We start from the raw sequence: 72089 nt of genomic DNA, 5'->3' as shown, positions 1-72089 counted from the left end.
TATAGATGTTTTTCTTGCATATTTAATTGAAAAAATATTAGAAAAAACTTTTTTCTTAAAATAATATCATAACTTCAATAATACATATTGAAGTAATTTTATTAAAGAAAACTATTTATGTATGATAAAACTTTGTCAGATTCTTAAATAAATTCATTAACCACATTTATTATTAAAATAATATTCTTTGTAGTTTGGGTGTATTTTAGGATATAAAATAACTAATGATATATGTATAATTATTTTTTAATTTATTTTTAAATTTTATGTTATATATTTAATATCTAAATACCATACTAAAAACATAAAGTGATCATTTTTAAAATATCATTATGATGGTTTTTACATTTTCACAATAAGTTAAATGAAATTTAATGATAAGATAATTAAAATTAATTTATTTATTAAAATTTTATTTTTTTTAGTCATCAAACATGTGTTTGAAATGATGATCTTCATTTAAGATGTAAAAGAAATGATGATATAGGTATATATTTCTATGTTTAAAAATGTTAACAATTTTTTATCTCTGTTTTTTTTTTTAATAAAGAAAGACTCATTGATGAAATTATTATGATATTTTTATATTTTTAATAATATATTAAACAGAATATGAAAAAAAAAAAAATTAAGTTAAAATTTAGGAGGAAGGAATAAACTATATATTAAATTGCCCAATCGGTCAAGAAGTTTGCCTTCATATGGGATGTTGGGTTGGATTCCTCAAAGGGGAAAGGAGCCATGACAACTATATTGAAACCGGTGAAAGGAAAAGCAAAAAATGGAAATTTTAATTTAAGGTTTTGATCTATCAAAGGGGAAAATAGATCAAAAAGTTAAATTAAATATGACTTTGAGAGACTTCAAACTACCAATATTTATTGGAGAGTTTTGAATTTGACAATAGTAGTGAATGAGGCATAATTACAATTCCTCTTTAATGTTATTATCCTAATGGTGGTAGAAAGACAAATATTGAGGAAAAAAACTTCTTTTTTTAATAACTATCAATTTCATTTAATATTTGTAGGTCCTAATTCATAAATTTCATTTATGGTATTTAATTTTAAATAATTCAAGAATAAAGAAGAAACTTTATAGATGGTTATGGATTCTGCATTTTTCACGTGCGTTCCCACTCGACAACATGACTCACTTTTAATTTATTTGTGAAAAAATGATTTTTTTAGAACAAGATTTGGAGTCACCACTTATTTTTATTTTATTTTTAAAGGGAAAACAAAATAAGAAAGTAAACTCTAAGTGTGACTCCTTATTTGGAAAAGACAGTCTGTGGAAAACCAAAATCTAGTCTGGGGGTTAGGTTACCTATTGGAAAGGTACGGTGGTGAGTCGTAGCATCCCTCTAAGCCCTATAATAAGTTCTCTACTAAATAAGGTGAGACAAGTGTGGCAATTGATAAGGAAATCAATGAATATCAATGAAATAATCAAATAATAAAGCAAATCATGCATAAGAATAAGCAAAGTGAGAGTAAGATCGTACCTTAGCAGCAAGTAGTAGTGCGTTATCACGGAAACAAGGTTAGCTCAAGTATAAAATTATCACATGCATATCAAATATCAGGACAAAGATCAAACAATCCTCATTAAGCATGACAATTGATAATCAAAAGAGAAAACTCATATGTAGGGCCCCCACCAAAGCCCAATTGATCTTGCATGAATTAGTCTCACAAATTCCATTATTTTGGAATTATGAAAAAAATCATTATTGCTCATTTAAAATCAAGAGAAACATAAAATTATTTGAGAATCGAAGAAAATTTGTACAAGTGCATACCAAAATGAGAATGGTAGCATTCTTATTAAAATCAGGATTTTTGGTGGCCTAAAGATCTAATAAAGGATGAAAAGTGGTAGAATTAAGAAATATCTGAAAATTGGAGTGGAATTAAAACTGTTCGAAAGGAAATTGAATTTTTAAAATTTATTCAAAAATTAAAGTCTCGAAAATTATTTGAAAATTGGAATTTTGAAAAGTTGAATTTAAGAAATTGGAGCTTTGAAAATTGGAGTTTTGAAAATTAGATTTAAGAATTGGGATTTTGGAAATTAAATTTAAGGATCGGAACTTTGGAAAATTATTTGAGAATTGGAACTATAAAAATTAAATTATGAAAATTGGAATCTTGGAAATTGTTAGAAGATGGAATTTTTAAAAATAAAATAATAATAATAATAATTATAATAATCATAATAATAATAATAATAAATGTGAAGATTGGAATTTTAGAAATTAAATTCGAAATTTGGAAATTTGGAATTTCAGAAATTTGGGATTAAATTTGGAAATTGGAATTTTGAAGAATTATTTAAAGATGGAATTTTTAAAATAAATAAATAAATAAAATAATAATAATAATAATAACGAAAATAATAATGGTTAAATAAATAAATGTGAAAATTGGAATTTTGAAAATTGGAAATTAAATTTGGAAATAGGAATTTTGAATATTTATTTAAAGATGGATTTTTTTTTTAAATAAATAAATAGAATAATAATTATAAAGAAAATAATAATGATTAAATAAATAAAGGTGAAAATTGGAATTTTGAAAAATTATTTAAAAATGAAAATTTAAAAATAAATAAATAAATAAATAGAGTAATAATAATAACAAAAATAATAATGATTAAATAGATAAATGTGAAAATTAGAATTTTAGAAATTGGGGATTAAATTTGGAAATCGGAAATTTGAAGAGTTATTTAAAGATGGAATTTTTGAAAATAAATAAATAGAATAATAATAATAACGAAAATAATAATGATTAAATAAATAAATGTTAAAATTGAAATTTTGGAAATTGGAATTTTGAAGAATTATTTAAAGATAGAATTTTAAAAATAAATAAATAAATAAATAAATAAATAAAATAATAACGAAAATAATAATGATTAAATAAATAAATGTGAAAATTGAAATTTTAGAAATTAAATTTGGAAATAGGAATTTTGAATATTTATTTAAAGATGGAATTTTTTTAAAATAAATAAATGGAATAATAATTATAACGAAAATAAATAATGATTAAATAAATAAAGGTGAAAATTGGAATTTTGAAAAACTATTTAAAGATGAAATTTTAAAAATAAATAAATAGAGTAATAATAATAACAAAAATAACAATGATTAAATAATTAAATGTGAAAATTGGAATTTTAGAAATTGGGGATTAAATTTGGAAATCGGAATTTGAAGAGTTATTTAAAGATGGAATTTTTTAAAATAAATAAATAGAATAATAATAATAACGAAAATAATAATGATTAAATAAATAAATATTAAAATTGGAAAATTGGAAATTGGAAATTAAATTTAGAAATTGAATTTTGAAGAATTATTTAAAGATGAAATTTTTTAAAAATAAATAAATACAATAACAATAATGAAAATAATAATGATTAAATAAACAAATGTGAAAATTGGAATTTTGAAATCGGAATTTTGAAGATTTATTTAAAGATGAATTTTTTTTTAAATAAATAAATAGAATAATAATTATAGCAAAAATAATAATAATTAAATAAATAAATATGAAAATTGGAATTTTAAAAAGATTAAGCTTGGATTTCAGAACACAAAGAAATAATAAAAGAAAATGAATAAATAAATGAGGTGTGACAATTGGGATTGCAGACTAAAGGTGGCCATGCAAAATGAGGCCCGGGATGCTGGGTGTAGGTAGTGGAAAGCAATGGGCTAGACACTGGTGGTGCTGAGGCCCATATAGCTGACCATCATGTCCAATGGTTGAAAATGGAGGGATGGGTTGGTGGACATGGGCCATAAGATACATGTCCTTATCCAAGGTGATGCATGAGTGATCCACTAAGTCATTCTATTGGACATGCAGCTGGCTGGTGGATACAGGTCATATCTTGCCATCTTCCAACAATTTCTTATGGGTATGGACTGTGGAACCACCATGACCGCCCATCGATTTCTGGACTGCACTATCTGGCTCTGATCTGCGTTGTTTCCAGAATGAATCCACCGACCGCCCTCTATTCTTTCGGTTCCCTGTCAGTTGCTTCGATGTTCGCCTTCTTCCGATCAGGTTCCAGTTTTGGTTCCGGTTCTCATCCAAGATCTTTGGTGGACTGGAGGAAGGTCTCGACGACCTAGCGGACGAAGCGCTTATAGTCAGTCCGGCACGAAGAGGTTGATTCCGAGTTTTTTTTTTTTTTGGGAAACTATTTTTCGAATCTATGAACTCGGTCATCTCGTCCATGTCCGCGCTTTTGAGGATCTTTAGCACTATTTTCTTGATCTGCGTTTGGTTTCTGGTTCCATTTTCTCGCAACGGAAAATTTTATTTTTTGGAAGCAAAAGAAAACAATGAAACTTTGTGTGTTTTCTGATGCCAGTCGAGGAAAGAAAAAGAGAACAGAGAACTTAATTGTCAAGTGCACTCAATAAGGTGAATCTATGAATCTATGATGTTGTTCTCCCTACAAAACTTAACACCTAAACTATTTATAAACAGAGCATCTAAAGTAACAATTCTGTCCTGATTCAGTTGCGAACATTCATTCTTTCATGTCAGAAACAAAACCCTATCTTGGTACACTAAATCAATTATCCATATTAAAGAGTAAACATATAAAAAAGAAACAAACAATACATAAATACCTCAATTGTCTATTGGTCGATGGGGAAGATAATGGGGTCGGTCCTGCCGTCCCACAGTCATCCTCCTGCAAGGATTGCTTGGTTTCAAGCACTTAATCCCATAGTTTCTTCTAAAATCCGCCAACATCCCTCCCTCCAGTTCTGGTCTTCACCACTCCAGCTCGTTCATCCTTTCTGAATCCCCTCTCCAGCTTTTTCGCCAACAACCGCCCCCTTCGTCCTTCTCTCCAACTAGTTTTCTTTTCCACCAAGCCTCCACCAGCTCTATTGTGAATGATTCAGCAAATATGTCACTGTAGACCCCCATTTGGGGCTCACTTTCATGCAGCTTGTTTTGCCAAGTGTCGCAACCCTAGGAGACCACATGGCGTCTTTTAGTTGGCTGCTATGGAATCAGATAGTGCTTTTTGAGGAGCTATCAAGGAGCGACACCTAGGAAGAATCTTCAGGAGAGGAGCACATTTCTGTTGTGGAGGAGCGTATGAGAGAGGGAGAGGATTCTAGCAAAAAGGCGTGGTGCTTTTGGCTACGGAGGGGTGGAGGAAAAAGTAAGGGACATAGATGAGGAGGTGCGTAGGGTGAGGTTTTTTTATTCGTTACTAGCAGGGTGATATTTTTTTGGAGGGGGGGATTTTCTTTCTTGAGGGAGGGGGGTCTAGACAGAGGAGAACGAGAAAGATAAAGAGAGTTGCAAGCTGTGGAAAGAAAATGGAGGTATTCTTTAAGAGAGAGAGGAGCAGACGGTGATGAAAGGAGTGTAGGTTGCTTGAGACAGAAAAGAAGTTTACAGGTTCCCGGGGTTCCAGAGAGAGTGAGAGAGGAGAAAGAGGTGTTTCTAGCTGAGCAGAGGAGGAGCTTGTGGTTTTGGTCCAAGTATGATTTCAGCACGCTTTACATTTCTCGTTTCAGACTGTTCTATCCTGTTTCTTGCTGATTTTGGGTTCATTTGGATGCTTGAATGTGGACATCAGATACTGTTTATGTTTGTGGAATCTAAGACCATTTTTATGCATTTTTTTGCCTGATTTTAGTCTGGCTCTTTTGGATCTGTCTATGAACAACTTGAGCATTCCTCTGTTTTATGAATGATTTGAATATGTACTCATCACTGAATTTGATTATAAAAAATCACACTCTTGCTTCCTTTGGATTCCACCTGCATTGGCCCATGGATGTCACTTGAAATGAGGCTCTATACGTTCATGATTTACTTGATTTTCCTTGGGTTATTTCTTCAGTCCTTGCCTTGCTTCTATCTTCTTTTGTTCATTCCCTTGTTTCTGGTAAGTCCGGGGTGTGAGGATCTCATTTGGGTTGGCCATCTTGTTTGGGGGTGATTCTGAGAAAGTTTCATGAGGGTCACTCTTCATACGGTTGAGAATTCTAGGTCTGAGTAACAACTCTTCTGGTAGTTCCACACCTGCACCGACAGTCCCAAGGACTCAGGATGGTGAAGATGTCGACAGCAACAAACTTTTCTGAATGCTAAGCAGGGTTTCTCTTCCCTCCTCTGTAAACCCGAGGATCCCTTTTTTGTTAAGCCTCTGGGAAGATGCTTAGAATATGTGTGAAAGTGACAGCTTGTTAGTCATGCCAAATAAGGTTCAGATACACCTCTTGGTCAGCCTTCTGAAGGAAAGCTTATGGAATTTAATATATCTTTAGCTCCTAAGAGGTCATCCTATACCCGTGTTAGAGGAGTTGAAACTTCCAATGCAAAAGCAGAGAATGCAACAAATAAAGCATCTCCATTGTTACCATCCGTGCATGTTCCAGGTGGTAAATGTCATTCTGATGCCGAACCAATGAATTCTGATAGAGGAAGGGTTCCCCCAATTATTCCACTTAAACTGGACAGCAATGTCTGAAAATATGCAGGATGTGATATGGGAAGGAATCTAATGATAGGGCAGCCTTCTGGTAGTGAGGTTGGTGATCGTGCAGCGTCATGTGAACCATGGGGCCCAAGTCCTTGTAAGTGGAGTTAGGAAATAGGTGCCAGCTCAGATGATAGGCCACACTTAAGGATGCGGTAAGTTGATAGCATTGAAGAAACTGTCATTGATCGTGATGGTGATGAAGTCATAGATGGTAGACAATACTCAGCTGGACCTTCAAAACGTGCTCATGACTCTGATATATTTGACACATACTGTTCACCATATAATAGAGACTCATCCGGTGTAGACCAGCGAACAAGCCTTGTGCATTCACCAACTACCAAGTTACGCCATTTTGGGACAAAAGGCCTCGGGACTTGTGATGATGATAATCTTCTATATGACTCCTATGGCAATAATTCAGTTTCTTCTATAGCTGAGCGTTCTCGTATTAGTCTCCAGAAGGCACCTTCCAGGTTTGATTGGTATGGCACCTTTAAAAATGGGCAGATTTTATTGTTGGTAAGTCTTCTGATAGTTTGCATGCACAGAATTCAATGGAATGAGTAAATGGTGCTTTTGGTACCAGTCATGTCACTAATGTCCAGCATAGTTATTCCTTCCATTTCAATGGCAAGTGATCCTCTATTTGCTCCTTTTTTTTTTGTCTCTGAATGGCATTGATCAAAGTTTGAGAGTGTTATGTTCAACTTAGAAGATGTGGGTCAGTTATTGCGATTAAACGCATTGCCAAGACAAGCTGCATATCTGATGATGTTGAGTTCTTGAGGGGACTAAAGACACTTTCCTTGGTCGATATGCATCTAGAGCGGATATTGTAAGGTTTCCAGCAGATTGGATGCTTTAAACAGTGACTGGGATTCTGTTCATGACTTTGTACCAGAACTTTATAACGGCCCAGCAGATTTTCATTTCTGAAGACACAAAACTGATGTTGTTGATGCAGATCTTGAATGCAGCAGCTATATTATTGCACTATATGGTGCTGTTGGCAGTGGCTACATGGGAAGGGGGGCGCCTCCTAAGTTCCTAATCATTGGTGATGATTGACAGCGGATTGGTAATGAGAACAAGAATAACTTGATAAACATGTCTCCCCTTCAGATTAATGCATGTTCTGCACAGGAAAGGAGCACTAGTCTGCATAGACAGTACATTTGCAACACCTCTCAACCAGAAGATCCTTTCTCTTGGGGCTGTTCTCATGCCGCATTCTGCAATAAAATATATTGTAGGACACAATGATGTAATTGCAGGTTGCATTAGTAGTTCTGAAAAGGTGATCTCAACAATTAGGAATTTGCCTCATGTTCTGGGTGGTATTCTCAACCCGAATGCCGCATATCTGATCATCCATGGCATGAAGACACTGCATCTTCATGTACAGCAACAAAATTCAACAACAATTGATTCGGCCAATATTTCAAAATGAGATTCATGTGGAAGGAAAACCCTACCTTCTTATTCAGCATGGAACACATGAGGCTGTTGCTGAACAAGCCCTTGCCTTGGTGAAGATCTCCCACCTAGTTGCGGGGAGCAAACCTGATTCTGCTGCAAAAATCAAGTTACATGTCTGCTGATGGGATATCCGTACCTATCGTTTTTTTTGAGGACCAAATGGTGTTGCGGCTAGAGTTGGCGCCCAGCACTCCCTGAGTTATATAGCCTAGTCTGACTCTTGCTCTAGGTCGAAAATACTGTCCCCATATTCACCGAAGAGGGAAAGCCAAGATTGAGAGAGAAAGAAGGAATGTGACTATCACAGTCTTCTCAAAAGAATGGGAGGCCTCGCACTCAAGGCTGCTGATATTCTGCAAAGGACATAGTCGGTGCTGAGATTATAAATCAGCATTCAATTAAACCCCCAGTACTCACTTCCGGCACTTGTCCATCCAATTCCCACGTGTCTTTCTTCATAGGTCCTGCATGGCCACCTCAAAAGCACATGCATCTCATTCCTTACTCTTCCTCATTGCCTTCAAAAACTGATTTTCAAAAATCATGTTTTCAAATAATTTTAATCCCACGACTCCTCCTTCTTTCTTAAAGCTTTAGTTCACCAAAGATCTTCATTTTCATTAAAATTTTACTGCCATTTTTTTCCCGGCAAGCAATTTTCATACCTTCCTTAAATTTTAAATGTTTTTTTTTTTTTAAATAAGCATAAATGAATTTCATAATTTCAAATAATGGAATTCATGAAATCAATTTGTGCTAAAATAAATCTAGCTTTGGTGGGGCTCGACATATGTGATTTTCTGATTCCTTGATTGGTTGATAACTATACATGATTGATTTATTCCACTCTATGACATGCATGCTATAATTTTGTGTTTGATTGCTAACATTTGTTTTCCCTTGAAGTAAACTGGTTCATCACTCAGGTACATTCTTTGCCTCTTCTGTTCATTCAGTTATTTTGTTTTGAGTTATATTCATTTGGTATCCATGCTCGATTAATCAATTGCCATGATTGCTTTATTTTATTAGTAGAGACCCGTTTTTAGGGACTTAGAGGGGTGCTACGGTCTTGACCGTACCTTCCCGATAAGTAACCTGACCCCCGAACCCAATCTGGTTTTTCGTAGAGCACCTTTTCCAAAAAAAGGAGTCACACTTAGGGTTTTCTTTCTTATTTTGTTTACCCTTTAAAAATTAAAACAAAAATAAGTGGTGACTCCAAGTCATTTTTCAAACAATAAAAATCAATTTTTCAAAATAAAAAGCGAGTTTCGCCATTGAGTGGGAACACATCAAGTGAAATGCGGGGTCCACAGTCACCCTCTTCAACCACCACCATCGCGAGATGGTGATGTCTGCTACACGTCCATGCATGGAGCTTCATGGAAGATGTCCCCCACTTCAAATGAAATGCCCTTCAACTCCTTCCGGGTGGTAAAAAATAAAAATAAAAAAGAAAAAAAACTTTGGTTTAAAAAAAAAAAAAGGTCTACAATGGTAAATATGAATAAGAGATTTTTCTTTTCATTTGTTTTATTACATATGTACTTATTTTTAGTTTAATTTATTGATAGGTAGAGATGTGGAAACAACAAGGTTGGACCATTCTCATTTTTCAGATTTATTTTTTCAACATTTTTTATGATGAGAATTGTGGAATTATTATATTTATCTTACAACCTAAGAAATTGATTAAGCTATCATCTTATTTATATTTATATTCAAAATACTTTATGATAAAATAATATTAATAATATGATCAAGAACTTGTAACACCAACAAACAAATACCATGAAAAACTTGCTTACTAAAAACCAGTACAACCTATCAAATGGTAACTCAATATAATATAACTCAAAATAAATAATAATTTTTCACCAAGTCACATAAAAAATGCACAAAGGAAAAAAGCCAAGGAATGAGCCACTTGTGTTGATTAACAAAGGAATTTTTTTTTTTTCATTTTTTTTTATGAAGTCTTGTTTTCTACCCACTAAGGATCTTGGAATTTTCCAAGATGAGAAAAATCCAACTCAATTCTCTCTCTTTTTTTTTTTCTTTTTTTTAAGTGAAGAAATGGCTCAAGCATTACCTTCAACCTTCCCTATAACAATGGTAGATTACCAATTGTTCATCATGATGGGTTCAGATGAACCCATCTACCATTGGACAGTGAAAAGGAATGAAGAGAAAAAGATGAAATTGTTGGGTATGTAAATGATAGGAAACGAAGGTGCTTTTGAATTTTTGTGGTGGATGGGTCCTTATATCTTTTAAATAAAACCACTTCTCACCCATTACTTTTTCACCATTGTGAACCAAATGCAAATGCTAGGAAATAATGGTGGTTTTGAATTTTGTGGTGGGTGGATTCTTTCTTATATTCTTTTGGAGGCCACTCAACTTCCCACTCATTTCTCTTTTACTATTGTAAATAAAATGCAAATGCTAGAAAACAAAAATGCTTTTGAATTTTGTGGTGGGTGGGTCATTCCTCATATTCTTTTGAAAGCCACACACCTCCCTTTTATTGTTGTCAATAAATGACTCTTGGTACATCTCATAAAAGGATGAATATTTAATTTTAAATAAATATTAGTTATATAAATAAATACTAAATATTGTTTTAGTTAAAAAAAATTTTTGCCGATGTACCTTGAGCCACTTCAATGACCAAACCAAACTGGTTTTGTTTCACATAAGCACCCAAAGGATCAAAGATGGATGCTCTTTAGGCATATCAAGTATTGACGGAGCAAAAGTTTATCATTTATAATTAAATAATAAAATTTTGAGAATGTACTATTTTACATTAAATTGAATAACGAATTGAATAATTATTTCTATCAATTTTGAATTTTATCTTGAAAATTAATTTATATTAAATAATTTTTAAATGAGAAATTAATTTATTCATTTTTTTATTTTTGTTCTTTTTACCAAGAAATGGTTTTAAAATTTGAATGAAACCAATATATTTTAAAATATAAAATAGACAAATTTTAATTTTAATGTTTCTCTAATAAATTAATTAAGAACTTCAAACAAAACAAACTTTTTCATTTTAAGATGTATTTAAAAAGTGATTTAATATACTGAAATAAAATAAAATCCATAACAATTTTATTTTTAAAACTTGAATAAAATAAACTTTATAATGTCTTTAATATGTTTAAAGTTCCTGAAAGATTTCTAAGTCCATACAATATAATTCAATTTTGAAAAATTTAATATGATAAGCTTTCAAATTTATGAAATTTGCATGAGATGGAAATTTCAAATTTAAATAAAATTTAATAATAAGATAATTAAAATTAATTAATTTATTAAAATTTTATTTTTTAAGTAATCAAGCATGCGTTTAAAATGATGATTTTTATTTCAATATATGTATATATTTTTATATTTAAAAATGTTAACAATTTTATATTCAAGTTTATTTATTTTTAATAAAGAAAGACTCATTGATAAGATTATTATGATATTTTCATATTTTTAATAATATATTAAATAGAATATAAAAAATAAAATAATTAAAATTAATTGAATTTAAATTAAATTTTAGGAGGGAGGAATAAACTATATATTAAATTGCCCTTGGAAGTTTTGCTTTCATATGGTCAAAGGAAAGGGCCAATGGCCATTATACCGAAAAATGAAATTTTAATTTAAGGCTTTGACGGGTTTGTGGTGGGTGGTCCTTCTTTCTATTTTTTTTAAAAGCCACCGATCACCTGCTTGCATGTATTGGGAGAATTGATGTTTACTTTTTACAATCAAACCCCCCATCCCACCCCCACCAAAAAAAAAAAAAAAACAGTTTTGCTTCATACGAGGACCCAACAATGGCTTCATATGTGGGCATATCAAGTATTAATATTTATTTTGTAATTGGTAGGCCAAAACAATTATCATGTTTTTCAAATTGCATAGCATGAATTAATATTTATTTTGCTCTTACTTTGTTTCATTTCTAAAGATGAAAAAGCACAGGATAATTATTGTCATAATATGCTCATTAAACTATGACTAACCATTGGTCAGGTTGCGCATGGAAACTAGACTAACTATTGGTTATGGAATTGGAAGGATGGTAGAGATGCGGTATTGAACCAAAATGAGAATGTCATAAAAGAGACTCTTTGTTTGGATTGTGGATTTTTATTTATATGTTTTTAAGCATGTATAATTTGAATTGTTGATTTTAATTTATATGCTTTTAGGTATGGATAATTTTATTTATTTGAAATTATTTACAAGCACTTTCAAGAACGACTTTGAAACAATGATAAATTATCCTCATTTATCTATTAAGATCATATGCATAGTGACCAAAGTAGCTTCAATTATTTAGCAAGACTAGCTTATAAACTTTTTGTTCTACAAAAGTTATGTACCATATTATTAAATTTATATATAAAAAAAATATCAGGATGATAATTTTGATGTAACATGATAACATGACTAAAATATGACATGAATATTAGCATATTGGAGTGTAGTCATTTTCATCTTATAATAATCTCAATCCATACAAACCATTTATTTAGGCATATTCATTTTCTTTAATTTTTCATAAAAAAAAAAAAAATGAGGATACCATATTTCCCTCGATTTTAATGTATATGTGTCTAAGTGCCCTCCGGCTTACTAATTCCATGTTTTCTAAAAAAGGAAAATAATAGCTATTTATATATGAAATCCAATAACTTGCATGGACCATAAATTTTATATTTTTAAAAATTACTTTCAAGATTTTTAAAATTTGAGGTAGTCAATTTTTTTTTTAATACCTAATTTTGTATAAGAATTGATTTTTTTAAATTATTATTTTTTCAAGATAAATTTATGAGAGCTCCTACATTTTATATAGGACTATAATTTTCCACACTTGCTTTTGTTTTATGATTAAATTATTCAACTTTCTATAATAATAAAAAAAAAACCAAGGGGTATTATAAACTCTAATTGGGAGAGACACTTACTTCTCTTATTAAATAAGGAAGTCGCCTTTAAAAATTTTAATACATAAATGAAAAAATAAAAACATTATAAATGTAATATTAAAAGAAAAGAAAAGAACAGAAAATGTACAAGCATTTGGTTTCTTTGTTGGAGATTTAATACGGAAATTAATACACAATAATCCAGATCATTGAATTCAATCATCATCTCTGATAATAAAATAATAAAAAAACATTAATGAACTGATAGATTACATACCGTTTGAAGAACACGCAGCCATGAGGAATTTCCCTTTAGTTTATAGATCTTAAATCCTTGATCTCTTCTTCTCCTTATCAAACCTTAATACACAGAATTGTTTTCTGTAATTGATGGAAGAGAGCACTCACTGTACATGAAGGGATTTCTGTATATATATCTTATTGATAGGAGAAGAGGGCCAAGAATACACGTTCAAAAACCGTTCTGAACGTGTTATTCGAATAACTGTTTTTTATTTCAGATAATAATAAATATAATTATTATAATTTACCCACTCCATCAAGGGTAAATATCTTTATAACAGTTTAAAGATATTGGTATCCTTTTAATTGGCTAAATACTAGGTTAGTGGGCCACCCACTTAATTTTAATGTGGAAATAACATTCTCCCACTTGGCCCACTAAACCGATTATGAAAACTATAATATATTTAGTTTATATATAAAATATATACTGGAAAATAAATTTGACACGTGATCACGATTTCAATAAACTTAGCCAATATGTCCAAAATCATATACCATAATACTGAATCAGTTTAGATCATAAATGCGAGTCATGGCGGTCACATGACCATAATGTCATGTTTCCTTCCATGCACCACACATCAATAACCCTTACTAACCCAGTCCTTAATGCCAAATAGCCCCTGTAATTTGTCTTGTCAGGACAATTCTTGTTTATCAAACAATAAAACATGCACCCATAATTGAAAACAAGAATAAACAGAAACAATTTTAATGCGCAAATTGTCAATTACATAACCACCATTCATGATCATACATATTATGGATTACTCAAAAGGCCCATCCTCATAACATGTTCCAAATATGCCTTTGGAGGTAATCCTTTAGTTAATGGATCAGCAACCATAAGTGTGGTCCTAATATTTTCAATTGACACTTGTTGTTTCTGGACTCTTTCTTTAACAACTAAATACTTTAAATCCATGTGTTTCGATCCACTAGAAAATTTGCCATTCTTAGAGAAGAAAACAGCTGCGGTGTTATCACAATATATTCTCAAAGGTTTAGCAATAGAGTCGACAACACCAAGCCCTGAGATAAAATTCCGCAACCATAAAGCATGACTTGAAGCTTCAAAACAAGCAACAAACTCGGCCTCCATCGTGGATGAAGCAGTAATTGATTGCTTTTCACTCTTCCACGAAATTGCCCCATTCGCTAGCATAAAGACAAATCCTGAAGTTGACTTTAAGCTATCGAGACAACCACCATAATCAGAATCCGAGTAACCGACAACCTCTAATTGTTCTGATCTTTTATATGTGAGCATATAATCTTTTGTCCCTTGTAAGTACCTCATCACCTTCTTTGCAGCTTTCCAGTGTTCGAATCCTGGATCACTTTGGTATCTTCCTAACATGCCTACAGCAAAGCTGATATCCGGTCTTGTACATGTTTGAGCGTACATCAAACTCCCCACAGCTGATGCATAAGGAATTTTCTTCATTTGCTCCCTTTCCATGTTATTCCTTGGGCACTGCATTTTACTTAATTTGTCACCTTTCAATATAGGTGCAATACCTGATGAACATGACTGCATATTAAATCTCTCTAAAACCCGATCAATATATCCTTTCTGAGATAAACCTAGCACTCCTCGAGATCGATCCCTAAAGATCTCAATGCCAATAACATAGTTTGCCTCACCCATATCAACCATATGAAAGTTTTTAGAGAGATATTCCTTGGTTTCACGTAATAAACCAAGATCACTGCTAGCAAGCAAAATATCATCCACATACAGTATCAGAAATATAAACTTGCTCCCACTAACTTTCAGATATATACACTGATCAACAATGTTATCTTTAAATCCGAAATATGTAATGGTATTATTGAACTTAATATACCATTGTCTGGAAGCTTGTTTAAGACCGTAAATGGATTTCTTTAATTTGCAAACTAGGTGTTCATTTCCTTTCTTTGCGAACCCTTCAGGTTGTTCCATATAGATATCTTCATCCAAATTCCCATTTAAGAATGCAGTTTTCACATCCATTTGATGTAACTCTAAATCAAAATGAGCTACAAGTGCCATGATGATTCTAAGCGAATCTTTCTTGGAAACTGGAGAGAAGGTATCTTTGTAATCGATACCTTCCTTTTAAGTGAAACCTTTGGCCACAAGTCTAGCCTTAAATCGTTCGATATTGCCTTTGGCGTCACGCTTTGTCTTAAAGACCCATTTACAGCCGACGGGTTTACAACTATTAGGCAATTCGATGAGATCCCAGACACCGTTATGGGCCATAGATTTCAACTCTTCATTCATAGCTTCCATCCATTTACTAGAATCATCACTTTCCATGGCTTGTGAAAACGAAACCGGATCCTTCCTTATCCCAATATCAAAATCAGATTCCTGTAGATACACCACATAATCATCTGTAATGGCAGGTCTCCTTTCTCTTTGAGATCTCCTCAAAGGTGCTGGTTGTGGTGGCTCTACAACATTTTCAATGGCAATATTTTCTGGTGGTAATGAACCATCTCTATTATGTTGCTCATTATCCTCAACTTGTTGAACAGGTTGAGGAACAATAATTTCTTGAGGTAAAAAAGGTGGTGGGATATCCACTCTTATCTCCTCAATATCTACTTTTCTTGGTTCATTACTCCCACTGATTTCGCCATTCTCTAAGAATCTGGCATTACCGGTTTCAACTATTCTCACACTGTGGTTAGGACAATAAAATCTGTACCCTTTCGATTTATCCGGATAGCCAATGAAATATCCAGATATCGTTCTTGAATCAAGCTTTTTCTCATGTGGGTTATAGATTCTTGCCTCCGCTGGACAACCCCATATATGTATATGTCTCAAGCTAGGTTTCCTACCAGTCCATAACTCGAAAGGAGTTTTTGGAACTGCCTTACTAGGAACTCTGTTCAAGATATACATTGCGGTTTTTAAGGCTTCACCCCACAATGAAATAGGTACAGAAGAGTAACTCATCATACTCCTAACCATTTCCATTAATGTGCGATTACGCCTTTCAGGAACACCATTTTGCTGTGGCGTACCAGGCATTGTGTACTGAGCACGAATGCCACGCTTTTCAAGGAATTTGGCAAAAGGACCAGGATTTTGTCCTGATTCATCATATTTGCCATAATATTCACCGCCTCGATCTGATCTCACAATTTTAATCTTTTTATCTAATTGTCTCTCGACCTCTGTTATGAACATCTCGAAGATGTCAATGGCCTGAGACTTTTCATGCATTAGATAAACATAACCATAACGAGATAGATCATCTATAAAGGTGATAAAATATTTCTCTCCTGTGAAACATGGAACAGAGAGTGGTCCACAAATATCTGTATGAATTATCTCAAGGAGCTCATTACTTCTTGTGGCACCTTTCTTTGTATGTTTAGTTTGCTTTCCCTTTATGCAATCCACGCATACATGAAAATCAGTGAAGTCAAGATTTTGTAAAATTCCTTCCTTCACTAATCTCTCAATTCTTTCCCTAGAGATGTGCCCTAGTCTTCTGTGCCATAAGATTGAAGAATTTTCATTAATTAAGCCACGTTTTGAACCAACATTTGAATGCAGGGTTATCAAAGCTTGTGCAAATTCATGATTCAAAGAAATTTTATATAAACCATCACATAAAATATCAGAACCAACTGTAACTGAATTTAACATCAAACTTAATTGTCCAGAACTGAATAAAACAGAATATCCAGTAGCATCTAATTTGGACAAGGAAACTAAATTCCTAGAGATAGAAGGTACATAAAAAGTGTTTAAAAGCTCCATCCGATGACCCGTCTCTAATAGTAAGCGATAGGTACCAACAGCTACCACTTCAACCTTGAGACGGTTTCCCATATAGAGGAACTTTTCACTTTCCTTTGGTTTCCTGGTTGTAAGGAATCCCTGCATTAAATTAGTCACATGAGTTGTGGCTCCAGAATCAATCCACCAAGTATTTGAAGAAACTTCAGCAAGATTGGATTCATAACATATAAAAGAAAGATTTATACCTCTCTTTTCGAACCAAGCCTTGCGCTTGATACAGTCCTTCTTCACATGCCCTTTCTTGCCACAAAAGTAGCAACTTACTGTGAATTTTCCATCATGACTCTGGCTACCTTCCCCAGGTCCGCTTTTCTTAGGTGGAAAGTTCTTTCCCTTTTTGAATTTTCCTTTCTTCTTCGTGACTCCATGAGTTACAGCAAGAGCAAGATTATGTCCTTCTTGTCTTAATCTCACTTCCTCTTGTATACATTTACTGGTGAGCTCATTCAAGTTCCACTGATCACTGTTAGTATTATAGTGGATTTTGAATGGAGCAAACTGTGATGGAAGTGAGTTAAGAACAAACTGTACCAAGAAGGACTCATCCATACCCATGCCTAGTGCCTTAAGCTTTGCAGCCTTTTCAGTCATGTTTAAAATATGTTGCTGAATACCTTTCTGACCATCATATTTCATGGTGGTCAATTCAGCCATCAATGTGCCTGCAAGGGACTTATTAGCGCGTTTGAAGCGCTCCTCAACAGATTTCAGAAATTCCGAGGCAAACTCGGTTTGAGGGAGAGAGGTCTTGATATTATTGGCAATAGTCATTCTCATAAACATCAGACTGAGTCTGTTGGATCTTGCCCAGGCTTTTGATTGTTCCACTTGCTCCGGAGTACTGTCATCTGTAGCTTCAGGAGGTTTATCCGATATTAAAGCCAGGTCAAGATCCAATACGCCCAATGAGAATTGAACCCTTTCATACCATTCAGAAAAGTTTGACCCATCAAAAACAGTCATTCCAGATGCAAGAGAGTGTAATGAAGTGGGAACTGTACAAAATAGAACAATGCTCACAATAAGGCCTCAAGTATAAAATAAATAGCAATGAACTATTGATATCATTAAAATTCTCCTTTGGGTAAATTTTAACATATCCAGTGTTCACTTGGAGGGAGCTTAAAACACTTTACTATTTTGTGTCATTTATATGTTACCTTTGGGTATCCATTTTACCTTTCTAAGCAACACAAAATAAAAACATTAATTAATAATTAGCAGAAATTGACTCTCCTTTGGGTTAGTCTCATTCTCCTAATTATAAAAAGAATTATTAAGAATTTTACAAGTCTCCCTTTATTCTTTTATGCAATTCAATAAATACAAGGCTCACTAATTCAGGTTACTTTGGCAACTATCCAAATTAGTTAACCTTACATTTATAAATTGTCTTTAGATAAAATATTCACAAGATGAAATTAATTCTTTTATTTGAGTTAAAAAACAAGGAGATAGTATCTTTAATAATTATCTAATTCAATAATCAATCATAATAAAATCAAAGAATTTTTTTTCTTTCATCAGATATAATAATAATTTCACAAGGGTTCAAATAAAATAATAAAATCAATTAAGATCTATGGATTAGTGCCCGAAATGGCACTTTCAGAGAGCCTGAAAAGGATGCCTGAAGCGCACCTAAAACGGCACTGCAAACGGCAAGAAAACAGCGCCTGCAAATAGCGCCTCTAATGGCCCCTGAGAAACAGCGCCTGCAACCAGGACCTCTAATGGCGTCTGCAACCAGCACCTCTAATGGTGCCTGAGAAACGGCGCCTGCAACCAGCAGATGGCGCCTGAAAACAGCGCCTTCAATGGCGCTGAGGCCCCTGAGAAACAGCGCCTTCAATGGCGCCTTCAATCAACAGATGGCGCCTGAAAACGGCGCCTTCAATGGTGCCGGCAATGGCGCCGAGGCGCCTGAGGAACAGCGCCTTCAATGGCGCCGAAAATGGCGCTTTTAATCAGCAGATGGCGCCTGAAAACGACGCCTTCAATGGCGCCGAGGCGCCTGAGAAACAGCGCCTTCAATGGCGCCGACAATGGCGCCTTGACTGGAGCCTGAAACCGGCAAGATGGCTCTCCTAGACTGGCGCCTGAAAACGGCGCGATGGCGCCAGCAATGGCGCCTTGACAACCGCCTGAAAGCTTGGAGAATCGGTGCCTTCTAATAACGCCGGCAATGGCGTTTGGATTGGAGCCGTTTGAAACCAGCAAGACGGCACCTTCAATGGCATCTGGACTGGCGCCCAAAAACGGCGCGATGGTGCCGGCAATGGCGCCTGAAAACGGCCACCGGACTGACGCCAAACCAGTCCGCCAAACCAGCACCCCTCACCCGCATTGATCCAGTCAGCGTTGCAAGGAAAAATCTTCCTTCTACGCGTTGAGGCTGGTCGTTTGTTTAATTAAATTTTTTTTTTTATTCCTTTTAGTGAGACGAATTAATCAAAGATAAATATCAAAATTTAATCTTTATAAAACAATGATTCTGAATATTTAAATTCAACCTTGCTCTGATACCAATTGTTGGAGATTTAATACGGAAATTAATACACAATAATCCAGATCATTGAATTCAATCATCATCTCTGATAATAAAATAATAAAAAAACATTAATGAACTGATAGATTACATACCGTTTGAAGAACACGCAGCCATGAGGAATTTCCCTTTAGTTTATAGATCTTAAATCCTTGATCTCTTCTTCTCCTTATCAAACCTTAATACACAGAATTGTTTTTTGTAATTGATGGAAGAGAGCACTCACCGTACATGAAGGGATTTCTGTATATATATCTTATTGATAGGAGAAGAGGGCCAAGAATACACGTTCAAAAACCGTTCTGAACGTGTTATTCGAATAACTGTTTTTTATTTCAGATAATAATAAATATAATTATTATAATTTACCCACTCCATCAAGGGTAAATATCTTTATAACAGTTTAAAGATATTGGTATCCTTTTAATTGGCTAAATACTAGGTTAGTGGGCCACCCACTTAATTTTAATGTGGAAATAACATTCTTAACCACCTTTACTAGCCACCTCATAGGAGTGGAAGAAATTAAAATTAAAATTAAAATTTTATTTTTTTTAAAAATGAAAAAAAAATGTTTTTATTTAATCATTAATTATGGGACTACTTTTATTTTCCGGGATGATTTTGAAGATGATAGAATGACCAACCAACTCATCATCCCATAATGTAAATTAGTTTACAACAATTAATGACATCATTTATTTTTTAATAAAAAAATAATTAGTTATCCTACGTAATTTTTTGAAGCATCTATGATTTAGCATTATGTATAATATAATATACACTTAATCTATTTGAAAATTAAAAGTTTATTATAATTTTGTATGATGTGTTGATTTTGTTTCAATCCAAACAAGAAATACTAAAATAAAAAAATAAAAAAATTACTAGCACATGAAGCTTGATTGCTCTCTTTCTCCCTTTAAGCATTATAAAACTTTGGATTCTATTATAAATAAAAATAGATTTAAAGGAAATAAATTATTTTCATACATCACTTCAAACTCATTTTATTTAATTTAATACTTTTATATAAAAATAAATCATTTAAAAATATATAAGTTTTTAATTAATTTTAATTATATTTTTTATTTTTTATAATAAAATCAAATATGAGAAAATAATTTTCTTTATTTATTACAATTCTTGAACCAAACATAGCATTAACAAATCAAATGAAAAGATTTTGAATTTTATAATTGATAATAAAAGAAGAAAAAAAACACACACTTAAATTTTATTATTTTAAGAATGAGAATCATATTAAAAATAAAGCTAAAAAAAGGTGGATTTTTTTTTCTTATAGTAATCATCAATTGAAAATTTTGTGTAAGTATACATAAATTCATTTTATGATAGAATTAAGGCATTGCAAAATCTTGACTCTAGTGCTATCATTTTTACTTAAAAAAAAAAAAAAAAAACTTCTCAATTATTTCCTTCCTACCTACCAAAATTAAAACTTCCTATTTTATTTCCATCATTTTAAAATATTTTGTAAAGTAATGCCTATTGGAGCTGAGAATTTCTTGAGCAATAGTCCTATCCTTATCCTTGCCACATAGGGCTCACTCAGTTTTACCCCGGAATCACCTCCTTCAATTATTAAGTTACCTAGGGTTTTCTAGAAAATGTAATATTTCTCATGTTACAATCCTTTTTTTTTTTTTTTGCTTTTTAGACTTGCCAGTTGTATTCATATACCTTTTAGCTACCGATAGGTGTGGAGATCATGGGGACACTTTCTAGCCACTTCAAGCAATTACTACCCCAAGCGTTAATTGCCTTCACTACTTCTTGTGGGTTGTGCTCCCACATTTTATTTCCCACTTTACTTGTTGGGTTATTTAAGTAAGTTAGGCAATTAGGCTAGATGGGCTTTTAATCGAGGCCCAAACTGGCCCAAATCAGCAGATAGTTCTTTAGGTAGGCCCGTTTATCCCCATTTACCATGGTGCCCACAATTGCCCTCAATTTTTCGTTGACCCTTAGCTGAGGTCAAACGGAAAATTCTTTTTCATTTAAGTGGGAATATATTTTCCTTGATTTTCCGGACCTTAGAATTTTTTTTGTATTGGACACTCAAACCAATGTACCTTCAAGCCGCCTTTGGGGGTTTCTTTTGCCTCCTACCGATGACACACATACCATGCCTTTTCAAATTTCAAAAGTCATGACATCCTTCCTTTTGGAGTCTCAATAGCACTATAATTACCACACCACGACATTCTTGTTTTTTACTCTTCCATTAGCATCAAGCTACCAATCTTGTGTTATCAGTGTTCAAGTGAGGAAAACCCACCTCTTTCTTCATCTTTATATACTAATTCCAGTTTTCGTTCTATTTACTCCATTTACATTCATGTTTTCTTGGATAAAGAGTTCTCTTCTTTGTTCGATTCCTCGAACTTTGCATGAAAGTGCACTCAAAAGTCCTTTTCTTGGGTTTCTTTCTCCCTTCCTTTCCCTACGTGCAACACGAACCCTTCTAGAATGTGGAAGCAATATGAAGGTTCTACGAAAAGGAAAAGACCCTAGAAGGATTCCTCATCCGACAACACAACCTGCACTTTAGTTTGTATTGTGGATGATATGATCGGCTTTTAACAAAAAAAAATGCATAATTTATATTTTTTATTATGGCAAAATTTATCATTATTTATTGAAATAATTATTATCTCTTTATTTATACTTATTCCTTATAATTTAACATTCGTTTTCAAGTAATTGAGATTTTATGTGAAATTTTGAAATATTATGATTCATCCTTATAAAAAAAATTCAATGTTATTATTCATTTTTAATGAAAAATATAATAATAAAATTTATCTAAAAAATTTATGGTTTTAGAAACTTTTTATAAAAGAAAAAGTTTTAAAAATTAATTTTTTTTTAAAAAGGATTATTGAGTTTGAAAAGTTGAAAGAATATAAAAATTGTAAAACAAAAAGAGGGATACATTTAGCAACATAGATGGTTTGTAAAGTGAAAAATAAAAACTTAAAAATAAAGAAGAGGGGTACGTTGAGTAACATAAATAAGTTTATAAAGTATCTTACCACAATTATTAAAAAATAATGTTCTATCTAGTTTGAATGTATTTTAGGGTATAAAATAACTAATGATATATGTATGATTATTTTTTAATTTACTTTTTAAATTTGATATATATAAATTTATAAATAATTAATATACAAAAAACATAAAAGATTATTTTCAATAAATCATTATTATTATGGTTTTTACATTTTCATAATATGTTAAATGAAATTTAATAATAAGATAATTAAAATTAATTAATTTATTCAAATTTTTATTATTTTTAGTAATCAAGTATGTATTTAAAATGATGATCTTTATTTAAAATAGAAAAAATAATGATATATGCATATATTTTATGTTTAAAAATGTTAACAATTTTATATCCAAGTTTATTTTTTTTAATAAAGAAAGACTCTTGTAAGATTATTATGATATTTTTATATTTTTAATAATATATTAAATAGAATGTAAAAAAATAATTAAAATTAATTGAATTTAAGTTAAAATTTAGGAGGGAGGAATAAACTATATATTAAATTGCACCGTGGCAATAGAATTGAAAGACTTTACAATCTATGGCAATTGTAATGAAAGGTTTTGACTGGTAAAAGGAAAGCGCCGATGGCCATAATACCGAAAACTGAAATTTTAATTTAAGGCTTTTACGGGTTTTGTGGTGGGTGGGCCCTTCTTAAAAGCCACCGACCTCCCCACTCGTTACTCCTTCACATTTAACTGACAAATCACCTGCTTGCATGTTTGGGAAAATCGACCTTTGCTTTTTACAATCTAACCACCCCCACCAAAAAAATAAAATAAAATAAAATAAAAAAATAGTTTGGCTTCATATGAGGACCCAAAGATGCTGTGGGCATATCAAGTATTGACTAAGCACAAGTTCTTCCTCAACTCTCTCTAAGCTTTCATCCAGAAACTGTCCAACGATGGCTTCCTCTACCCAAAAACCCTCTTCTTCTTCTACCTCAGTCCGTAAATATCAGTTCGAAGTGTTCTTGAGTTTTAGAGGTGAAGACACCCGCAACAATTTTTCGGATCATTTATTCGTAAATTTGCATGGGATGAGGATTAAGACTTTCAGAGACGATCAACTTGAAAGAGCAGAGGAGATCAAATCAGAACTTTTGAAAACTATTGAAGAATCAAGAATTTCCATAGTTATGTTCTCAAAAAACTATGCTCATTCCAAGTGGTGTTTGGATGAGTTAGAAAAGATCATGGAGTGCAGGGAAGAAATGGAACAAATAGTCTTTCCGGTGTTCTACCACGTGGATCCTTGTGATGTGCGAAAGCAAACAGGGAGCTTCGGAGAGGCATTTTCCATTCATGAAAGAAATGTAGATGCGAAAAAGGTGCAAAGGTGGAGGGATTCCTTGACTGAAGCAAGCAATCTTAGTGGTTTCCATGTGAATGATGGGTAGCTTCAACTTCCTTAATTTGTGCTTTTGATTTAATTAGTTGTAAAGATTTAGTTGTCTTAACGAGTTAATAATTTTGTATAGTAAATCTTGCTTTGTGATCTTATTAACACTTGGCTCAAAACTACTTGCCTTTTCATTATCTATAAAATGCTCAATATAGTGGGTTCTTTTAATATTTTTTACATCCTATTACTTTTATTATATTGACAAAAGCAAGTAAATGTCACTAAATTTACTTTATATTTGTTATCTTTTGCAATTCATTATAACTCATGAAGTGTTAAATTGTACTTTATAATTGGCAGGTATGAGTCAAAGCACATTAAGGAAATTGTTAACCAGATTTTTAAAAGATCAATGAATTCTAAGCTTTTGCATATTAACGATGATATAGTTGGGATGGATTTTCACCTGAAAGAACTAAAATCGTTGTTAAGTAGTGACTTGAATGACATTCGTGTGGTTGGGATCTATGGACCTAGTGGAATTGGTAAAACTACCATTGCCAAGATTGTTTATAATGAGATCCAATATCAATTCACTAGTGCAAACTTTCTTCAAGATGTTAGAGAGACATTCAACAAGGGTTGTCAACTTCAACTACAACAACAACTTCTACATGATACAATGGGGAATGATGTAGAGTTTAGCAATATCAATAAAGGAATCAATATAATAAAGGCTAGACTCAACTCAAAAAAAGTTCTTATTGTTATTGATGATGTGGATCATTTGGAGCAATTAAAGTTATTGGTTGGAAGTCCTAAATGGTTTGGTCTAGGAAGCATAATTATCATAACAACTAGAGACCAACATTTGCTGGGTGAGTATGGAGTGGATATATCATATAAGGTTGAGCAATTACATTATAAGGAAGCTATTCAACTCTTCAGTAGACAAAAAAGATTATGTAAACCTCTCAAATTGCATGGTACATTATGCTCAAGGTCTTCCTTTAGCCCTTAAAGTTCTAGGTTCTTCTCTCCATGGCATGGCAATAGATGAATGGAAAAGTGCATTGGATAAATTGAAAAAAAAATGCTAACAAGAAAATTAATGATGTGCTTAGAATAAGTTTTGATGGGCTTGATCATTTTGAAAAGGAGGTTTTCCTTGACATTGCATGTTTCTTCAAAGGGGAAGACAAAGATTATATGTTGAGAATATTAGATGGTTGCAATTTATTTGCAACATACAGCATAAGAGTTCTTTGTGATAGATGTCTAGTAACTATTTCAAAAAACATCATACAAATGCATGACTTGATACAACAAATGGGTTGGGCAATTGTTCGTGAAGAATGTCCTGGAGACCCAAGTAAATGAAGCAGATTGTGGGATGTAGATGATATTTATGATGCATTTTCTAGACAAGAGGTATGAATTAAATATATGAACTTAGTTATTTAGATATTTATAATGCATTTTTAAGGATTAATTGCCTATAAAATTTTAGTTAGGATTTTTATCTTGTGTTATTCCCTTATTCTTCATTCTTGTTTCCAGGGGATGGAAAGTATTCAAACCATATCTCTTGACTTGTCTAGATCAAAAGAAATACAGTTCACTACAAAAGTGTTTGCCAAGATGAAGAAACTTAGGTTGCTCAAAGTCCATTGCAATGATCATGATGGTTTGACGAGAGAGGAGTATAAAGTGTTTTTTCCTAAAGATTTTGAATTTCCTCATAATTTGAGATATCTTCATTGGCAAGGATGCACTTTGAGGTCTTTGCCTTCAAAATTTTATGGAGAGAACCTTATTGAAATCAACTTGAAGTCTAGCAACATAAAACAACTTTGGAAAGGGAATAAGGTATGATCATTATTTAATGTTTTTTTCTTTATGATAATTTTCAAGTTAAAAGAATTTTTGTTTTATTAAAAGAATGTCTTATGTTGCAGTGTCTTGGAAAATTAAAGGGCATTGATCTAAGTAATTCAAAACACCTAGTCAAAATGCCAAAATTCTCAAGCATGGCGAATTTGGAGAGACTGAATCTTAAAGGTTGTACAAGTTTGCGTAAACTTCATTTATCTATTGGCCATCTCAAAAGATTGACCTACTTGAATTTAGGTGGATGTGAACAGCTCCAAAGTTTCCCAACTAGCATGAAGTTTGAATCTCTTGAAGTTCTTTATCTTTATCATTGTCAAAACTTGGAGAAGTTTGATGTGATCCATGAGAATATGAAACATTTGAAGGAGCTTTATTTAAACAAAACTAGGATTAGAGAACTACCAAGTAGCATCATGCATTTAGCATCTCTTGAAGTCCTTGATCTCTCAAATTGTTCAAACTTGGAGAAATTTCCAGAGATCCATGGGAATATGAAGTTTTTGAGGAAGCTTTGGTTAAAATGATGTTCAAAGTTTGAGAAATTTCCAGATATATTTACCTATATGGGACATTTAAGGGAGATTAATTTACGTGAAAGTGGTATTAAAGTACTCCCGAACAACATAGGGTATTTGGAATATCTCGAAATTCTTGACCTCACATATTGCTTGAAATTTGAGAAATTTCCAGAGATTAGAAGGAATATGAAATGTTTGAAGAAACTTTCTTTACATCAGACTGCTATTAAGTAACTCCCAGATAGCATTGGGTCTTTAACATCTCTCGAAATTCTTTATGTTAATAAATGTTTAAAGTTTGAGAAATTTTCAGATATATTTACCAATATGAGACTTCTAAGGGAGCTTGATTTATCTCAGAGTGGTACTATGGAACTCCCTAACAGCATTGGATATTTAGAATCTCTTATAAGTCTTGACCTCTTAGAGTGCTCAAACTTTCAAAAATTCCCGGAGATCCAAGGGAACATGAAATGCTTAAAGAGACTTTATTTAGAGAAGACCGCTATTAAGGAATTCCCAAAGAGTATTAGGCGCTTAGAGGCCCTTGAAACTCTTTTACTCAGTGGTTGCTCAAATTTTGAGAAGTTTCTTGAGATCCAGAAAAGTTCAACAGGTCATCTCACCCAAATTTAACGAGAAGTCTTCCAAATAGTATATGTGGGTTGAAATCCCTCAAACGCCTCTCTCTTAATGGTTGTTCAAATATAGAAACTTTTTGGGAGATCACAGAGAATATGGGACACTTAGAATGCCTTTATTTGCGTGAAATGGCTATAACAGAGCTGCCATCATCAATTGAACATCTAAGAGGTCTTTGGGATTTGGAATTGTACAAATGTGAGAAGCTTGTGAGTCTTCCCAGCAACATTGGTAATTTGACACGTCTTGCAAGTCTTTCTGTTCGTAATTGTTCAAAGCTCCACAAGTTGCCCAACAACTTGAGAAGCTTACAATGTTGCTTAAGAAGTCTAGATCTAGGTGGTTGCAATATGATGGAAGGAGAAATCCCCAGTGATTTATGGTGCTTATCCTTACTGCAATTTTTAGATGCAAGTGAAAACCATATTCATTGCATACCTGTTGGCATCACTCAATTTTCTAATCTCGAAACCCTTCACATGAATCACTGTCCGATGCTTGAAGAAATTGCAGAGCTTCCATCAAGTCTAACACGAATAGAGGCACATGGTTGTCCATGTCTGGAAACTGAAACATCCTCGAGTCTATTCCTCTGGTCTCTCCTCGAACCCTTTAAATCAAAATTTCAGTATCATTTTTGTTGAGGCCTCGCGTCCCTGATGATCCACGTAGTTGCCAAATGGATGAACGCACGATCTCAACCAATATAGGTTCTTGACTCAATCATTCCTGCAAAAGGCGTTCGGATAGGGCGTCCAGACACACCCTCCGATGGTTTTGTCAGCCATGGAAAGATAGATAAATCAGTTGGCTTTTTATTAGGTATTGCAAGCTTACCTTCTTCCTTGTGTGAAGGTTTATATATATAGTGACAGAAGTTCTCTCTCCTTCTTTAATGATGGAAGACTTTTTGGTTTATCATGATGCCTCTAGGTGGTGGCAGGGCCATCATCACCCTACGGGCGGCTAACAGAGATCGTGGGAGGCGCCGTGACTGTCAAAGATCGTGGGAAGTGACTTGCCGTCACTTCATTCCTGTCCTTTCACTCTGCAGGTGGCGGAACGTGGGCCATGGCAGGCTGTTGTGATGACGTGCAAGACTTGCTTATTTCAATTAATGATCCGGACAAACATATCCGGATAGGATATGGCGGTCGTCCGGATGCGATATGGCGGTCGTCCGGATGTGATGTTTGCGAGTGCCGTGTGCTTCTCTTTCAAGGAGTCCGGATAGGAGAAGTGCGCCACGTGTTCTCTTGGGGGAATCCAAATGGATATGATCCAGATAGAAATGCGTGCCACGTGTCGTCAGGGGGAGGGATCCCTACAATGCCCCCCTTTTAACTTGCCTATTTTGCCCGGGCAAAATAGGCGGGTTAAAATGATTGCTTTTTTGAAAACTGATGCTACTTGTTGCGCTCATTTGGCCACGTGGCGAACGGGGGCGAAGAGTCAGAAGAGCATTTATGATGAGCCGTCGTCTCTGGGTATTCCTAGGCAGCATGTCGTTTCAATGATAGCGTAGCTGTGCGTTTGGGATACTGAGGGACTGTCTTCCTATAAATAGCAGACTGTGCCTTCCTCTTGCATTTTTCCTACTGCATTTATCTGTCATTGCTTCTTCTATCTTCTGCGTATCTTCGCTTTTCGAGTGAAGCTCTAGGGTTTTCTGCCGGCAATATTCGTGTCGTGACGGTGACTGCATTTGCGGTTTTTAACCCTATTTTTCCAGTTTACACTCGGTACATGTGCTATTCTTGTCTTCTCCTTGTTGTGTCTGCTTTGTTTGGTTTGTTTTTGGCTTGCTTGGGCAAGTTGCTTGCGACTGAGTGTTGATATTGGTTTCTACGGCTTTTTTTGGGGGTTTTTGTCTGTGTTTTGGATGTGTTGTAGGATTTCTGTTGCCCTCTTGTGTTTTTGGTGGTTTATCGATCTTTCTTTAGACTAGAGATAAGGGTTGGGATGGGGATGCTGGTTATGTTAGGTTTTCTGAGAGTTTCTGCTGTTTAGGACTGTGGGGCTGGATTGCAGTTTTCTGACTGTTGGTATTCTTTCATGTAGGTTCTGCTTCAACGTTATCTTAAAAATGTCTGCAAATCAGGAAGTTACCTCGCCTAGCCCGTCCGGAGATGCTCAGGCGGAGAAATCCGTTGAAACACTGAATGTGAAGGAGTTTCGCGAACGCTACTGCATTCCCAATGGAGTGTTCGTTGAGCTTACGGATGGAGAGGCTGTGCCGACCGATAAATCTGAGGACGGGTCTATTTTCTTCATCAAGGAGCAATTCAACGCTGGGCTCCGATTCCCCCTTCCGTCTATGTTCAAGGAGTTTCTCCATTTCACCCAGATTCCACCTGCTTACGTCCATCCGAACATGGTCCGGGTGCTGATGGGGTGCAGCATCCTGAGTATGCTGTTCAATCTGGACTTGACGCTGCTGAAGGTCCTCTTCGTTTACACCATCAAGAAGGGGAAAAATGACATCTTCAGCTTCGTCGCCAGCCTGCCATCCCTTCAGATGGTGACCAGCCTTCCGGATTCGACCAAAGGGGCCGCTCAAGGAAGTATGTTGGTCAAAGGCCTCTGGGCGGGCTTAACGGCACATCCGGACATGCAGTTTGCTCCCAACTATTCGTTGATGGTCCCAAGTATGAATAAGTTACTTCCTGTTTTCTTTTGTTGCGAATTAAATCAGCATTATCAGGCGGCTGATATGCTTTGCTTTCTTAGGTGCAGGCAAGGATCTAAGGGGGAAGCTGGTAGAATGGGTGGAGAAAACCTCGTTCGACCGGTTGAACAGGCTTTTTGAGATTGCGATGGCCGAGAGAAGCTGTGAAACACTTCTCTCCGCGCAGAATCTCCGTGCGGTCATCCGGGAGCCCCAGCCCTTCGTTCTGAATATACTTCCGAGGCGACTGCCCAAAAAAGTGGTATTCGGAGAACACTTTGTTCTTAAGGACCTCCCACTCTACACGGAAGCGCGAAAGGCAGACGCCCGAGCACGCAAAGCCCGTCTCAAGGCACGGGAGGAAAAGAGAAAAGAAGGAAAGTTGCGCAAGGCTCCCGGGAATAAACGCCCCGTGTCCTCTCCACCGGCTGGCGCTCCAATGAAAAAGAAGAGGAAGCTGGTGTTGAATAAAGGAAAAGAAATAAAAGTCCCAACTCCCCCGAAGGAGTTTGTACTACTCCCAGTCACCTTTGTAAAGGAAATGACAATAAGAGAGCCAGAAAATCCCGTCCCACCTTCTATTTCAAGCGGCTCCGGTCGTTTTATGGGTCTAAACCATTCGCGGCCTTCAATGTCAGTGGCTGGGCGTCTGGCTCTTGTGGCTGAGGAAGCAACTTCAATAAACCAGCCTGGCTCTCCCCATCTGGATGCGGATGCAACCGGGGCCCCTTGTGCTGCAGCATCGCCTCCTTTGGCACCCCCAACGGAAGAAATGGGGGCAGAAAGTCAGGGTCTGCCTCCTTGCGAGCCAAGCCCTCATGTCCTTGTACCGGTGAAGGGGCCAGCTACAAGGAGGTTGCGTCCGACGCGTGACTTGAAGTCTGGACTCATCGGGTGGCTTCAGGATCGTTTTCTGGAAACCATCGAAGTCAGCTGCTCGTCCGTCCAAGAGGATCACCCGGAGGGCAGTGAGACGGAGGTGGCAGAAGAGAACCCAGCCGTCCCGGTGCTGGTCCCGGATGGGGTTTCACCCGGAGAGACCCAACCGGCCGAGAATGAGGGGGCCCCGGACCCAGAGGAGAATTCTCTTTCTAATGCCTCAGTGGGGGGGCGTCCCGTTGATGATGCGGCTTGCATCTCCGCTAGCCCTTTCAGCTATGCGGAGTTGGAAGAGAAGCTGAAACAGATTCCATCCGGCTCAGATGTTGCTGTGCCTTCAGCAAAAATGTTCGAAGCGGTGGAAATGGTATAGTTTGCTTTTTCTCGCCATACTGATGTGTTTGTCTTATGGTTTGTAACTTTTGCTTTTTTTGTTTGTGTTTTTTTCTACAGCTGGTGAGTGGTATTCGCGGCATGGCTCATCATAGTGATCTTTTTTCTGACCTGCTGCAGACCGCTGATTATACGAAGGCCTTTGTCTCTCAGCGCAAAAATAATGAAGAGAAGCCTGCGCTTAAGACTGGAGCAGGCCGAGGCCAGTTTATCCGCTGCTCGAGAGAACAACGAGGCTCCTCGGGTAGAGCTTGCTGAGGCAAAGAGTCGGGAGGAATCTACGGATGCCCGTCTACTTGAGGCTGAGGACGAGATGGCCAATCTAAGAGGGGAGGTGAGGCAACTCCGGACGGAGGTGTCTATTGAGAAAAAGCAGAGAGAAGATTTGCAGTTGCGTTTATCAGTGCAAAAAGAAGAGCTGAAGGCTGAGTTTGCTGCGGAGAAGGAGGAACTTGAAGCGGACTACCAAAAGCAAGTAGATGAAATGTACTTCTTCGGCTATCGCTGTTGTATGAAGAAACATGGTATCAAGCGGGACGTCCCTTCAATTCCCCCGGGTGAAGAGGAGAAGCTGCGCGGCAAGCCTGCTCAATGAGAGCTTTTCTTTTTGTAATAACTTTTTTGCTTTCTCTCTATATCTTGCAATCCGGAGAACTCTCTGTATACAGCTTCACAAGTATTAATAAAACATATTTACCCAATTTGTACTTGTCTCTTTCTTTCATTGATAATACTGCTTTAAATTGGACACATTCCATGGTTTGAGTAATGGAGTTCCGTCTAGCGTTTGTAGATGATAAGCTCCACTTTCGCTTGCCTTAGACACTATATAGGGGTTTTCCCAGTTGGCTTGAAATTTTCCCGCTCCTATTTCAGCAGTATTTTCGAAAATTTTCTTAAGGACCAGCGTACCATTTTTTAAGCTTCTGGGCCTTACTTTACGATTGTAATGAGCTGATGCCCTTTGTTGATAGTCTGCCATCCGGATGGATACAGTTTCTCTTATTTCGTCTGCCCAGTCCAAGTTTCTTCCTAACTCTGCATTTGCATCATCCTGCCTTCCTGCCTCGGTCCGGATGGTGGGTAGCCCTATTTCAGTAGGAATGATTGCGTTCATACCATATGCGAGGGCGAAGGGAGTGTTTCCTGTCAGATGTCCGGGTGTGGTTCGATAAGCCCATAGGACGCCGGGTAGCTCCTCCACCCATTTTCCTTTGGCTTGCTCGAGCCTTTTCTTCAAGGCAGTGACTAGAGTCTTGTTTGTGGCCTCTGCTTGCCCATTACTTTGAGGATAACACGGTGTGGAGTATGAATTCCAGATGTTTAGTTCCGAACAGAAATTCCGGAATGCGATGCTATCAAACTGTGGACCGTTGTCGGCTATGATGGTTTGGGGGATTCCGAAGCGGCAGATGATGTTTTTCCATACGAATTCGGTGACATCTTTATCTTTGATGCTAGCATATGCTTCGGCTTCTACCCATTTACTGAAGTAATCCGTGGCGACGAGCAGGAATTTCTTTTGGGTGGGTGCGGTTGGGAGGGGTCCTACTATGTCCACGCCCCACTGCGCGAAGGGCCAGGGTCCTGAAATTGGTTTCAATGCCCCCGATGGCATATGTGGAATGGGGGCATGCCTTTGACATTTGTCACATTTTTTGACATAGGCTGCCGCATCCTTCTTCATTGTGGGCCAGTAATATCCTTGCGAATGGGCCCTATGCGCCAGAGATCGCCCTCCAGAATGATTTCCACATACTCCCTCGTGTAATTCAGTTAATACATACAGGGCCTCTGAATGGTTTAGGCACCGAAGGTAGGGACCTGTGAAAGACCGTTTGTATAAGTGCCCCCCAACTAGGGTGAAACGGGCGGCTTGTACCCGGACCTTGTGTGCCTGTTTGGGGTCTTCGGGCAGAGTGTCTGTCCAGAGGTACCCTATAATGTCGTTTGTCCATTCTTGGCTGTCTGCTTGATTTACCTCAATGGTGTTGCAAGTGGGGACTTCCATGACGGAAGGGTTGACTTGCACATGTATAAGCAACAATATGGCTTCTTTGACAGGGAGGGAGGCAGCTATGCCTGCCAAAGCGTCAGCGCGCCCATTTTCAGTTCGCCTAATTTTTTCGATTGTCCGCTCGGCGAATCGCTGTAAGGTGTCCCTTACTTTAGCTAGATATCGCGCCATGCGCGCATCCTTAGCTTCGTATTCCTTCTGGACGTGTCTTACCACGAGTTGGGAATCACTATAGATCCGGAGCTTGGGGACGGATAGAGCCAGGGCGAGGTCTAATCCGGATAGGATGACCTCATATTCTGCTTTATTGTTAGAGGCGGGGAACCCCAGCCGGATGGCTTGCTCCAGATGTTCTTCGGTTGGGGATTGCAGCAGGAGCCCTACCCCGGATCCTAACGATCGGGAGGCTCCATTGACTCGCAAAGTCCACCATTCTTCTTCGCTTGGTTCCTTGTGTTGGATGGGCCTTCGGGAGTATTCCAGCACGAAGTCAGCCATTACTTGGCCTTTCATGGACAATCTGGGTTGGAACTCGATTCCAAATTCGTTCAATTCTATGGCCCATTGAAGCATTCTCCCGGTTAGGTCTGGCTTGTGCAGGATGTTGCTAAGGGGTTGGTCAGTTAGCACGACCACCGAGTGGGCTTGGAAGTAGGGACAGAGTTTCTAGGCGGCGCTTCGAAGAGCTAAGGCCGTTAGTTCCATCTTTGAATATCTGGTTTCTACGTCCGCTAACGCTCTGCTGACGTAGTAGATAGGTTTCTGCTCCTTGGGCGATGGGCAGCGGAATAGAACAGCGCTAATTGCCCACTCTGATATAGCCAGATACATGTACAATCTTTCTTCAGGGAGGGGGCTGCTCAGGATGGGCGGTTGCATGAGGCAATGTTTAATTTTTTCAAAAGCGTTTTGACAACTGTCTGTCCATCCGCTTGCTCCGGCCTTTTGTATTGCTAGGAAGAAAGATCGCAGTTCATCAGTGAAGTGGGCTATAAAACTCCCTAAGGCGACAAGCTTGCCTGTGAGGCGCTGCAATTCCTTCTTGTTCCTGGGGGGCGGTGTTTCCATGACTGCCTTGACTTGATCTGGGCTAACCTCTATCCCTCTTTGGCTGACCATAAATCCCAGGAATTTGCCAGCACTTACGCCAAAGGCGCATTTAAAAGGATTCAACTTCATGTCATATTTCCTCAAGAGGTGAAAAACTTATTGCAAGTGGAGAACATGCTCCTCTCGGGTTTTGCTTTTGACCACGATATCGTCAATATATACCTCTACTGTGCGGCCAACTAGAGGTTTGAATATCTTTGTCATCAGTCTCTGATAAGTGGCGCCCGCATTCTTGAGGCCAAACGACATGACTTTGTAACAATAAAGTCCGTGTGGCGTTATGAAGGCTGTCTTCTCTTGGTCATCCGGGGCCATGGGGATTTGGTGGTATCCGGAGAAAGCGTCCAGGAAGGAGAGCATCTCTTGCCCAGCAGTAGAATCCACAATTTGATCTATTCGCGGCAAAGGAAAACTGTCTTTTGGGCATGCATTATTGAGGTTGGTGTAGTCGACGCACACCCGCCATTTGCCTTCTTTTTTGGGTACCAATACTACATTTGCCAGCCAGTCCGGATATTCTACTTCTTTGATGAATCCGGCTTTCAGCAACTTGTCAATCTCATCCCGGATGATTTTTTGCCTGTCCGGGTGGAAATGTCTAACCCTCTGCCGGATGGGTTTTGCTGTTGGAAAGACGTTAAACCTATGAGAGACGATGGAGGGGTGAATTCCCTTCATATCAGAATGCGCCCATGCGAAAACGTCATGGTTTTGTCGGAGGGCGTCTTGGATGTTCTGGGTCTCTTCAGGCGTCAGGAGGGAACTGATATGAGTAAGGTGAGCCTCCCCTTTCGAAATTTGGATTGTTTGCAAGGAATCCGCTACCGGGGGATCTTTGTCCGCCGGACACAGTGATTGCTATTGGTCAAGTGCGTGGGTGGACTCAGCGATGGACTTATCTTCCTGACTGGTCCCTGCTTCTCTTGCTATCTGGTAGCATTGGCAAGCGGCTAACTGGCTGCCGTACAGGTTGATTTGCCCATGCTCGGTAAGAAAGCTTACCATCTGATGATACGTGGAGGGGATGGCTTTCATGCAGTGCAGCCATGTGCGCCCCAAGATAACGTTGAAGGGTGATAAATCTTGTACCACCGAAAACTGAACGTTGAGAGTGATTGGGCCAGCTTGGACTGGCAGCACAATGTCTCCCAAGGAAATAGTTGATGCCCCGTTGAATCCGGACAAGATTCTTCCAGGGTTTTCGAGACCAACTAAATTGTGTCCCATGTGGCTTATGACCGATGCTTGTACCAGATCGGCTGAGCTGTCTGGGTCAATTAAGATGCGTCTTATGTCGAACTTGTCCATCCCCAAGGATAGAATGAGGGCATCACGGTGCGGCCGCAATATCCGTGTGAGGTCTACTGGTGGGAAAATGATTGTCTCGTCTATGGGGCGAGGGCCCTCCCCCCCCCAGTTATCCCAGGCCGGATGGAGTTGACACGCTCACGCACCATTGCTTCTCGCAACAATTTCTGTCTTTTTCGTTTGGAGTTGAACTCCTCATCCGATGGGCCTCCATTAATGTAGTTTATGACGGCTTTGGGGGCGGCTGGAACCGTGGGGGTTCTAGAGTTGTGATTCTGGGAGGCGTCTCTACCTCTGGCATCTGAGCGGAGGTACTGCCTCAAATGTCCCGTCTTTATAAGCCTTTCCACCAAATACTGGAGGCTTCTGCATGTCTCCGTTGTGTGGCCATGCTCCTTGTGGTAGGCGCATTTTTTGCTATGATCCCTTCTGGATGGGTCCGATCCAAGGGGTCTAGGCCACCTGAAATCGGACATGTCTTGGATCATAGGGAGAAGCTTCTCATAAGTTATGGAAAGGGGTGTGAGGGGTGTCATTTCAGGGCGACTTGGCCCTTCCTGCCTTCGATCGGATGGCCTTGGCCTGTCCGGAAGTTTGGCACTTCTTTCTGTACTACCCTTGGATGGCTGTCCGGCAACCAAGACTTGCTGGGTGGCTGCTCGCAGGTCATCTTCGAGCATTGAGTATTTGTTCGCACGTTGAAACAAGTCGTCCATCGTCGTAGGAGGCTTCTTAGCGAGTGACTCAAAAAATGGGGTGCCTGGACAGATGCTTCGCTTGAAGATCTGTAGGACAGCGTCCATGCTACAAGCCTCCACTTGTAAGACAACCTGACCAAATCGTTTCACGAATTCCCTCAAGGATTCGTTATCCTTCATTTTTATGTTTTGCAGGGTGCTAATGTTCTGCTTATGCCGAGCAGAGCATAGGTATTGTCCCACGAAGGCTTCTGAAAGGTCTCTGAAATTATCGACAGAGTTGGGAGGTAGGCGGTGAAACCATGAGAGGGCCTGCCCTTGTAGGCTGGCGGGGAAAACTTTGCATTGCAATGCGTCATTGCCTATATCGAGAGTCATGAACTGTCGATAATGCATGATATGGTTGAAGGGGTCGCTAAACCCATCGTATGTGGAGAATTTTGGTACGAGGAATCCCCTTGGGGGCTCGTAATGAATGATATGAGAGCAGAAAGACGTGGAGAGCATGTCGTCCAGCCTTTTGCTGATGGAGCCAATGGGTGGCTCGTTTGGGGGATTTCTTCCAGTTTGTCGTACCGCTTGGTACGGGGGAACGTTCTACACCATAGGGGTGACCAAGGGGTCACCCTGCGGGAGAACGTTCTATGGCATAGGGGTGACCGTAGGATCATAGGGCACTCCCCATGTGGTGGCTATTGGTGGCCTAGGCCTGCCAGGCTCTTGGGGACCCAGTCTCGCACGCATTGTGCCCGACAACTGGGATCTTCTGTCACGTTGTCTCTTAGATGAGAAACGAGAAGAGTCCGAGCTTTCCTCACGGGGAGCTCGAGGCATGGGTGTGTGTGGCTCATGTGGCCCAGCGTTGTGCGTTTCAGGGATTACTCCCGCTGTTCCGGGGTATATCGACTCTGGGTGAGGCCTTGAGTTGGCTACCTGGCCTCTTGAATGCTGACGACGGGGAGGCCCCATCGATGATGCCTGAATACGTAATATTGCGTTTTCCTCTCTTAATCTTGTCGTCTCTTGGATGAGAGCTTGCAGTTGTCGCTCGCTTGCTAACTGTCTTCTTTCGATGGCTTTGCGCCATTCAGAATTATCTTCCTCTCCTCTAGCAGATGAACGGCTTCTGGAAGGTGTAACCATCTTTGCCGGTGACTAAATCAGCGAAATTGTTCCCATAGATGGCGCCAATGTTGAGGCCTCGCGTCCCTGATGATCCACGTAGTTGCCAAATGGATGAACGCACGATCTCAACCAATATAGGTTCTTGACTCAATCGTTCCTGCAAAAGGCGTTCGGACAGGGCGTCCGGACACACCCTCCGATGGTTTTGTCAGCCATGGAAAGAGAGATAAATCAGTTGGCTTTTTACTAGGTATTGCAAGCTTACCTTCTTCCTTGTGTGAAGGTTTATATATATAGTGACAGAAGTTCTCTCTCCTTCTTTAATGATAGAAGACTTTTTGGTTTATCATGATGCCTCTAGGTGGTGGTAGGGCCATCATCACCCTACGGGCGGCTGACAGAGATCGTGGGAGGCGCCGTGACTGTCAAAGATCGTGGGAAGTGACTTGCCGTCACTTCATTCCTGTCATTTCACTCTGCAAGTGGCGGAACGTGGGCCATGGCAAGCTGTTGTGATGACGTGCAAGACTTGCTTACTTCAGTTAATGATCCAGACAAACATATCCGGATAGGATATGACGATCGTCCGGATGCGATATGGCGGTAGTCCGAATGTGATGTTTGCAAGTGCCGTGTGCTTCTCTCTCAGGGAGTCCGGATAGGAGAAGCGCGCCATGTGTTCTCTTGGGGGAATCTGGATGGATATGATCCGGATAGAAATGCGTGCCATGTGTCGTCAGGGGGAGGGATCCCTACAATTTTCATGGCATAATTATTATTTTTTTCTTGCATGAGATTTACATGACATTTTTCTGCAGCAATGCAATATTGTTATTCCAGGAAGTAGTGGAATACCAGAGTGGGTAAGTCATCAGAGAATGGGATGTGAAGTAACAGTAGAGCTTGCTTCCAATGAATTGGCGTGAAGATAACAACTTGTTGGGATTTGTTTTATTCTTCCATCATGTTCCTCTTGATGATGGTGAATGTGAGACCACATGTGACGATTTTCCACGATGTATATTGACACTATCCCATGGTGATCAATCTAAACAAATTGGTGATATATGGTTTGATCCAAAATGTAAAGGCTACTATCTCCGTTGTTTATCGTATAACTACATATGCTATGATAGTCGTGCTACATCAGATCCAGCATTGTGGGTGACCTATTTCCCTCAAATTCACATTCCAAGTAAGTTTCGATCCAGTCGGTGGAACACCTTGAAGGCTCTTTACACTCCAATGGCGGTGGCTCTTTTCGATGTCGCGATAACGAATCCTTTAAATTGAAAAGTTGTGGGATACATCTTATATACGCCCAAGATCAGATCTTTTGGCCTCAGCCATCAAGAGGAAGCCTTGGTGATAGAGAAGATCACCCAGCCAAGAAAGAATTTTCTAGTTTCCAAAGGATCAAAGCTTTCTTTAACCCCTAGCAAGGTATGTCTTCTTTTTATTTTACTGGTGATTAAATTATTTACTAGATTGAATTAGTGAAAGAAGAAATATATATATATATATATATATATATATATATATATATATATATATATATATCTTTTATTTTCATGATTTTATTTTAATTGTGTGTTATTCATTATCCCAAAATTTTAGAATTTTTTTTAGTGGCAGGTTGTTTTGGTTGACTTTAATATTTTTAAAATACCTAAGCTTTTAGGTTTAATCTTGACGCAACAAATTTACAATTGATAATAATGGTGTTGCCTCTATATTATATTGTTAGAAATAAATTTTAAATAAAAGTTTTATCAATTTAATTATTTTTAAAAAATACTTAAATTTATTAGAAATATTGAAATCCAAAAGGGATTCAAAGAGTAAAAGATAGAAAAGAAAATTTAAAATTTCTTATCACAAATTCTTTTAAAAATAGGTACAATACCATTAGAATTTAAATAGACCTAATAAAAGGAAATAAAAACTAATGCACCATTACTTCTAAAAATAATAATAATTCCAATGTAATAATTAATTAAATAAGAGATATGGTAATTAAATCAATAAACATATACTAACTAAATATATAATTCTAATATAGTAACTAAATATATTAATAATTTCTAACAAAAAAATTATTGATTTTTTTTTTAAGTTTTGTTAAAAAAATGTAAAATTCTTAAAAATTTATAATCATACTTCTTTCTATTTTTTTTTAAAAAAATCTTTTGAAATATTGTTTGAATTTTTTTAAAATTTTTAATAATTTTTTTTTAAAAAAAAAATTATCTATTTTTGTTGTTTAATTTGATACTTTATAGGTTATTTTTTTCCCTACCATAACTAATATCAATAATTAAAACTTTTCTTTAACTATTTTTCTTGTTTCATTTGATACTTACAAGTTTTTTTTTTTTTTTCCTTTCATAACTAATATTGTTGAGTTTTATGCAATGATTTATGGTGAAAATTAGAGAAAACGAAAAGAAAAACACACAGATTTAACGTGATTTAGCACATTGCCTACATCCACGGGAACATAGAAGAAGACTTTCACTATATCTAAAATTAAGGTTATATAAAAAGGGTATTTATACTAACCCTCAGGTAATGAAATTCCAAAAATATCTCTACACCATACCATAGGGGGCATTGCCCCCTCTCCCCCCCTAACCTATCGTTCACCCACAACAATAAAAGTACAAGCTTGAATGGCAAATGTCGTCACTCCGACATTTGCCTATTTTTCTCCATATGTCTTTCATTCAATATGAGCCACATACTACAACAATCTCCATCTTGGCGAATAATCACCCCCCTTAGGAAACAAAAAACATAGCTAGTAACTCTACCTGGGACAATAGTTAGGGAATCTCCTATCTAACATCTAGAGACATTAATCAAGTTCAAGCAATGCTTGAACTTTTCTGTGGTAACAAGCTTTGTCAACATGTTTGCTGCATTCTCAGAGGTGTGAACCTTCTCAAGTAACAATTCACCAAAAGAAACCAATTCCCTGATCTTATGAAACCTCACATCTATATGTTTGGTCCTTGCATGATACACCTGGTTCTTTGCCAAATAAATGGCACTCAGATTGTCACAATATAATTGACCTCCACCTTGTTGAATACCCAACTCCTTGACCAAACCTATAAGCCATAATGATTCCTTTGCAGCCTCAGCTATTGCCATTTATTCTGACTCGGTAGTAGATAGTGCAATTAGAGAATGTATCATAGACTTCCAACAAATAGGTCCTCCACCAAGGGTGAATACATAACCTGTGGTAGACCTCCTATCATCCAAGTCTCTTGCATAGTCTGCATCAACATATCCCTTAACTGAAGGATTACTTTGTTGTTTGCTAAACATGATGCCATAATCTGTAGTACCCTTTAAGTATCTAAAGATCCACTTTATTGCATCCCAATGCATTCCCGGATTTGATAAAAACTTACTCAACACACTAACAACATGTGTCAAATATGGTCTTGTACAAACCATAGCATACATCAAGCATCCCACTGCACTTGCATATGGAACCTTTGACATGTCTTTCACTTCATCATCTATTTTTGGACATTAATTAGTAAACAATATGAAATGATCTGCTAAGGGTGTACTTACCAGTTTTGCATTATCCATGTTAAACCTCTTCAACACTCTCTTGACATAGCTATGCTGAGATAACCATAGTCTCCCTGAAACTCTATCCTTATGAATCTCCATCCCAAGGATCTTCTTGGCCGCCCCTAAATCCTTCATGTCAAGCTCCTTGCTCAACAAAGACTTCAACTTATTGACCTTAATCATACTCTTTGTAGCAATTAACATGTCATCCACATAGAGTAATAGAAAAATAAATGAATCATCATCTAGGCTCTTTACATAAACACAATAATCATACTCACATCTCTTGTAGCCAATCCTGATCATGTAGGAGTCAAATCGCTTGTACCGCTTCCTTGGGGATTACTTCAACCCATAAAGTGATTTTCTCAATTTATAGACCAAGTGCTCTTGTCCAGGTTGAATAAACCCTTATGGTTGTACCATATAAACCAATTCCTCTAAGTCACCATGAAGAAAAGTTGTCTTTACATCCATTTGCTCCAACTGCATGTCAAAATGTGCTACCAAGCCCAACACTATCTTAATGGAAGTGTGTCTGACCACGGGGGGAAAAAATCCCATCATAGTCAACCTCTTTCCTCTATGAGTAACCCTTTGCTACTAAACGAGCTTTGAACCTTTCACTATTTTTTTCTAAAACTGTTTCTTTCTTCTAGTGCACCCACTTACATCATATTCCTCTCTTCCTCTCTAGAAGCTCCACCAACTCCCATGTCTGGTTCTTATGCAAAAGACTAAGTCTCCTCCACCATAGCACCCATCCATCCACTTTTCTTTTAGTTGTGTATTGCCTCTTGAAAGGTAGTAGGATCCCCACTACTAGTAATTAGTGCATAAGAAACCAAATCTTCAAAACCATACCTGGTAGGTGGCTTGATAGTGCGTCTATGTCTGTTTGTGGTTATACTGTGATGCTTCTAATATTCTGAACTAGACTTCCCTACATTCCGAGCACGATCCTCTATATCATGAGTCTCTAATTCCACCTGTATCAGTTGCTCACTATTGCTGCCATTTTCTGGTTCCTGTTTCTCTCATTTCTGAGTACATTGTAACATGTCTTTCTCATCAAAAATCACATCTCTACTGATCACCACCTTGTTTGCCTTTGGATCTCAGAGCTTGAAGCCTTTCACCCATTTCTGATACCCCAAAAAACATATTGTCTAGACTTCGCATCAAGCTCGATCTTTCCTCATTAGAAATATGCACATAAGTTGGGCACCCAAATACTCTCAAACCAAAGTAATCTATCGGACTGCCTGTCCATACCTCTTCTACTACTTTCCCATCTAATGCTGCTCTGGGTGACCTGTTGATCAAGTAATATGTCATGTTCATTGCTTCTGCCCAAAATTTCTTTTCAAGCCCTATATTCAATCTAAGACATCAAGCTCTTTCAGCTATTGTTCTGTTCATCGTTTCTGCTACACCATTCTGTTGTGGTGTCTTGCGTACTATGAAGTGTCTTTTTATCCCATGCTGCTCACACCATTTTGTGAATTTTGAATCTGTATAGTCAGTACCATTATCTAACCTGAGGCACTTTATCTTTCTCCCTGTCTAGTTTTCTACTTCAGCTTTCTACAACTTAAACTTGGAAAATGTTTTTGACCTGTGCCGCATGAAGTATACCCAAACCTTTAGTGAGTAATCGTCAATAAAAGTCACAAAATACATATTTCCTCCCATGATGCTACTCTTATTGGTCCCCAAACATCTGTATGAACATAGTCAAGAAACCCCTCTGTTTTGTGTGGCTATCTTGAACTGCACTTTATTCTGTTTCCCAAAAACACAATACATGCATAAATCAAGTTTACATGTTTTGACACAAATTTCTCTTATGAAGCTCCATTATCCCACGCTCACCCATATGCCCTAACTGCATATGCCATAAAACTGTACTGTCTGACTCAGACTCTACAGTTGCAACTGCACCTACAACTATGGAACCTAACAGTTTATAAATATTACTTGCTAGCTTTTGCCCTTTCATCACTGTCATAACACCTTTACTCACCTTCATTGCTCCACTTGTAGACTTGTAACTAAACCCGTTATAATCTAAAGTCCCCAAAGAAATCATATTTTTTCTTAAATCAAGTACAGGTCTAACATCACACAATGTTCTAACAACACCATCAAACATTTTAATTATGATATTCCTTATTCCAGCAACTTTGCATGAAACATCATTACCCATCAGAACAGAACCAGAATTTACTAACTTGTATGTGTTAAACCAATTTTTATGGGGTGTCATATGATAAGACCATGCTAAATCCAAGATCCAAGAATCTGTAAGATGATTTGAACTGGATGAAACCAACAACATATCACCATCACCACTCTCTGAGTCTTCTTCTATCACTGCATTTGCAGACTTTGATACCCTCTTTATTTTTCGATACCGAGCCCCCTTTCTTTTTCTCTGGACAATCTCGTTTCATGTGCCCTATTTTTTTCGCACTTATAACATTGTATGTCATTTCTCTTCTTGGATTTAGATCGAGATTTATTGTTACACGATTCGCTCCGAAACTTGTTTCTCCCGCGTTCCTGATTACTTTTTGCCACAAGCCCTTCACCCGAAGAACTCTCATTATTGGCTTTTTTCTTCTTATTGAATCCTAAAAGAATACTTGTGATCTCCTCCAAATCAAGAGTTTCTTTTCCCCACATTAGAGTTGTAACTAGATTTTCATATGTAGAAGAAGCAAGAAGGGAATTCAATAACATCAACGCCTTGTCTTCGTCTTCGAACTTCACATCAATTCGCTTAAAATCACTAATGATATGATTAAACACATTGATATGCTGGCTTAGATCTGAGCCCTCTACCATCTTAAGACCATACAGTTTCTGCTTCAGATACAACTTGTTTTTCAACAACTTAGACATATACCGACTTTCCAATTTCAACCAAATTATCGTCGGTGATTCTTCATCCATGACATGGTACATCACATTATCAGCCAAACAAAGCCTGATAGTTGCCGCAACCTTTGCTTCCAAATCCTTCTAATCCATTTCATTCATTCTTTTTGGTTGTTTTCCGGATAACACCTTCACCATACCTTGTTGCACTAACAAATCCTTAACCGTCATCTACCATAAATCGAAATTCCCGAATCCATCGAACTTGACTATGTCGAACTTCGTAGAAGAAATCCCTGACATCGAACTTGACGCTTTGATACCAATTGTTAAGTTTCATGCAACGATTTATGGTGAAAATTAGAGAAAATGAAAAGAAAAACACACAAATTTAATGTGGTTCAACAGATTGTCTACATCCACGAGAATAGGGAAGAAAACTTTCACTATAGCTAAAATTAGGGTTATATAAAAAGGGTATTTGTACTAACCCTTAGGTAATGAAATTCCAAAATAACCCTACACTATATTGCGAGAAGACGCCCTCCTTCCTCAGACCCTCCCAACCTATCATTCGCCCATAACAATAAAAATACAAGCTTAAATGGCAAATGTCGTTACTCTGTTCCGTTTCACTTCGCTTTGTTTCGGTATTTGCACATTTTTCTCCATATGTTTTTCACTCAATATGAGTCACATAATACAACAAATATCAATAATTAAAACACTTATTTATCTATTTTTCTTGTTTCATTTGATAGTTTTTATTTTTTTTTCATAACTAATATCAACAATTACAACACTTCTTTTTCTATTTTTCTTGTTTCATTTGTTAGTTCATATATTTTTTTTCCTTCATAATTAATGTCAATCATTACGTACTTTTTAAAATGACACTTAGACCACTTCATGAAATATAAAAGTTTTTGTATGTTGATTATAAATTAAGAGTTTTTTTTTTTTTTTTGGTCTTTTGACTTTTCCCCCTATCCACCTAACTCCGTTGTCCTTTATGGCCATATCTTTTGATATTCTTATAAAAGATGGTTTGAAACATTTAACTTATATACTTCTAATTATATATCTATATTTTTTTTATTTACTCATTACAATAGATTAAAAATTATGAGATTATATTTTTCTCATTTATTCATTACAATAAAATAAAATGTTCTTATACAAAGAACTCAAACTAGAAAAAAATGAAGACATCCCTGTTTCCAGCTCACCCAAATAATGTATGCCTTCTCTGTTTTTGGTTTCATTGAAGGTTAAAATACTTACTAGAAATTTTTAAAATGATTAGATGATTGGAAGAATATGGAGTTCAATATCGAATTAGATATGGTCAAGTCATTTAAATAAGTTTTTTCTTTTCAAGCTTTTATTTTGATTTATTTGTTTTTAATCATCCAAAGATTTTATGAAATTTGGAGATCCCCTATTCTTGGCCTATCTAAAGTTAAAACTTTTTTTTTCCTTAATAAATATCTTAGCAGCTATCAAAGCTTTATCTTTACAATGAATTATTGAATTTAAAAAGAAAAATCGTAGCTATTTTGGTAGGCCAAAATTTTTGTTTGAATTAATTACAATTTTTATTTAGAACTTCATATCTAAATTGGTATGCCAAGTCATATGTTTTTTAAACTGCATAATCATCTTTTAAAGCATGAATTAATACTTATTTTGCTTCATTTTTTAAGATGAAAAAGTAGAGGACAACTATCATTATCATATCATGGAATTATAACTAATCATTGGTTAAATTATTTGTTAGATTGAATTAGTGAAAAAAGAAATATCTAAATAATTTTTAAAATCATAACCTAGTGAGTCATTTTTTCCTTTTTTTTCTTTTCATGATTTTATTTTAATTATGTGTTCTTAATTTTCCTAAAATTTTAGGAAATTTTGAGAACCCCTACCTTAGGTTTGTTTGAAAGTTAGAACTCATTTTTCTTTTTTTCTTTTTTTAAAAAAAATACTTTATGACTTATTCAAGTATCATATTTGGAATAGATTATCGAAATTTTGAAGGTAGTCAAAAGCATGCAATTTAGGAGGCAAAATGGAAAGTGAATATTTTCACGTAAACTATATCTTTAGAGCTTAATAATTATGATATGTTTCTTAAATTGATTGATTATGTTACAAAAACTTTATTTACGTGAAACATATATAATTTAGTAGTTATTTTGCCCTCGCTTTGGCCTATTTCTCATTTCGTAATGTGAGAAAGCGAAGCATCCATTTATAAACAATCTAAAAGGTGAGAGCATGACCTAGGGCTAGTGAAGGAGCATGGTGGGCTTGGGGCAAAATATCCTTCTATTTATTTAGGAATGTTAAAGAATAAAAAGCCAAAATATAAGCTTTCAGCTCCTCATAAAACGATTTTGTATGAAAAAAAAGAAATTAGATAAATGCCGATACTAAATAGATTTTATCAAAAATTTATTTATCATATTTTTTATTTTATTTAATGCTTATAAAATTAATTTTATTTAAATCGTAATATATATCATAAAACAAATTTTTAAAAATGTTTTTTTAATTATAAAGTTAATATTTTTAGTGATGGGATATTTGGTTTGATTTTGATATTTGTTAAATGTTTAAATTTTTAAATTTAATTAAGTAGTTACTAAACTACAAATGACTATATAATTATTTAGATTATTTCTACTTAATTGTTAATAAAATTTAATTTAATTTAAATAATTTATAGTTTATTAAATAACTTTTTTAGTGTAGGTTGTTTTGGTTGACTTTAAGATTTTTAAGATACCTAAAATTTTAGGTTTAATCATGTTGTAACTAATTTACTATTGATAATGATAGTGCTACCTCTATATTATAATAAATTTTAAATAGAAAATTTATCAATTTAATTATTTCAAAAAATTCTAAAATTTTATTAAAATTAATGATTTTTTAAAAAGTTTTTTTACAAAAGAAAAAATTGAAAAATTCTTCTAAAAAAAAAATTCTTGCTATCTTTTTTTAATTCTTTGAAAATATTTTTTATTTTTTTAATATAAATTTCTGTATTTTTGGTTTCATTTAATCCTTTATAGGTTTTTTTTCTTTCATAACTAATACCAATAATTAAAACTATTTTTTTTTTATCTATTTTTGTTTTTCATTTGATATTTGATATTTTTCTCTTTTACAACTAATATCAATAATTACTTATTATTTTTAAATCATACTTAGGGCACTTCATGAAATATAAAAGTTTTTGTGTGTTTATTATAACTCATGATTTTTTTATTTTTATTTTTTATTTTTACTCTGGTCCCTACCTCTTTCCTTCAAAGCTATATCTTTGCCATATCTTTTGATCTTCACGTTGGATACATGTAACTTATGATATACTTCTCATTTCATAGCTATATATTTTTTATTTGGTCATTACCATAGATTAAAAATTTTGAGATCATATTTTTCTTAATTTGTCATTACAATAAAATCAAAAGTTCTTATGCAGAGAACTCAAACCACAAAAAATGAAGACATCTCTTGCTTCCTTCTCAACTCAATAAGGTATGCCTCTCTATTTTTGGTTTTACTGAATGTTAAAATATTTATTAAAATTAGTGGAAAAAATAGATCTAAAGAATTTTTAAGATGATTTCATGCTTGGAAGAATACCGAGTTCAATACGAAATTACATATGGTCAAGTCATTTAAATAGTTTTTTATTTATTTTATGAAATTTGGAGATTCTATGTTCTTGGGCAATCTAAAGTTAAAACTTTTTTTTTCTATCTTTGGAAAGAATTATTGAATTCAAAAAGAAAGATCATATTATTGTATCTATTTTAGGCCAAAATTTGGTTTGAATTAATTAAAAAAAAAATTAAAGCTTCATTTATGAATACATAGGCCGTAACAATTATCATGTGTGTTGACCCCCATTTTAGGGCTCATTTTTTCTCACTTTTCTGTAAGTTTTTCTTACCAAGGCTCTCAAAGAGCCACGTGTTGCTTCAGGGATGGCTGCTATGGAATCATAATAGTGGATTGAAGAGGCAATAAGGTGGACACGTGTCAAGAAGAGTTTGGAAAAGTTGCAGGCCGTTAGTGAGCTGGTGCAGGAGCGTAGCCAGCTAGTTGGGGTCTTCGTTGTCGTTTTGGGGGGAGATATTTTGAGGGAGTAGATGGTGTTTTTCAGGGGTGGGTTTTTTTAGGAGATATTTTTAGAGAGGTTTTCATCTTTAGCTTGGGTAGCAAGCTAGAGGGAGGGAGAAGTTGTTGTCTGAGGAGGGTATTCCGTGGGCTGGTTTGAGAGAGATATTTTTGAGTTGCAGAGAGCTTGGGAGGAGAGTTTTAGCTAGAGAGGGAGCAAACTCGGTTTCTAGAGGGGATTCCTTTAGCTTGGGCAGCAAGTTGGAGGGGGGAGAGAGAGCGTATTGAGAGGGAGGTGATTTTTTTACAGAGATTTTTTTTTTTTTTTGAGGGTGATGTCTTCATTGCTGTTTGGAGAGAGATTTTGGGTAGTAAGAGGTTAGCTTGAGATGCAAGTCTTGTTGAGGGAGTACATGAGAGAGAGTTTTGAGAGGTGACAGAGGGAGGGAGCTGCAGTGTGGTTACCCGAGGAGTAAGATTGCTTGGGTAAAGGGATATCAGTTGTATTTTCTTGGAAGAGAAACCCAGTCAGAGACAAGAAGAAACACGCAGGGGAAGAGCCTTGAAAAAAGGAGGCTTAGATATTATTTCTATAGGTTAGCTTTTCCACGTTCATGCCATTTTATTGCATTATCTGGGTATCATGAGATTCTATTTTGGTGTTTGAATGTATTTATTGGGGATTTTCGTTTGTTTTTTATTTTTATTTTTATGGAATTTGAGCTTGTTTGCACTTGCCTTTGATTTCTAATCTGTTTTATGTCCCCTGTTGTTTTGAGATTTCATATGAGATATTGGCATTCATGTCTTAATTTTGTTTTAAAACTCATTTGAAATCTGCTTTGACCCACTCCTACGTCTAAGCTCATTGATTGATACGTGAAATGAGGTTGGTGGGGGTTCATTTGGTTCCCATTATTTGTGTTCTGTTTGCTGTTTTCCTCTATTCCTGGTGCTTGGCTGTAGACCGCATCAGATTTCCCATCTCTGCCTGAAGAGGTAAGGTACTGCAAGAAATATGTTCTCAGTCCATGGGTATGAAGAGTTGCAACACACTTATCATGGCTAGGTGACTTTATGCATGTATTTGTTGGGCATCATGTTTGGTCTGGTCGTTTTAATCGAATTGCTTCTGAGAGAGTTCAGATGAAGAAGATGAAGTGCATGAAGTAGATGAGCATATTAACCTGACCAAGGAGTTGGAGGATGTGCATTTAGGAGAGAAAGGCTCTCCCCACACGGTAGACAACTCGGTCTTGGGCTTGGATGAGGGTGTTGAAGTTAGAATGCCAAGTGATGAGTTTGAGAGAAGTTCAGGAAATGAAGAAAGCACATTTATGCTATCGAAGGTTTCTCTTGGTACTGTAGAGGAACAAGGTGCTTTTGGTGGGATACATGAAGGACAAAGCCCTCAACTTACTGATGGCTCTCCTCAAGTGAGCATTGATGGTTCTGGCAGGAGGGATGAGGACGCAGGAAAGGCAATCCAAGATTTAGTTATACAGCCGGTTAATGGTCCTCATACCTCGGTGGCATCTAATGTTTTGAATTCTGTGGATGCTTCTATTAGTTCTAGTCAGACTTCACTGCATCCCGCTCCCTCTTCTGTTAATGTGCCATGCATTCCTCATATGGGAAGGCGGTTACGTCTACTGTATCTGCTACTCCAGATTGGCTCCATACAGATGCCTCTCCATCTACATCCCCAAGTTGGTTCATCACTTACCCATATACACACATCATAGCCTCCTCTCTTCCAGTTTGGTCAACTCAGATATACATCACCTATCTCCCAAGGAATTCTACCACTGGCTCCTCAACCAATGTCTTTTGTTCAGCCCAATGCCCCTGCCCATTTTACAACCAATCAGAATCCTGAAGGTTGGCTTTTCCACGTTCAAGCCATTCAAAACACTAAGATTGACGTAGTGTCCCTTCCAATGGACAGTCAACTTGGTCTTGTTCCAAGGAGCTTGGATCTGCCACAGGACAACGCATCAAAAAGAAGTAGTCATTGCCCCTGAGAGTAAGTGCAAACAGTAGTGTTATGACAAGTCATGCCCTAGCTGATATGTCCATATTGTTGAAAACAATAGTAGGTATGAATTAGGACTCCAAGTGACAGATCAAGGGCACCATGAAACAATTAAAAAGAACTACATTTCCTTGTCCAATGCCAGAGAATCTGAAGGCCTGCCACGAAATGGATCCACATCATCCCAATCTTTTTCAAGGGACAGAGATTTAAGTGGGTCAAAGGCTCAGGGCCCAATATTTGCTGGTAAAGGCAAAAAATATATGTTCACAGTTAAGAATTCTGGGCCAAGATCATCATTTCCAGTTCCTGAGTCTTCTCGGGCAGATTCTAGTGGATTTCAAAGGAAACCAAACGAATCCAGCGCACTGAGTTTCGAGTACGTGAAAATCCTAATAGGGAGCAATCATCAGGCATGGTTTCATCTAACCACTCTGGCTTAGATGATAAGTCAAATATTAGTGGAAGGGGTGCAGGAATATCTTCAAGGACTGTGTCTAAGAAGGGAGCTGTGTTGAATAAACCATTGAAACACACCTTTGAATATGAGAGCTCAAGTCCTATTATTTCACGTGAAGTTGATCATGTAGGTAAGACTGAGAAAGGAATTGGAAAATAAGATTTAACTAAGAATCAGAGTTCATCACGGCCGGGAGTGGGTACCTGGATGGCATGAGCATGAATGACTTGTCAATGAACTGTTCTGGAAACATGCGGCATCTGATTGTTGAGGTTTGTGTTGCTAGAAATCTGCTGGATACTTCAGCATATTTGTGGCTAGGCTATGTTAATGGACGCAGCAACCAACTACCTCGTAGTGTTCCAAGCCCAATGCCTGGTTGGTCATCATTGGTGAAAGGATCTCCACTAACTCCTCCAATGATAAATGTTTTGGTCTCAACCCCAGCTTCAAGCCAGCCACCCCAATTTGTGAATGTCTTTGCTGATCATGCAGCATCTACTCTATCGTCACTGTTCCTCTCATTTGCACTCTGTCATTAACAGCTTCTCCCATGCAGTCTCGCCACCTTCCCATCCTAATCATACCTCATACTCCACTACCACCCATCCTACTCTTCATATCCTCTTATGCATTTCCATTATTCACATACCCACTAGACCCGTTTCTCCCTCTAAACTTAAATGCCCATCACCACCTTTCTCTCTCTACACCATTCTTCATGCACACCGTTTTCTTACCAACCTACACCACCCAATATAACTAATCTCATGCACATGGATACCACTACTCATCATACCCCCATATGACATTTACTCACACCCACCGAACCCTTCAAACCCACTTCGTTTCAGTGCCTTTCCACCATTCATACCCACCACACCCAAGATGCCTCATTCATTGCCCCACTACTCGTTTTCTACTCCTGCATAAGAACCATGCATGTATTGGTCATCTCCATTTCTCACTAACTACCTCACACCTATATTCACATATACCCATCTTTCAGACCCCATGCACATCCCCTATATATTCAATATTTATCTATAAATATAGTATATTTATAAAGGAAAATGTTACCATATCCCAACTAGTATCGTTACGTTCCATCTTTGACGATTGTAGTTTAAAATTTTTTTAAACTTAAAACTCAGATGTTATTTTGTTAAATCCAAAAATTATATTTTTGATGACCCTTTTTATACACTTATTTTAAAATATCTATAGAGTCATTTATATCCTCTTATTATTTTTTTGTCTTATTAAACATTTAATGCACCCATTTTATATCATTAGAAAAAGGAAAAATTTAATAGAACGAATTTAAATACCATACATCAATATAACTACATTTTAATACTTGACTAAATATTATAATTTTTATTAATTTTCAAATTCAATACATAATCAATCCATTACCCTTCTATCTTCATTACACGCACAAAATCTTAAGAATAAAACAGTAAGTCGCATGTTTCTTCTCATTATTTATTATTATAATAATATATGTACATATACTATTTTGGGAGAATTGGGCTTTAGACCCATTTGGTTTTAATAATTAATAAAGAGTCCATCAAACACCCATAATTGATTACAAGGATATGAGATGAGAATAGACAAAAATACCCACTTGACCCATTTTTGTCTTTATTCTACCACCTTTCACATGCCACTATTATTTCTTATTTAACCATTTTTAGATTTTTCATTATTTTTTAAAACTCTTTTATAAATAATTGAAAAATCAACATTATTTTTTTATTTTTAAATTATAAATAAACAAAAATTATATTAATGATTCAAAGACTATTTTGGAAAATACTTTCTAAAAAAAATTAATTTAAATAAATAAAAATTACATTTTACATTTATTTTTATCTTTTATATTTTAGAAGTAAATAATTTAATGATTAAAATACTATTTAAAATAAATATATTCACTATTTTATTTTTTATATTAAATATTATTTTAAAGTTTTTTTTTACTATTATAAAATAAAAAGTTTAATTTTTTTTAATCTTCTTTCTTCCTTATTTTAATAACTTTTTTAACATGACTTTTAGTAATAAGTTATATGAAATGTTACAAATTTGTTTATTAAGGATTTATTTTAATGATTTGAATTAATTGAAAATTTATTAAAATAAGAAAAAGAAAAAGAAAAAAAGAAGATGGATGGAAAGTTTTTATTTTAAGTACTCAATTAAAATGTTTTCATATGACCTAATTTTAAAAGTGGATTATATCAATATATAATAGAGATTGAATTTTTCTTATATAAAATGGTTGAAAGGTATATTTACTTATTTTAGATGAAAACAAGTAGTTAAAAATTATATAAATTATATTTGAGTTTGGTTTTAAAATATTTTTCTAGTTTTTATTTTTTATTTTTAAAAATAATTTTTATTTTCTATATTGTCTCTTTTTGAAAATATTTTTAATTAAAAAATGAAAAGTATTTTTTAAAATGAAAATTGAAAACCTTGTTTAGTACTATTTTTTTCTATGAAAATAAAAAATTAATAAATTTTATTTATTCATTTATTGCGCCACTGTACAATTGTATTACACTAACTGTATAAGGGAAATGTACTAAGTGTACAAAGGTGTACAAGGCTATCATTTGTGAAATATTATAATCGATTATGAGTCATTCCTTTATTTTTTTTTATCACTCATGAATTGTATACATATGTCATGCACTTTATTTAATTCCCGCATGGAAATTCCAATATTTTTCCTAAGAATAATATTGGAGAAAAAATTTTTTGACCTTAAATCATCTACCATCTTCTCAACTAAATCATTGGAAATATGGTTAAACACTCCTACGTGGACACATAACTCAGGAGGGATATAAAATTTGTGTCATTGTACAAGGATATTACACTAACGGTACAAGGAAAATGTACTAATTGTACAAAGGTGTACAAGATTACCCTTTGTGAATTATTTTAATAAATTCTAAACCACTTTTTTATTTTCCTTATCACCCAAGGATTATACACCCATGTCATGCATTTTATTTAACTCTCACATGAAAATTCTAATATTTTCTCTAATAACGATATTTGGGGAAAAAAAAATTGATCCTAAGTCATCCATCATTTTTTTAACCAAACCATTGGAAATATTATTAATACACCTACATGAACATATAACTTATGAGAAATATGAAATTTGTGTCATTGTACAAGGGTATTATACTAACTGTACAAGGGAAATGTGCTAAGTGTACAAGGTTCCTAATAGGTTTTGTACAATGTTTAAATAACTTGAATTTGACATTAAGACGATTATTGATAGTTTTTTTTTTTTTTACCAAACTATGTCATTAAGACATTCCCTACAAAAATTAACACATAGGAAATAAAATTAAAATCAATCATGTTTGAATTGTTCATTATAAGTAAACTAAATGAAATATATATTTTTACTATTTTGCCTTTATAAATATAATTTCATTTGTTATCAATAGAGATTAAAAAAATCATATTTAAATGGAATTATAAATAAATAAAAATTATTTTTATAACATTTTTATTTTTTTAAATCATTAATTTAAATTATGAAATTAGTTTTAAAATTAAAAATATTTGTTGTACTTATAGTTTTGAAGATTTCATGATTTTTATCATATTAATTTGAAAAAATTGCTTTAATAAGAAAGTATTTATTTAATGGTTTTAAATATTTAAATCTTTATTCAAAAATATTTAGGATTAGTGTGGAGAGCAATTAGGTAATTTTGGAATGGAGAAATTTTGAATATTTTTGAAAACTTTAATTCAGCCAATTACCCTATTTACACTTTCAAAATTATTGGAAGGTTGGTAAATTAGTCTTAAAAATTTTGTCTTCTTGATTAATATTATATATATGCATGTAAGTGTTTACATAATTTTTGAAAAAATAATAAACACCATGTGTCTAATTTGCAAGTTAGAAAAAAAAATTAATAATATTTTATGAGGTATTTAAAAAGTATTTATTATATGTTCTATAAATTTAAAAAAATATAATATTTGATGATATCTAATTTACAAGTTGGAGTAAACAAATCATACTAATATTTTATGAGGTGTTTAAAAATTATTTAATATATATGAGAAATAATATAAGTTTAAAATAAAGAATGATATTTACTATATATTATGTAAGTTTTCAATAAATTTAAAAAATATTTATTATATATTATGTAAGTTTGAAAAAAATAATAATATTTGATGGGGTATTTAAAAGTTATTCACTTCAAAAATATATTTGATAATAATAATTTTTAATCATTTTTCATATTTGAGGAAATAATTCAAGTTGGTTCCACTATTAAATAGGTGAGAGAAGGGCAAAAGAGTCAAAGAGAGAATGAGAAAGGTGAGGTGAGGTGAGTGGTTACTTTTTTCATTTAATAATCAAGGGCGTTTTAAGGATTTTTTAAAGACAATATCATTACTCTCAATTTCCACTCTTTCATTGGGTGTTGGGCTAAAATATGAAACTTATATGGACCATACATTTATTTTTGGGCCCAGCTGGGCCCAAAACACAATTTTCCCTACATTATTTTCTTTTTCTACTTTTTTGTATTGTTTCCTAGCCCATTATTCTATCCTCTCTCTCTTCAACAAAACTACATTCTTTTCCATTGAACTTATACCATCAATGTATTAATATTAGTCAACAATTTTATTCCATTGTTGCACTAAGTTCAATGTTATTCCTTGAGATTGAGGTATGCATACCTTTGAGGTAATTAGAGTGTAGGGGATGTCTATAATGTGTTGATCAAGTGACGTCTTGGAGAAAGCATCGAAAAGTGGATTCGAATGCGCAAAATAGATGTAGGGGATGTTAAAACACCCAAAGGCAACCATTCAAACCTCTCAAGGAATGTTCGTATGTTGCCTTAGGATGTTTTCCCATTGGACCACTCAAATGTTGATCCATTTTTCTAACATATTTTTCAACTTTTTTCAAAAAAATTTCAAGGGTTTGTTTTTCTAGGATTTTGGTATAAATATAAGATTTTTATAAGCATAATAACATACTCATCCTTTTTTACCCTAGTATCCATCTCTTAAGTTTTCGATAATGATTTGGAAAGGGCTTTTGTAAAAAGAATGGTGTGATCTGTTAGTATAGAACTTTTAAAAGCATGACATAATATAACTAACAATAAATGAATTTCATTAATATTTATATTATGATTCCAATTTCAGTTTCACTATCTCATTTATGTATTGTATATAATGAGAATTTAGGTCTACACCACTTGCATTATACATAACTTGGGTGCATTAAGAAAACTCTAACTTATGAGTCTCATACAAGTAGATGAATTGTTTATAGCTGATTTATAGACTTAGGTAATCTATTTGAGGGAGTAGTGCACTATGTCTTAATTGGAGGGATGACTTATTTTCATCATCGAGATGAGTTTCCTATGGTGAATGCACTAATGTGCACGGTTATATATTGGATAACATCTACGGTGAGTCCATGGATGAAAATTTCGCTATATATAGACGATATATCGCATATCGAAACTTATGGATACGATATTGGGTGGAGAAATATCGACTAGGCGGTATTTAGAGAAAAATCGCCAAAAATTACCAATATTTCCCGATATATTTTGGGTCATTTTGGGTTAGTCAGGGATCGAGTGGTCAACACGTGAGCACTACAGTTAAAGCTCAAAAATGAGTTGGATTCGAACCCCCAACAAAAGACTTAACATGTAAGAAGGCTACCGGTAAGGCAATTTACCCCTTATTAAATGTAGTGCACCAAACACATATATAATAAAAGTCATTATATAAACAAAATATTAAAAGAATATTTTAGAGAACAAATTAATTATAATTATTTTATAATTAAATGAAAAAATCTCATTTAATTGATTGGCAAAAATATAAAAATTATTATAATTATTTTATTCATAATGTTTTTAATATCATTAATAGATTAATTAAATATTAAAAATTTGTATATATATCATCATTTATTTTATATCATTTAATACAATTGAATTAAATGGATCATAATTTTAATATTAAATATATTTTAAAATTAGACATATTATAATCAAATATCATAATAATATTATGAAATAATATTTGATGTAATTTAATAATAAATGTACACTTATAAAATTCATTTTTTTTATCAACGTATAGGATATTCTTATCAAATATGATAAATCATATTATATATATATATATATATATATATATCAAATTATTTAACAAAATAACTTTAAAATGTCTATTATACTTCTAATTACATTTTTATGAGGTTTTTCTTATATTTCTATGAATTTTGATCAATTTTAGGCCTACCAATATTTTATTTCAAAATATCCGTCGATATATCTCCAAGATTTTCAATATTTCCAATATATCCGTAAAATCGAAGTACCGATATATCTGTGATTACTGATATTTTCATCATTGGGTGAGTCATGACATTGACTACTAGGTAGTCAAGACTTTACTAAGTTATTATGTTGCATGAGTTCTTAACATTAAGAGAATATTGAGTTAGTGTTGAAGTTTTCATATAACTTTAACTTATAGGTGAAAGCCTAAGGTGGTCATAAATTCCTTATGAATTAGGTCACTATTGATCAAGGTAGGTGACAATATGTATTCTTAAGATAGACACCATGATATCTCATGGGTTTGAGACAGTGTGTCCCTTTATGTAATTCTAAAAACTTATGATCATGAAATTTGTAGTCACAGTAGTTCTTTAAGTGAAATTTGACATGCTCTTGTGAGCTAGCGTATGTCAGTTGACCACATGATAGGAAGATCTAAGATTTAAGAATGGTAGATGTAATTTTAAGAGGTTGATAACATTTATCTCGTTAGATTACATACATTAGTTTATGAGGAGTTTATATACAACCATTAGTAGGTCATGAGCTTAAGTTTTCTATTTAGATATAATATCATAGGATATTGGAGTATAGTTGATTCTCTATAGTGAAATACTAAGTCAACTTTAAAATTGGATTATGAAGGAGCTAGTATTTTTTTATGGGTTTTAATGGTCCTCTCTTAAGTTCATATTCTTTGGTGGCACATTATTTGAGGGATATTTTAGTTATTTACTCAAATGTGTACTAAGGGCATTTTAGTAAATATACAAGTTGATGCAAAAGCTTATAAATTGTTTTTCTTGATTAGGCTAATTAATTAATTGAAGCTTAAATTGAATTAATTAATTAATTAAGACCCAGTAGGTTAGATTGAGTGGTCCAAGTCCAAAATGGGCTCTAGTAACTTAAGCCCATAAGCAAACTTATATAAACCTCCACAAGGGTTTAGAGCTTAAGAGTTTTGTCATTCAATTTTCAAGAGAGAGAAACCTTGACCTCCATCTTTATAAAGAGGATTCTACCATCTTCACATGCCAATATCTATAACAGAGAGTGACTAGGAGAAAGATTACAATGTTTTTTAGATTCACACTACCTTCTTCATCAACTGGAATTGATTTGTGAACATCTAAATCACATGTATTATTTTTAGGCGCCTAGATTTAAGGTTCAAATTTGTGAATGCTTCTGTTACATTGATCTGGAGATCCCAAGGATAGTCTTACATGGACTCCTATGATTCAAGATTTGGAATGAAGTAATCCAAATATTCCAATAGTGATTGACTTGCTAGCCTTAACATGAGATTGAGGTATTCACTAAGGAGCATAGAGTCTTGCAATGAGGATGTGAAGGATTGCGTAAGTTCTTAAGAGCATTTAGATTAGGTAATTTTGTGTACAATTCCTTAAGAGCATAGACCCATGATTTTTGTTTTACTTCTAAGGCATTTCAAGAAAACTCCATTACATGTGTTCTTATGTATGATTTATTTTCTATCTTCATTATTAAAATTATTGAAATTATTAAGATGCAGATAAAAATTAAATTTTGGATTAAATTTCTTGGATTACCTATTCACCCCTTCTCCTCTTCCCTTTTAGGCAATTTTGCATATTTAAAAACAAATTTTCATGTGGTATCAAAGTAGGTTAAAATAATTAAATGTTTTTCAATTCCTATTGCCTAAGTCTTGAGGTATGGAACCACAGAGAATTGGAATATCTATCTATTATCTTTCATTCTTTGATGGGAGCAACCACCCTCAAGAGAAAGTACTAATTTTTTTATTTTTTATTTTTTGAAAGAGTTTGGAAGTGAAATATGGGTGGTTACCCCTAATTTCTATATTAGGTTGGTAGGTCAAGAGATAATATAATAGACAATGAGGGTAGTAAAACTATTACAAAAACCCTTTATTGTATTTTCAATGGTGTGAGTATTGATAGGTTTAATAGGATTACAACATGTAAATATGCTAAGGAGACTTGAAATATTTTAGCAGTTACTCATGAGAGTATTGCCATAGTGAAGTTGTCTAAATTACAAATGTTTACTACTAAATTTGAAAATATGAAAATAAATAAAGATGAATCCTTTTCCGAGTTCTCTACTAAACTCAATGACATTGTTAGTGTTTTTTTTCTGCTTTTTTTTTTTAAAAAAAAAAAAATTATGAGAGTGGATGAGTTAGTATATTCACCATAAACTTTTGGCATTTAAGATAAAATATTTATAGTCAAAGACTTTCAAATAGTTAATATTTGGTTTCTTGTTTTTCCATAATTCATAGAGGGTTTTCTTTAGAATAAGTTTCATTAAAACTTAATTTAGAACTTAATAGCTTTAACCTAAAAATACTTTGGTAAATCAATTTAATTAAGCATAATTCAAGTCTTTTTTTTTTACATTTTATTTTTCCTTTCAACTATTCTATATTTTTGAAAGATTCTAGGGGTTGAAAAATTATGGTGATTAAAATGGCAATCACCATTCAGAAATAAAAACCATATTCTTGATTAGAATCCTAATTTTTTTTTAAGCCATTCGGAAATGCGAATGTTTGGCCTCAAAAAATGATTTAATGATGAAGGAAAATGTTACCATATCCCAACTAGTATCGTTACGTCCCATCTTTGACGATTGTAGTTTAAAATTTTTTTAAACTCAAAACTCAGATGTTATTTTGTTAAATCCAAAAATTGTATTTTTGATGACCCTTTTTATACACTTATTTTAAAATATCTATAGAGTCATTTATATCCTCTTATTATTATTTTTGTCTTATTAAACATTTAATGCACCCATTTTATATCATTAGAAAAAGGAAAAATTTAATAGAACGAATTTAAATACCATACATCAATATAACTACATTTTAATACTTGACTAAATATTATAATTTTTATTAATTTTCAAATTCAATACATAATCAATCCATTACCCTTCTATCTTCATTACACGCACAAAATCTTAAGAATAAAACAATAAGCTGCATGTTTCTTCTCATTATTTATTATTATAATAATATATGTACATATACTATTTTTTCCAATGCCTAAGTCAACACCTTGGCAATACAAGCGCTCTAATTTTTTCATTTTAAAATGTATTTAAAAAGTGATTTAATATACTCAAATAAAATAAAATTCATAATGATTTTATTTTTTAAAACTTGAATAAAATAAAATTTATAATGGCTTTAATATTTTTAAAGTTTTTAAAAGTTTTCTAGGTTCATACAATATAATATAATTTTGGAAAAAATTAATATGAGATCTTTTCAAATTTATGAAATTTGCATAAGATGGAAATTTCAAATTTAAATAATAAGATAATTAACATTAATTAATTTATTAAAATTTTATTTTTTTTTAAGTAATCAAACATGTGTTTAAAATGATGATCTTTATTTAAAATATAAAAAAAATAATGATATATGAATATATTTTTATGTTTAAAAATGTTAATAATTTTATATCTAAGTTTTTTTAAAAAAAATAAGGAATGCCTCATTAATAAGATTATTATATATTTTTATATTTTTAATAATATATAAAATAGAATATGAAAAATAAAAATAATTAAAGGGGTAAGGATCCATGAAATAAAAATAATTAAAGGGGGAAGGATCCATGGCAATAATATTGAAAGGCTTTGACTGGTCAAAGTAATACCAAAATAAAAATCACTGTGCTTAATATATTTTCTCCCCGAAAAATCGAGCAAAGGAAATCTCACCACTTTATATCATGTCCAAGCCCACCGAAGCTCGATATATCGTGGAAATGTTGCAATATCGATGACATTTTCATTTTCGATTGAACTTTATTTATTATTCCTGAACAGTTAGAAGCTCCATATCATGGAAATATTGTCATACATGAACGGCATTTTCTCGGTATGCAAACGCAAGGAAATAAAGTTGCTTTTGAATTAAGTTGCTTCTGAATTACTTCAATTTTTTTCAAAGCCACCAACCTCCCCACTCATTACACTCTGATAATTGTGTCACATGATGACCGTTGCTTTTGAATTACTTAAAATTTTTTTCAAAGCCACCCATCTCCCCACTCATTACACTCTGACAATTGTGAATAAATGATCTGGAAACTTGTGTTTTGATGGTTTCAATCCACAGATATATACTTTTCCGAATTCAACTTTACAAAATCTGAAAACCAATGTGAAAAATTATATATATTTTTATATATTCTAAGCCGATTTCATTTTTTATATTGAGATTGTATTTTTTTTTTTCTTTCCATACCCATCATCCGCCTCTCCCTCCCTCCTAGTGAAATCGGCTCCCACTCACACCTCTCACCGGTTGACTGGTAAATGTTGTGTTTTTCAGCTTGACTCAAAAATCGTGGATTTAGGGTTTGTGAAATTTAAATCCAATGGCACAAAAGCAAAGAGACCCCTAGAATAGACCCAAAAAACACAGGGAGTAAAAAAAAAAAAAAAAAAAAAAATTTGTTTTCCTTAAGGATTTTGCATGGATTTTCTCAAAAATCAAACGATGATGAATTTTTTTGGAAATCGAATGGGGACGGAGACCCCTAGAACAAATCCAAAAAACATAGGGAGCAAAAAATAAAAAAAAAACAATTTTTTTTGTTTTTCTTGGGGCTTTTGCATGGATTTGCTCGGAAATCAAACGAGAATGAATTTTAGAATATTCATAAAATTCCTTTTCAATCCAATCTTGATTAAAAAAATATTATTTAATTTGCAACATTTCGTAAGTTTATTTTTATGGATAAATTTAGTGATGCATGATATAATTATCTTGCAAATTCAAATATATTCATGCTATGTATTCTTTCACCAATGTAAAATGCCTTGGTGTTATTTTTTATGGTTTTAGATTGGAGGAACAGAAAGATATGTATGAGTCAATATAAATATTAGACAAGAGAAACAAAAGCTTTAATAGAATATAATTGAAATAATTATTATCTCTTTATTTATATTTATTCCTTATAATTTAACATTCGTTTTAAAGTAATTGAGATTTTATGTGAAATTTTGAAATATTATGGTTCATCGTTATAAAAAATTTCATTGTTATTATTATTTTTAATGAAAAATATAATAATAAAATTTATCTAAAAATTTTATGGTTTTAGAAACCTTTTATAAAAGATAAAGTTTTAAAAATTAATTTTTTTTAAAAGGATTATTGAGTTTGAAAAGTTGAAAGAATATAAAAATTGTAAAACAAAAAGAGGGATATATTTAGCAACATAGATGAGTTTGTAAAGTGAAAAAGAAAAACTTAAAAATAAAGAAAAGGGGTACTTATAAAGTATCTTACCACATTTATTATAAAAATAATTTTCTATTTAGTTTGAATGTATTTTAGGGTATAAAATAACTAATGATATATGAATATTTATAAATAATTAATATACAAAAAGCATAGAGATTATTTTCAGTAAATCATTATTATGGTTTTTACATTTTCATAATAAGTTAAATGAAATTTAATAATAAGATAATTAAAATTAATTAATTTGTTAATTTTTTTTTATTTATTTTTAGTAATAAGCATGTATTTAAAATATTGATCTTTATTTAAAATATAAAAAAATAATAATAAAAGCCACCGACCTCCCCACTCATTACTCCTTGACATTTAACTGACAAATCACATGCTTATGCATTTGGACCCAAAAAATGGGAAGAGGATCACCTGCTTAAATGTATTGCGAAAATCGATCTTTGCTTTTTACAATCCAACCACCCCACAACCACCAAAAAAAAAAATAGTTTTGCTTCATACGAGGACCCAAATATGCCGTCGGCATATCAAGTATTGACTAAGCCCAAGTTCTTCCTCAACTCTCTCTAAGCTTTCATCTAGAAACTGTCCAACAATGGCTTCCTCTACCCAAAAACCCTCTTCTTCTTCTACCTCAGTTCGTAAATATGAGTTCGAAGTGTTCTTAAGTTTTAGAGGTGAAGACACCCGCAACAATTTTACGGATCATTTATTCGTAAATTTGGATCGGATGGGGATTAACACTTTTAGAGACGATCAACTTGAAAGAGGTGAGGAGATCAAATCAGAACTTTTGAAAACTATTGAAGAATCAAGAATTTCCATAGTTGTGTTCTCAAAAACCTATGCTCATTCCAAGTGGTGTTTGGATGAGTTAGCGAAGATCATGGAGTGCAGGGAAGAAATGGAACAAATAGTCTTGCCGGTGTTCTACCACGTGGATCCTTCTGATGTACGAAAGCAAACAGGGAGCTTCGGAGAGGCATTTTTCATCCATGAAAGAAATGTAGATGAGAGAAAGATGCAAAGGTGGAGGGCTTCCTTGACTGAAGCAAGCAATCTAAGTGGTTTCCATGTGAATGATGGGTAACTTCAACTTCCTTAATTTGTGCTTTTGATTTAATTCAGTTGTAAGGATTTAATTGTCTTAAATTATGAATTAACAAGTTAATAATTTTGTGTAGTAAAGCTTGCTTTGTGATCTTATAAACACTTGGCTCAAAACTACTTGCCTTTTCATTATTTGTAAAATGCCCAATATAGTGGGTTCTTTTAATATTTTTTTACATCCTATTACTTTTGTTATATTGACACAAGCAAATAAATATCACTAAATTTACTTAATATTTGTTATCTTTTTGCAATTCATTATAACTCATGAAGTGTTAAATTGTACTTTATAATTGGCAGGTATGAGTCAAAGCATATTAAGGAAATTGTTAACCAGATTTTTAAAAGATCAATGAATTCTAAGCTTTTGCACATTAACGAGGATATAGTTGGGATGGATTTTCGCCTAAAAGAACTAAAGTCATTGTTAAGTAGTGACTTGAATGACATTCGTGTGGTTGGGATATATGGAATTGGTGGAATTGGTAAAACTACCATTGCCAAGATTGTTTATAATGAGATCCAATATCAATTCACTGGTGCTAGCTTTCTTCAAGATGTCAGAGAGACATTCAACAAGGGTTGTCAACTTCAACTACAACAACAACTTCTTTATGATATAGTGGGGAATGATGAAAAGTTTAGCAATATCAATAAAGGAATCAATATAATAAAGGACAGACTTGGCTTAAAAAAGGTTCTTATTGTAATTGATGATGTGGATCGATTGCAGCAATTAGAGTCAGTGGCTGGAAGTCCTAAATGGTTTGGTCCAGGAAGTACAATTATCATTACAACTAGAGACCAACATCTGTTGGTTGAGTATGGAGTGACTATATCACATAAGGCTACAGAATTACATTATGAGGAAGCTCTTCAACTCTTCAGCCAACATGCCTTTAAACAAAATGTTCCTAAAGAAGATTATGTAGACCTCTCAAATTGCATGGTACAATATGCTCAAGGTCTCCCTTTGGCCCTTAAAGTTCTAGGTTCTTCTCTTCAGGGCATGACAATAGATGAATGGAAAAGCGCATCGGATAAATCGAAAAAAAACCCTATGAAGGAAATTAATGATGTGCTTAGAATAAGTTTTGATGGGCTTGATCCTTCTCAAAAGGAGGTTTTCCTGGACATTGCGTGTTTTTTCAAAGGTGAACGCAAAGATTTTGTGTCAAGAATATTAGATGGTTGCAATTTATTTGCAACATGCAACATAAGAGTTCTTCGTGATAGATGTCTAGTAACTATCTTAGACAACGTCATACAAATGCATGACTTGATACAAGAAATGGGTTGGGCAATTGTTCGTGAAGAATGTCCTGGAGACCCCTGCAAATGGAGTAGATTGTGGGATGTAGATGATATTTATGATGCATTTTCTAAACAAGAGGTACGGATTAAATGCCTAAATATTTATTTAAATGTTTATAATCGACTTTTTAGTGGTTAATTGTCTCTATAATTATAGTTAGGATTTTTATCTTGTGTTCTTCCCTTATTTTTCCTTATTGTTTTCCAGGAGATGCAAAATATTCAAACCATATCTTTGGACTTGTCTAGATCAAGAGAAATACAGTTCAATACAAAAGTGTTTGCCAAGATGAAGAAGCTTAGGTTGCTTAAAATCTATTGCAATGATCATGATGGTTTGCCTAGAGAAGAGTATAAAGTGCTTCTTCCAAAAGACTTTGAATTTCCTCATGATTTGAGATATCTTCATTGGCAAAGATGCACTTTGATGTCTTTACCTTGGAACTTTTATGGAAAGCACCTTCTTGAAATCAACTTGAAGTCTAGCAACATAAAACAACTTTGGAAAGGGAATAAGGTATGAACATTATTTATTTATTTTTTTTCTTTATAATAATTTTCAAGTTAAAGAATTTTTTTTATTAACAGAATGTCTTATGTTACAGCGTCTTAAAGAATTAAAGGGCATTAATCTAAGTAACTCAAAACAATTGGTCAAAATGCCAAAATTCTCAAGCATGCCAAATTTGGAGAGACTGAATCTTGAAGGTTGTACAAGGTTGCGTGAACTTCATTCATCTATTGGCGATCTCAAAAGTTTGACTTACTTGAATTTAGGAGGATGTGAACAGCTCCAAAGTTTCCCATCCAGCATGAAGTTTGAATCTCTTGAAGTTCTTTATCTTAATTGTTGTCCAAACTTGAAGAAGTTTCCTGAGATCCATGGCAATATGGAATGTTTGAAGGAGCTTTATTTAAACAAGAGTGAGATCCAAGAACTACCAAGTAGCATTGTGTATTTAGCATCTCTTGAAGTCCTTAATCTCTCATATTGTTCAAACTTTGAGAAATTTCCTGAGATCCATGGGAATATGAAATTTTTGAGGGAGCTTTATTTAGAAGGATGTTCAAAGTTTGAGAAATTTCCGGATACATTTACCTATATGGGACATTTAAGGGGGCTTCATTTACGTGGGAGTGGTATTAAAGAACTCCCAAGCAGCATTGGGTATTTGGAATCTCTTAAAAATCTTAACCTCTCATATTGCTCAAACTTTGAGAAATTTCCAGAGATCCAAGGGAATATGAAATGCTTGAAGGAGCTTTCTTTAGAGAAAACCGCTATTAAGGAACTCCCAAATAGCATTGGGCACTTGCAGGCCCTTGAAATTCTTACTCTCAGTGGTTGCTCAAATCTTGAGAGGTTTCCTGAGATCCAAAAAAATATGGGGAATCTATGGGCTCTTTTTCTAGATGAGACTGCTATTAAAGGATTACCCTACTCAGTAGGTCATCTCACCAGACTTGATCGCTTAAATTTGGAAAATTGTAGAAATTTGAAAAGTCTTCCAAACAGTATATGTGGGTTGAAATCCCTCGAAGGCCTCTCTCTCAATGGTTGTTCAAATCTAGAGGCTTTTTCAGAGATCACGGAGGATATGGAACAATTAGAACGCCTTTTTTTACGTGAGACGGGTATCTCAGAGCTGCCATCATCAATCGAACATATGAGAGGTCTTAAATCCTTGGAATTGATCAATTGTGAGAACCTTGTGGCTCTTCCCAATAGCATCGGTAATTTGACATGTCTTACTAGTCTTCATGTTCGTAACTGTCCAAAGCTCCACAACTTGCCTGACAATTTGAGAAGCCTGCAATGTTGCTTAACAATGCTAGATCTAGGTGGTTGCAATCTGATGGAAGAAGAAATCCCCAATGATTTATGGTGTCTATCCTCACTGGAATTTTTAAACATAAGTGAAAACCATATGCGTTGCATACCTGCTGGCATCACTCAACTTTGTAAGCTTGGTACCCTTCTCATGAATCATTGTCCGATGCTTGAAGTAATTGGAGAGCTTCCATCAAGTCTAGGGTGGATAGAGGCACATGCTTGTCCATCCCTGGAAACTGAAACTTCTTCAAGTCTACTCTGGTCTTCTTTGCTCAAACACTTGAAATCACCAATTCAGGTATCATTTTCATGGCATAATTATCTTTTTTTTTAAAAAAAAAAAATTTAATTAATTATTTATTATTATTAGTATTATTATTTTTAAAAAAACATGAGATTTACATGACATTTTTTTCTGCAGCGGAGATTTAATATTATCATTCCAGGAAGTAGTGGAATACCAGAATGGGTAAGTCATCAAAGAATGGGATGTGAAGTAAGTGTAGAACTTCCAATGAATTGGTATGAAGATAATAACTTGTTAGGATTTGTTTTATTCTTCCATCATGTTCCCCTTGATGATGATGAATGCGTGAGAACATCTGGTTTTATTCCAGAATGTAAATTGGCGATATCCCATGGTGATCAAACTGAACGACTGGATAATATTAGTTTTTATCATCGTTGCAAAACATACTCTATTAGCGGTTTATCATATAGCAGCAGACGCTACGACAGTGGTGCACATCAGATCCAGCACTGTGGGTGACGTATTTCCCTCAAATTCGCATTCCAAGCAAGTATCGATCCAGAAAGTGGAACACTTTCAAGGCTCACTTTGACAATCCTGTGGGTAATGCCTCTTTTACATGTGGCGAAAACGCATCCTTTAAAGTGAAAAGTTGTGGGATACATTCATATACGCCCAAGATCAGAAGCATTGGCCTCAGCCGTTGGGAAAAGGCCTGCTAATAGAGAAGATCACTCATCCAAGGAAAATTCTCTAGTTTGCAAAGGATGAAGGGTTTCTTTAACCTCTAGCAAGGTATGTGTTCTCTCTCTTCTTATTTCATTCACTAGTGAATAAAATATTTATTAGATGGAATTAGTGCAAAATGAAATATCTCGATAACATTTGAAATCATAACCCAGCTGATATATATTTTTTTTTCTTTTCTTTTCATGATTTTATTTTAATCATGTGTTCTTAATTATCCCAAAATTTTGGGAAATTTTTAAATCCCTCAGTTTCGGTTGGTCTGAAAGTTGAAAACTCTTTTTTTTTAAAAAATAAAAAAATAAAAATTAGGACTTATTCAGGTGGATAGATTATTTAGGTTGCTTTGGTTGACTTTAAGAATTTTAAAATTCCTAAGTTTTTAGGTTTAATCATGCCGCAACCAATTTACTATTGATAATGATAAGTTTTTAGGTTGATATATTATATTGTTAGAAATAAATTTTAAATACAATTTTTATCAATTTAATTATTTCAAAAATGATTCTTAAATTTATTAGTAAAATTATTGAATTTCTTAAAATTTGTTAAAAATTGTAAAATTCTTTAAAATTTATGGTCACATTTCTTGCTATTTTTTAAAATTCCTTTGAAAGTATTGTTTGAATTTTTGTTAATTTTTAAACAATTTTTTTAAAAAATTATCTATTTTTGTCATTCATTTCATACTTTATAAGTTCTTTTCTTTCACAAATAATATCAATAATTAAAACTTTTCTTTATCTATTGTGTTGTTTTATTTTTTATTCTATGTATTTTTTCTTTCATTGCTAATATCAATAATCACTTATTTTGTTAAATGATAACGCACTTCATGAAATATAAATTTTTTTGTATATTTATTATAATACATGTTTTTTTTAAAAAAAAAATTACTTTACCCCTGTTATCTAACTCAGCCACTCCTTTTAAGGCTTAAAGATTGTTTGAAACATGTAACTTATATACTTCTCAGTTTATATCTATATTTTCTTATTTAGTCATTACAATATAAAAGGTTCTCATGAAAAGAAATCATACCAAAAAAAAAAATTATTTAATAGAATTAACGGAAAAAAATATATAGAAATATTTTAAAATGATTACATGCTTGGAAGAATATAGAGTTCAATACGAAATTAGATATGGTCAAAAATTCAAATTTCTTTTTTCTTTTTTATGCATTTATTTTATTTTATTTGTTTTTAATTATTCCAAGAATTTATGAAATTCAAAGATCCTGTAATCTTAAGCCTATCTGAAGTTAAAACTTCTTTATTTTTTCTAATAAATATCTTAGGACCTATGAAAGTTTTATCTTTGGAATGAATTATTGAATTTAAAAAGAAAAGCCATATTACCACTACTGTTTTGTTAGGCCAGAATTTTGTTTGAATTAATTAAATATTTTATTTAGAGCTTCATTTTTTAATTGATAGACCAAAACAATTATCATATGTTTTTCAAATTGCATAGCCTGAATTAATATTTATTTTGCTCTTACTTTGCTTCATTTCTAAAGATGAAAAGCACAGGAAATTATTGTCATAATATATATGCTCATTAAACTATGACTAACCATTGGCCAGGTTGCCCATGGAAGCATGACTAACTATTGGTTCTGGAATTGGAAGGGTGGTAGAGATGTAGTATTGAACCAGAATGAGAACGCCATAGAAGACTCTTTGTTTGGACTGTGGATTTTAATTTATATGTTTTTAAACATGTATAATTTGAATTAGTAATTTTAATTTGTATGTTTTTAAGCATGAATAATTTGAATTGCTGATTTTAATTTGTATGTTTTTAGGCATGGATAATTTTATTTATTTGAAATTATTTACAAGTACTTTCAAAAATGACTTTGAGACATTGATAAATTATCCTCATTTATCTATTAAGATCATATGCATAGTGACTAAAGTAGCTTAAATATTTTTATTATGCTTCAATTATGTTACAAATTATTTCATAGTGCCTTATGAAAAGAGATATATTCAATATTTAATTATAATTATAGATGCAGTCAATCATAATTCAATATTATCATAATCCCAACTAGTATCATTAAAATTTCTTAAACCTAAAATCTCAAAGTTATTTTGTTAAATCCAAACATTATTATTAATTTTTTATGACCATTTTTATACACTTGTTTTAAAATATTGTTTATAGGCATATATTTAGCAAGATTAGCATATAAACTTTTTGTTATGCAAAAGTTATGTACCATATTATTAAATTTATAAAACAAATATAAGGATGACAATTTTGATATAACATGATAACATAGCTAAAAAATGACATGAATATTAGCATATTCGAATGTAGTCATTTTCATCTTATAATAATCTCAATCCATACAAACCATTTATTCAGTTAGGCATATTCATTTTCTTTAATTTTTCATAAAATAAAATGAGGGTACCATATTTCCCTCGATTTTAATGTATATGTGTCTAAGTGGCCTCCGGCTTACTAATTTCATGTTTTCTAAAAAAGGAAATAATAGTAATTTATATATGAAATCCAATAACTTGCATGGAACATAAATTTTATATTTTTAAAAATTACTTTCAAGATTTTTAAAAATTGAGGTAGTCAATTTTTTTTTTAATACCTGATTTTGTATAAGAATTGATTTCTTAAAATTATTACTTTTTGAAGATAAATTTATGAGAGCTCCTACATTTTATATAGGAATTACTATAATTTTCCACATAGGAATTACTATAATTTTCCACACTTGCTTTTGTTTTATGATTAAATTATTCAACTTTCTATAATAAAAAAAACCAAGGGGTATTACAAACTCTAATTGAGAGAGACACTTTACTTCTCTTATTAATAGGAAGTCACATTTAAAAATTTTAATACATAAATGAAAAAAAAATGATAAATGTAATATTAAAAGAAAGAATAGAATATGTACAAGCATTTGGTTTCTTAACCACCTTTACTAGCCACCTCATAGGAGTGGAAGAAATTAAAATGAAATTTTATTTTAAAAAAATAAAAAAAATTGTTTTTATTTAATCATTAATTGTTGGACTACTTTTATTTTTTAGGATAATTTTGAAGATGATAGAATGACCAACCAACTCATCATCCATAATGTAAATTAGTTTGCAACAATTAATGACATCATTTATTTTGTTTCAATCCAAACAAGAAATACTAAAATAAAAAAAATAAAAAAATTACTAGCACATGAAGCTTGATTGCTCTCTTTCTGCCATTTAAGTATTATAAAACTTAGGATTCTATTATAAAATAAAAATAGATTTAAAGGAAATAATTATTTTTATATATTACTTCAAACCCATTTTATTTAATTTAATACTTTTATATAACAAATAAATCATTTGAAATATATAAGTTTTAATTATATATTTTTTATTTTTATAATAAAATCAAATATAAAAAATAATTTTCTTTATTTACTACCATTCTTAAACCAACCATAGCATTAACAAATCAAATGAAATATTTGAATTTTATAATTGATAATAAAAGAGGAAAAAAAACACATGATTTCTTAAATTTCATTATTTTAAGAATGAGAATCATATTAAAAATAAAGATAAAAAACTAGATTTTTTTTCATATAGTAATCATCTATTGAAAATTTGTGTAAGTATACATAAATTCATTTTATGATAGAATTAAGGCATTGCAAATCTTGACTCTAGTGCTATAATTTTTACTTAAAAAAAAAAAAAAAAAACCTTCTCAATGATTTCCTTCCTACTTGCCAAAATTAAAACTTCCTATTTTATTTCCATTTTTAAATATTTTGTAAAGTAATGCCTATTGGAGCTTGAGAATTTCTTGAGCAATAGTCATTTCCTCGTCCGCGCTTCTTACACCTACACACAAGGCTCACTTGGTTTTACCTGCACCCCCTCCATGATTAAGTTAGCTGGGGTTTTCTAAAAAAGGTAATATTTCTCATGCTACAATTTTTTTTTTTTTTTTGGACTTGCCAGTTGTATTCATATACCTTTCAGCACGATAGGCATAAAGATCATGGGACACTTTTAGCCACTTCAAGCATTACCGCCCAAGAATTAATTGCCTCCACTACTTCCTGTAGGCTATTTCTCCCATGTTCTATTCCCACTTTACTTGTTGGGCTATTTAAGTCAGTTGGGAAAGTAAGCTAGATGGGCTTTTAATCGAGGCCCAAACTGGCCCAAATCAATGGATAGTTCTTTAAGTAAGCTCATTAACCCCATTTACCGAGGTGCCCACACTTGCCCCCAATTTTTCGTTGACCATTGTTTGAGGTCAAATGGAAAATTCTTTTTCATGTTAAGCGGAACATATTTTCCTTGATTTTCTAGACCTTCCAATTTTTTGTATTGGACACTCATACAATGTACCTTCCAGACGCCTTTAGGGTTTCTTTTGCCTTACCGACACCATGCATACCATGCCCTTTCAAATTCTAAAAGTTATGACATCCTTCATTTTGGAGTCTCATAGCACCGTTACCACACGCAACATTCTTGTTTTTTCCTCTTCCACTAGCATCAAGCTACCAATCATGCGTTATTGGTGTTCAAGTGAGGAAAAACCCTCTTTCATCATTTTTATATACTAATTCCGATTTTTCGTTCTATTTGCTCCATTTACATTCATGTTTTCTTGGATAAAGAGTTCTCTTCTTTGTCTGGTCCCTCAAACTCTGCACGAAAGTGCACTCAAAAGTCTCTTTTTAGGGTTTCTTT

General features: G+C 34.0%; 3 protein-coding genes, 1 long non-coding RNA gene and 1 pseudogene across 4 annotated transcripts; 3 read left to right on the top strand and 2 right to left on the bottom strand.

The window, feature by feature from the left end:
• The first annotated feature begins 23622 nt into the window (after nucleotides 1–23622).
• On the top strand, nucleotides 23623–24117 carry LOC117932525 (disease resistance protein RPV1-like). Its single transcript, XM_034853799.1, has one exon. The coding sequence runs from the start codon at nucleotides 23623–23625 to the stop codon at nucleotides 24115–24117; it is 495 nt and encodes a 164-aa protein (XP_034709690.1).
• A 7659-nt stretch (nucleotides 24118–31776) lies between these two features.
• On the bottom strand, nucleotides 31777–33645 carry LOC117932524. The gene is made up of 2 exons (XM_034853798.1): nucleotides 32340–33645; nucleotides 31777–32144 (listed from the first exon to the last, which is right to left on the bottom strand). Exons 1-2 carry the CDS (start codon nucleotides 33643–33645, stop codon nucleotides 31777–31779), a joined length of 1674 nt encoding a protein of 557 aa, XP_034709689.1.
• Nucleotides 33646–35040: 1395 nt separating this feature from the next.
• LOC117931796 lies at nucleotides 35041–36695 on the bottom strand (annotated as a pseudogene).
• A 2042-nt stretch (nucleotides 36696–38737) lies between these two features.
• LOC117931797 lies at nucleotides 38738–48253 on the top strand. Its single transcript, XR_004654093.1, has 3 exons — nucleotides 38738–38756; nucleotides 47284–47339; nucleotides 47790–48253. It is a non-coding gene; the product is annotated as an uncharacterized LOC117931797 (long non-coding RNA).
• A 14354-nt stretch (nucleotides 48254–62607) lies between these two features.
• On the top strand, nucleotides 62608–67128 carry LOC117932522 (disease resistance protein RPV1-like). The gene is made up of 5 exons (XM_034853796.1): nucleotides 62608–63187; nucleotides 63512–64604; nucleotides 64734–64883; nucleotides 65131–66657; nucleotides 66781–67128. The coding sequence occupies exons 1-5, from the start codon at nucleotides 62697–62699 to the stop codon at nucleotides 67126–67128; spliced, it is 3609 nt and encodes a 1202-aa protein (XP_034709687.1). The 5' UTR covers nucleotides 62608–62696.
• Nucleotides 67129–72089: the final 4961 nt, after the last annotated feature.

The sequence above is a fragment of the Vitis riparia genome, chromosome 15 (genome assembly GCF_004353265.1).
Source record: "Vitis riparia cultivar Riparia Gloire de Montpellier isolate 1030 chromosome 15, EGFV_Vit.rip_1.0, whole genome shotgun sequence".
NCBI classification, from domain to species: domain Eukaryota; kingdom Viridiplantae; phylum Streptophyta; class Magnoliopsida; order Vitales; family Vitaceae; genus Vitis; species Vitis riparia.
Note: the sequence above shows the minus strand (reverse complement) of the source record. Positions and strands in the feature narration are given on the sequence as shown.

Bases quoted from the DNA above. Each gene is read 5' to 3' on its own strand.
- LOC117932522 (XM_034853796.1), top strand. From the start codon at position 62,697: ATGGCTTCCTCTACCCAAAAACCCTCTTCTTCTTCTACCTCAGTTCGT. The intron at 63,188-63,511 runs GTAACTTCAACT...TATAATTGGCAG, and splicing joins GGTTTCCATGTGAATGATGG to GTATGAGTCAAAGCATATTA. The intron at 66,658-66,780 runs GTATCATTTTCA...TTTTTTCTGCAG, and splicing joins ACTTGAAATCACCAATTCAG to CGGAGATTTAATATTATCAT.
- LOC117932525 (XM_034853799.1), top strand. From the start codon at position 23,623: ATGGCTTCCTCTACCCAAAAACCCTCTTCTTCTTCTACCTCAGTCCGT.
- LOC117932524 (XM_034853798.1), bottom strand. From the start codon at position 33,645: ATGCTTCAATGGGCCATAGAATTGAACGAATTTGGAATCGAGTTCCAA. The intron at 32,145-32,339 runs GTAATGGGCAAG...CTACTGAAATAG, and splicing joins CACACCGTGTTATCCTCAAA to GGCTACCCACCATCCGGACC.